The sequence below is a fragment of the Zootoca vivipara genome, chromosome 4 (genome assembly GCF_965207765.1).
Source record: "Zootoca vivipara chromosome 4, rZooViv2.hap1.1, whole genome shotgun sequence".
Lineage (NCBI taxonomy): Eukaryota > Metazoa > Chordata > Lepidosauria > Squamata > Lacertidae > Zootoca > Zootoca vivipara.
The window spans coordinates 97928014-97990265 of record NC_142587.1 but is presented as its reverse complement, the minus strand read 5'-3'; the positions used below and the strand labels follow the sequence as shown (position 1 = coordinate 97990265).

The following is a 62252-nucleotide window of genomic DNA, read 5'->3' as shown; positions in this document are numbered from 1 at the left end:
ACCCAATCTTAAACAACTCCTCACCCACAATAATACAACCACCAGACTTAACATGGACACTGGTAACAGAGCCTGCAATAAACCCAGATGCCAACTTTGCTGCCACATACACCCGGACAACACCATTACTGGCCCCAACAACATCCAACACACCATCTCAGGACTATTTAATTGTTCATCTTCTAACATTGTGCATGCCATCAAATGCCAACAGTGCCCTTCAGCTCTCTATATTGGACAAACAGGCCAAACCCTACGCCAAAGGATAAACAGACATAAATCTGACATCAAGAATCACAAGACAGAGAAACCAGTAGGAGAACACTTCAATTTCCCAGGACATTCTATACAGGATCTCAAAGTAGCTGTCTTATTACAAAGGAATTTCAGAAATAGACTGGAAAGAGAAGTTGCTGAACTGCAACTTATTAGAATCATAGAGTCATAGAATCATAGAGTTGGAAGAGACCACAAGGGCCATCCAATGCTACCCCCTGCCGAGCAGGAAACACCATCAAAGCAAGCCTCTGCTTAAAGACCTCCAAAGAAGGAGACTCCACCACACTCCTTGGTAAAGTTCTTCCTAATGTTTAGGTGGAATCTTCTTTCTTGTACAGTAGTTTGAATCCATTGCTCCGTGTTCGCTTCTCTGGAGCAGCAGAAAACAACCTTTCTCCCTCCTCTATATGACATCCTTTTATATAGTTGAACATGGCTAGCATATCACCCCTTAACCGTCTCTTCTCCAGGCTAAACATACCCAGCTCCCTAAGCCGTTCCTCATAGGCATAGTTTCCAGACCTTTGACCATTTTGGTTGCCCTCTTCTGGACACGTTCTAGCTTGTCAGTATCCTTATTGCCAAGTATTCTTCTTACCAAGGTCTCATGGAGAGACCTGGTTTGAATAAAGACACTGGATTCTTATGTCATTATACATGATAAAGCTGGAAGGAATTCTCACCCCTTGCTTTTTCCTGTAGACCAGGCATGTCCAACAGGTAGATCGTGATCTACTGGTAGATCACTGGACGTCTGTGGTAGATCACTGGTGGATCATTGGCTCCTCACAAAGAAACTGAACAACTGTGGCTTCCCTTTAAAAAAAGCTCAGCATTTTACCTTCTTCCTGAAAAAACTCAACAACTTTGACCCGAACCCCCCCCGAGAATGGGCCTTCCTCCTTCCTAAAAGAAGCTCAAAGACTTTGGCCTGAACCCCCCAAAAGGGGGTAGATCACTGCCAGTTTTTAACTGTGAGTAGATCGCAGTTTCTTGGGAGTTGGCCACCCCTGCTGTAGACCATTTGCAGTCCTTAACAGTCGTCAACAGCTATCAGTCAGTCAATCACCCTCTCCCTCCACCCTTCTGAGTAATACCTCTCCCCTCCATCTCACTATATATAAATGTCTGGGGACTTCTACTTCAGTGTATCTGAAGAAGTGTGCATGCACACGAAAGCTCAACATAGCTGCCAAGTTCTCCCTTTTTTTAAGGGAAATTCCCTTATGCTGAATAGGCTTCCTCGCGAGAAAACGGAAAACTTGGCAGCTATGAAGCTCAAACATAACACATACCTATGACAAACTTAGTTGGTCTCTAAGGTGCTGCTGGAATGATTTTTTAAAAAAAAAATCAGGTAAACTGGTTTGCGCATATCTTTTTGGGTAAGATACTTTGGTCATAACAACAGGCTAAAGGTAAAGGGGCCCGTGACCATCAGGTCCAGTCGTGTCCGACTCTGGGGTTGCGGCGCTCATGTCGCTCTATAGGCCGAGGGAGCCGGCGTTTGTCCGCAGACAGCTTCCAGGTCATGTGGCCAGCATGACAAAGCTGCTTCTGGCAAACCAGAGCAGCGCACGGAAACGCAGTTTACCTTCCCGCCGGAGCGGTCCCTATTTATCTACTTGCACTTTTTGATGTGCTTTCGAACTGCTAGGTGGGCAGGAGCTGGGACCGAGCAATGGGAGCTCACCCCGCTGCAGGGATTCGAACCGCCGACCTTCTGATCAGCAAGTCCTAGACTCTGTGGTTTAACTCACAGTGCCACCTGGGTCCCTCCATAACAGGCTACATCAAACTAAATTCTACTTAGGGCAGATCCTTTGAAAGTAATGTTTTGATTTTTAATTCATTTCAGTGAGTCTACTCTGAGCAGGACTAGCATCCGATGAAACTCTCTGTGTGTGTGTGTGTGTGAGAGAGAGAGAGAGAGAGAGAGAGAGAGAGAGAAAGAGAGAGATGTAAACTTACATAGGAGGAGGGCAAATGGGACAAAGCAGAGTGGAATCAGGAACATACAGGGGAATCACTTTTTTTTAACCCTGTGGCTTCCAGGGTTTGGGTCCTGAGGTTTTTTGTTGGGGTTTTTTAGGCAGGAGCAGATGTTTTATTGCAAGCCATGGGCTTATAAGACAGCCCTCTTGTGGCATACTGTTTTGCAGGAAGATTAATTTCAGTATGCAGCAGCTTTAGAGAGAATGCCTTATTCCAAAGACAAAAGGGGGTGGGGGAGATCCTCAAACACTAAGTAACATCTCCTGCACCTTTGGAGCATCTCTATCAAGTAGATCCTGGCCCCTTGTTTCACACACACACACACCCAAAAAATAAAGCATATTGATCATAACCGTGGTCAACTCCATCTTTGTGTGAGAAAGATAAGGAATATAGTGTGGTTGCCCCCCAAATCCATTTTGCTTCAAAGTTAGGCTTTTCCTCCACCTAAGTCTGCTCTAAAGCAGGCAAAATTCTTCCACAATGGTGAACTAATTCCTACCAAACTCAGCCAGCCTATTTCAGTGGTCAGGGAGCTATGATTCAGCCCCGTCTGGAGGGCCACAGCAGCTTCTGCACCCCTTTTCTACTCCAGGGATACAGGCAGTGAATGGTCATTTCCCAGGCTGGCAACTCAGAATCATTTTTAACTTGCGATGTCAGCAGTTCAGCCTGGGACCTTCTGCATATCCAGCCTGTGCTCTTCCACTAACAAACCAGCAGGGTTTGAGCGAAGGGAAGGGAGCGAAGCTTCAGCTTCTCCGCGCGCCTCGCCGAAGGGGAAATGGTTGCTTGGGAAGGGCAGCCGCAAAGCCTTCGTCTTCCTCCTTCCGCGGGGTCACCCTGTGAGGGGAAGCGGCGGCAGTCGCTGCTGGGCTCCCACTGCTGCCTCCGGGTGTCGCCCATCATGGCCGGAGGAGGGCAGAGGCAGCAGCTCGCCTTCCCTCCCTCAGCGCGGGCATCCTTTCCCTCGCCCTGACAGGGCACGGCAAACGGGGCAGAGAGAGGGCGGCCGAAAGGGCGACGAGGAGAAGCCCTGCAACGGCAGGAAAGTGACGGTTGCTGAGGGGAGGGAGGGGCAGGGTCCCGAGTGCGCGCCAGTAAACTGAATGGGAAGGACGCCTCTGGGCTCCTCTTCTAGGAAGACGCGCACAGTGGCCTCCGAGGAGGATCGCCTCCCGCGTCCTCCTCGCCACAGCGCCCCCTGCCGGCCAGGCGCCCTGGCGCCTAATACACTACCCATCCCAGGCCTAGAGACGACCATAGCGGCCAGGTTTTCCCTTTTCTCGTGAGGAAGCCAATTCAGCATAAGGGAATTTCCCTTAAAAAAGGGAGAACTTGGCAGCTATGGAGACGACCCTGATTCCCCAAAGTCCCTCCCTGCCCCACTTCCCCAGGGGGGTCCCCCACACCACTCATCACTCACCAGAATGGATTTGGATTTTTTTAAATGGATTTTTATCGATTTTATCAGGTTTTGTTTTGTGTGTATATACCTATGCATTATAGCAGGGACGTTCCAACTTCCAAGAGATTTGAGATCTACTCCCAGGAATAAAAAACCTGCCAGTGACCTACCCATTGTCTTTGCCCAGAGTTGCTGAACTTTTCTCAGGGAGCAGTGACCAGAGTTGTGGATCGACCAGTAGATCGCGATTGACCTGTTACACATGAATCCATTCTAGGAGCAGCATTCCTGACCCAGATTTTCACACGAAGTCCCTAAGATGATTCCCCTTTGAAACAGAATATGTGAACCTAGGCCAGTAGGGTCCTCCTCTGTGGCAGACGGACAACCCCTCCCCCCCACTTCCCCAGGGGGGTCCCCCACACCACCCATCACTCACCAGGATGGCTTTGGCCGTCTCCTGCTTGGAGCACTTCAGGGTTCGGAGCCCCTGAGCTGAGCTGCCTGGCGGTTCTGAATCACCTCCAGCAGGTACAGCTGATCTTCCTCCAGCAGCTGAAAGGCAAAAGTCAGGCTGTCAGTTCCTTGTGAAAGGAGGGCTTCTCAACATCCGAGAGGGCAGAGTGGGGGGCAAGGAGGGCAGGTCTGAGTCCCTGCTCTGGTTCTCTCCAATACTCACCCCTGGGGAGGGATGTGCAACCGCAGCACATCTGCAAAGAGAAGGACATGGGGACAGGTGAGTCTGTCCCTGAGCACCTGGCAAGGCTATCCCAAGAGTTTTCTCCTGGATACCAAGTCCTACTACAAGGAAGTGACACCCCAGGCCTTGGGGGCTAATCCTGGCCTCCTTCAACCAGAATGTGGCTCCCCAGGCTAATGATTATTAGAAGCTTCCCTAAACATAATAACAGCAACCATCCATTTTCAGTCCATTGAATTAGCAATTAATCATTTCTGGAAAGGGAAATGGCATACTTTTGTATATTAGCATAAAAACGGTGCATAAGAAAGTATTACTCATTTATGATGAGAATAGGATTTATTTATTTTGAACTTTACTTGGTTCTTCCTTGGTAGCCAGTGCAATGGTTTCAGCAGTGCTAGAACTCAGGACCCGCTTCCTTGAGACATCTAAGATCAGTTTGGCAGGGGAAAGGTCTCCCTTGGGAGGTGGTGGACTTTCCTTCCTTGGAGGTTTCTAAGCAGAGATCGGACTGCCATCTGCCATGGATGCTTGAGCTGAGATTCCTGTATTGCTGGGGGTTGGACTAGATGACCCTGGGATGCCCTCCTATCTCTCCACTCCTGAATTCGAGGAGGAGGTTCCTTGCCTCCTGCAAAGCCCTTTTCCCTGCAAGCTGGTCCTCTGGTTTCCGGCCAACAGAGGGAGATGCTCAGAGTCCAACCAAGAGCCTCACCCCCCAAAGGATATTGGGCATTGGCGTAGCCAGGGGGGGGCAACTGCACCCCTAAATCCATTAAAAATAATAAAAAGCCAAGGTTCTGCCAAGCGAGAGAGGGCTGAGCTCGGCGAGCTCGGCTTTGCAAGGGTTAAAGAGAACCGAGCTGCCTTCCTAGAGAGGACAGGAGGCAAGGGGGAGCCAGGTCCTCCACAGCCAAGGCCCCTCCCTCCTCAGTCCTTTCCTGCTTTGGTGTCTCTCCTGCAAGGGCTGCATCGCTGTCCCCTCCTGGGATCTGGTGAGTCTCCTCTCCCCCCCCCCCCCAGGGTGCAGTGAGGAGACGGTGGGGGTCCCAGGGTGCAGCAGGGGAGGATGCCTGGGGGGGGACAACCCCAAGTCAGGGAGGAGAGGGTCCTGCCAGGGAGGGGGGGCGAGGTCTGCAACGCTCTCCTTCCTGGAGATCAGAGGATGCCAAACTCCCACGAAATCTCCCTTCTTCAAACAAAGGAGTCCCTAGAACTTTAACTCTGTGTGAGTCGCTCAGCGTCATTGCACAACAGAGGAAACATGTGCAAATGGTTTTCCAAAGCTGGACGAGGAGGTGGACTAGCCCCCCCCCCTCCAAAAAAAGCCCCACGTGGAGGAAGGAAGGAAAGGTGGGCGAGAAAGGCGAGGAATAAAGAGAGGGATCCCAGCCCACTGTCTGCTGCATTGCATACAAACTGTGCGAAAATATCATAAAATACAGCTAGTTTTTAGTTTCTGGGGAAGAATGTAAAATCTTGAAAGTTGTATAACAATGTGTTTTTATGTTCCATTGTAGGAATTTTGTTATGTGTGTGTGTTAAGTCCTTTGTTATGTGTCAAGGTGGGGTGAATGTATGTTGATGGGGTGAAATATGTACGTTTTTAGTAATGAGTTAATGAGATGTTAGTGAGATGTGAAGTATATGTTGGTAGGTGTGAATATGTATGTAGAAAGTATGTTAGTCTGATAAGTTTTGAACAATAAAGATATATTTTAAAAAAACAACCAAGAAGGCTAGGGACTTATTTATTCTCCTCTTCCTCCTCCTCTTTCTTTTCAAAAAGATAGCTCATTGTCTGAGATATGTTGCAGTCCAGCATTGGTTCCCAGCAAGACCCATCCATGCTTGCTCAGGTAACAACCCCCTCCCCCCCCCCCGGTCCTACAAATTCTGTAACAGAACAATGTATTTCCTTTGTAGGATTTGCTAGAGCTTTTCATTACGACAGAACTTGGCAGAAGACCAAAGGGTTCCTTCTGATCTCTCAGAGGCTTCCTGAGAGCACAGATGGATGAGCGAGACTCAGCTGGCCCTCGAACAGAAGGAAGACATGCCATCCAAACTGGGAGCAGTGGGAGATTCTGGGAAAACCCAGTGCAGAAGATCCTGGGTGAGGAGGACACCCTCCGCTCAGAGGTGCAGAGCCAGAAGTTGAGGCAGTTCTGCTGCCAGGAGGCCAAAGGACCCCGAGAGGTTTGCAGCCGACTCTACCACTTTTGCCACCAGTGGCTGAAGCCAGAAAGGCACACGAAAGCTGAGATGCTGGACCTGGTGATCTTGGAGCAGTTCCTGGCTGTCCTTCCCCCGGAGATGGAGAGCTGGGTGAGGGAATGCAGAGCGGAGACCAGTTCCCAGGCGGTGGCCCTGGCCGAAGGTTTCCTCCTGAGTCAGGCAGAGGAGAGAAAGCAGGTGAGGGAGACTTTCCTCTGGATACTCCCAAGGGGCTCAAAACAGGACAGAGAACATCCCATAATGGTCTCCTGATGACCCATCTGTTTTCTGGGAATGCATCCATGGAATGAGATCTCACACCCTTCAAGTCTTTGTCATTCTCTTTCTAATATTTCTTCCCATTCTCTGTTTTGAATCCTTGTTTCTTTTTCAGGGAAAGGATTATTTTGCAGAAATGGACCTGGATTCCTGTGAGGCAGAGAGGCCTCCGTTGGACACCAGAGAGAGGCCACTGGCTAAGGAGGAAGGTGGTTTTTCTCCATTTGGCCTCATTCTGTTCTTTTCCTAACTCATCTGAGGGTTCGTCTCCTCTTGTTTTGAGGGGAGACAATTGGGAATAAGGGTGGGGAGATGTATTTCTGCACAGCAAACATATGAAATGGGCACAAACGTCTAAATGTTCTCAGCAGGTAAGGCTTTCTCAAAGGCCCATCTGTAGTTAGAGATGCCCTTTTTCACCTGTGAGAGAAGCACGCACTCCTGGTGTCCTGTTTACCTTTTTTCTCTTGCAGGTGACAGAATGATGCCGGCAAAACCTCCTGATCCGTCTATTCATAGGAGACGAAGGGAAGCAGCGGCTGTGGAACCAGATCAGGTCAGGGGAAGCTGCCTTGTGGGGACAGAGGCCGAGGGATGGAGCAATGTCATGGGCTGGTTGGGCCCAGAGGAATGGTGGGAGGTTGCAGCTGGGGAACCAGGAAGAGAAGATGGCTCAGAGCCCAAGAAGTGGAGGTAGAAGAAGGATGGGGGGGAAGAGGGAGAAGCCTGGGAAGAGGAGGTGTCAGAAGCTGAAGGGCTAACAGGGCTTAGTGAGCTGGGAGACTCTGTGGCAGAATGCAGTCCACAATCAGAGGCAGAAGAGGAAGGAGGCGAGTGGGAGGAGGGAGGTCGAGAGGCAGAGGTGAGTCAGGATAAGGAGGAGGACAAATGAGGAGAAATAGTGGCCTGGATTCACCTAACCAGCCCCATCCACTGCAAAATTGAGACTGCCCCCCAGGGGCGTTGCTAGCCGCTTTGACACCCGTGCAGCAAAGCAATCCTATTGAAACAACACCGCAATTAACAGGAAGGAAACAACAGAGCATTGTGTAGCAGATAAATATTGATGCTGTCTCAGAGGATGACATTTCCCTTTTGCTTTTAGGGTCCAGTGTGCTTTGAAGATGTCGCTGTGCGTTTCACGGACGAGGAGTGGGCGTTGCTGGATCCTGACCAGAGAGCTCTGCATAAGGAGGTCATGGAGGAGAATCGTGGGATCGTGGCCTCTCTTGGTAAGGCTCCCTGAGGGATCATCATATCTGCCTGGAAATTTAAAAAATACTTCTATGTGACCAACCTCATATATTTTCACAGAGCTCAACAGTAGCCCCTATAACACCTGGGAACCTAACACCCCCACATTAAACAATAAATTACAGTTCTTTCATTGAACAATCTTCCTCAAATTGTTCCTTTTTCTACCACGGTTGGGCTGCTCTGAACTGCCCAGGCCATCTTAAATGTCAGGTTCAGAATTGTTAGGAAAGATAAGTAGCTTTAGGTTTTCTGTTTTTGTTTCTGCTCCTGTCAGTCTTGGGTTCACCAAGGAGACGACTGACATTGGAGATGGAGGGGATGCCATGACTGGGCCAAACAAAATTCATCCCAGAGAAGAGCTAGGCTTATTGAATCTCTGGTGGTAGTAACAGTAATGAATAATAATAATAATACAATGGTAACTCGGTTTACCAACTTGATCTTTTCCAGAACAGGGCTGTTCTTAAATTGAGGTACCACTGTAATAATAATAATAATTTTTATTTATACCCTGCCTATATGGCTTGGATGCCCCCAGCCATTCTGGGCGGCTTCTCTAACTAAGGTGCTGCTGGAATTTTTTTATATATAAACATGAAACATAAATAATAACAATCTGATCCCATATAAAAAGAACTTTAACTTTAAAATGAACAACTTATACTAGGGGCCAAAATTAGGGAAACCTTTTGGTAAAGTGTATTTCTGAGGTTCGATGGCTCATAACACCACTTTTGTTTGGAGTAATACCATAACATTAAAAATCAGTGGAAACACAGTTTAATGAAGAATGTAATGCAAGAAATTTTATGGAGTATTTATTAGAACAGCAGTCATAAAGAAAATACGTGAAACCTTTGGTTACCATTGGTAACCTTTAGCTTTAATTACGGCCTTACAACGCCTTCCCGTGAAGTGAACCAAGTTTTTATTTCTGCAGCTGTAATAATGTGAAACCAAGACTGAATTATTGCCTCTGTTAATTGGGCTTTATTGCTGGGTTGCTTCTGACTAACAAGTTTCTTTAGTCGGCTCCATAGATTTCTCATTGGGTTAAAGTGTGGGCTGTTCCTAGGCTATTCCAGCAGTGGAATATTATTATCTTGAAAGCACCTTTTGCACACAGCAACATGATATGGAGCTGAATCCTGCTGAAATGAATAAATAAATAAATAAATATGTATATAGATATTTATAAATGCTTCAGTGTCTGGGAAAAAATCACCTGCGGAACGCTTCAGTTTGGGCTCAAGTATTTCATTTATTTTGGGGCATTTACATTCCCATTAATGACACAAATTCTGCCCACACCTTTTGCTGCCATACAACCCCAGATCACCACACTATTTGGGTATTTCACGGTCGGTGTAATGTAAGTAGGATGTAAATCTTCTCTGATTCTTCTCCTTACCATCATTACCAAGCAAGGAGATTCGGGTCTCATCGCTCCGTTGCGGATATGCCTGGAAGCGAAACTGAAGTCGCTCAGTTGCGGATATGCGAAAGGAAAGTCCGATGCTGTAAAGAAAAATATTGCATAGGAACCTGGAATGTAAGAACCATGGATAATGGTAAGCTGGATGTTGTAAAAAATGAGATGGCCAGAATAAATATTGACATCCTGGGCATCAGTGAACTAAAATGGAGGGGAATGGGCGAATTCAGTTTGGATGACTATCATATCTACTACTGTGGGCAAGAATCCCGTAGAAGAAATGGAGTGGCCCTCATAGTCAACAAAAGAGTGGCGAAAGCTGTAATGGGATGCAATCTCAAAAATGACAGAATGATCTCGATACGAATCCAAGGCAGACCTTTTAACATCACAGTGATCCAAGTTTATGCACCAACTACTGAAGAAACTGAAATTGACCAATTCTATGAAACTTACAACACCTTCTAGAAATGACACCAAAGACGGATGTTCTCATTACAGGAGATTGGAATGCTAAAGTAGGGAATCAAGAGATAAAAGGAACAACTGGCAAGTTTGGACTTGGAGTTCAAAATGAAGCAGGGCAAAGGCTAATAGAGTTCTGTCAAGAGAACAAGCTGGTCATCACAAACACAAACACAAGAGACGACTCTACACATGGATATCACCAAATGGGCAGCATCGAAATCAGATTGATTATATTCTCTGCAGCCAAAGATGAAGAAGCTCTATACAGTCAGCAAAAACAAGACCTGGAGCTGACTGTAACTCAGATCACCAGCTTCTTATAGCAAAATTCCAGCTTAAACTGAAGAAAGTAGGAAAAACCACTGGGCCAGTAAGATACAATCTAAATCAAATCCCTAATGAATACACAGTGGAAGTGAGAACAGGTTTAAGGATTTAGATTTGGTGGACAGAGTGCCTGAAGAACTATGGATGGAGACTCGTAACATCATATAGGAAGCAGCAACGAAAACCATCCCAAGGAAAAGGAAATGCAAGAAAGCAAAATGGCTGTCCAACGAGGCCTTACAAATAGCGGGAGAGAGAAGGCAAGCAAAATGCGAGGGAGATAGGGAAAGATACAGGAAACTGAATGCAGATTTCCCAAAAATAGCAAGGAGAGACAAGAGGGCCTTCTTAAACGAGCAATGCAAAGAAATAGAGGAAAATAATAGAATGGGGAAAACCAGAGATCTGTTCAAAAAAACTGGAGATATGAAAGGAACATTTCGTACAAAGATTACCATAATAAAGGACAAAAGTAGTAAGGACCTAACAGAAGCAGAAGACATCAAGAAGAGGTGGCAAGAATACACAGAGGAATTATACCAGAAAGATATGGAGGTCTCGTACACCCCAGGTAGTGTGGTTGCTGACCTTGAGCCAGACATCTTGGAGAGTGAAGTCAAATGGGCCTTAGAAAGCACTGCTCATAACAAGGTCAGTGGAAGTGATGATATTCCAGCTGAACTATTTAAAATTTTAAAAGATGATGCTGTTAAGGTGCTACACCCAATATGCCAGCAAGTTTGGAAAACTCAGCAATGGCCAGAGGAATGGAGAAGTTCAGTCTACATCCCAATTCCAAAGAAGGGCAGTGCCAAAGAATGCTCCAACTACCGCACAATTGTGCTCATTTCACACGCTAGCAAGGTTATGCTTAAAATTCTACAAGGCAGGCTTAGGCAGTATGTGGACCGAGAACTCCCAGAAGAGCAAACTGGATTTCGAAGGGGCAAAGGAACCAGAGACCAAATAGCAAACATGCGCTGGATTATGGAGAAAGCTAGAGAGTTCCAGAAAAACATCTACTTCTGCTTCATTGACTATGCAAAGGCCTTTGACTGTGTCGACCACAGCAAACCATGGCAAGTTCTTAAAGAAATGGGAGTGCCTGATCACCTCATCTGTCTCCTGAGAAATCTCTATGTGGGACAAGAAGCTACAGTTAGAACTGGATATGGAACAACTGATTGGTTCAAAATTGAGAGATTTTACTTTCTTGGGCTCCTTGATCACAGCAGTCACGAAATTAAAAGATGCCTGCTTCTTGGGAGAAAATCAATAATAAACCTAGACGGCATCTTAAAAAGCAGAGACATCACCTTGCCGACAAAGGTCCGTATAGTTAAAGCTATGGTTTTCCCAGTAGTGATGTATGGAAGTGAGAGCTGGACCATCAAGAAGGCTGATCGCTGAAGAATTGATGCTTTTGAATTATGGTGCTGGAGGAGACTCTTGAGAGTCCCATGGACTGCAAGAAGATCAAACCTATCCATTCTGAAGGAAATCAGCCCTGAGTGCTCACTGGAAGGACAGATCCTGAAGCTGAGGCTCCAATACTTTGGCCTCCTCATGAGAAGAGAAGATTCCCTGGAAAAGACCCTGATGTTAGGAAAGATTGAGGGCACAAGGAGAGGGGAACGACAGAGGACGAGATGGTTGGACAGTGTTCTCGAATTTTGCGCAAGAGGGACAGTTATCGTGAGATGGTCTCCATCTTAAGGAAGAACGATATTAGCTTTAGGTGGGAAATTTTGGATGGAATTTCGTTCTACTTTAAAGGAAAAAGATTTACTATCAAAGGATCCCACGAAATTGACATATTTAGAAGGAAGTATAAAGAAATTTTAGGATGGGAAAAAAAGGAGGATGAAGGGGCGAAGGGGGGAGAAGAGGAGGAGACAGATGAGAAAAGTGGAGAAGAAAATTTAGAGGAAATCGAAGAGGCTGAATCAGAAGATATTAAAGATATTGAGAAGGAGATATAGGAATAATTCAAAAGATATATAAAAAATATTGATAATAACTGAATAAAGATTATGGCATTAAAGATACAATCGTGGAATGTAAATGGTTTGAACTGTAAGAGTAAAAGGAACAAATTTGAATATGTATTGGGAAAACAAAAATTAGATATTATTTGCTTACAGGAAACCCATATTTCAAAAAAACATAGAAGAATTTTAGTAAATAAGAAATTAGGCTTGGATTTTGCAACTGTGGATGAGAAAAAAAGAGGTGTAGTTCTATATATAAAAGAAAAATTTGAACCAAATTTGATTTATAATGACGAAGAGGGGAGGGTAGTGGTGGTACAAACAACGATGTGGGGAGAGAAAGTATTGGTTGTCGGTGTCTATGCTCCAAATCAAGGGAAAGCCGGCTTTTTCAAAAAATTGGAAAGAAACCTACAAGAGTTCGTGGACCAGAAAATAATTTTGTTAGGAGACTTAAACGGTGTAGTAAGCCCGGAAATGGATAGAACAGTAAGAAAGAAGGATATGTTTGAAGGGAAACTACCCAAAAGTTTTTTTAAGATGGTTGAAAATTTGGGATTAATTGATATCTGGAGATATAAATTTCCAACCACGAAACAGTTTACATATTACTCCAATTCAAATAAAAGCTCTGGGAGAATAGACCATATATGGTTGTCAAAAGAATTAATCCCCAAGGTGAGAAAAGTTGTAATCCAACCAAGAACCCTTTCCGATCACAGTCCAATGTTTATGGAATTAAAAAAAGAAGATGTATCGTTTAGATGGCGAATGAACGAAAGTTTATTTAACGACCAAAGGGTGGTGGAAAAAGCTAGTGATATGATGAAACAATATTTTGACTTAAACCTAGACAAAGAAACGAATTTAAATGTCGTATGGGACGCTAGTAAAGCGGTAGCGAGGGGTTTTTTAATCCAACAGAATAGTATATAAAAGAGGGAGAGGGACAAGAAAAAAGAGATGTTGATACAAAGTCTTATGGAAAATGAGAAGCTGCTAATCAGTAAACCAGGGAATCAGCAGATAAAACAAAAGATATCTATGCTACAAACCCAGTTTTCTACGATGATAAACCAGGAGGTGGAGTGGAAGTTGAAATGGCTAAAGCAGAGAAATTTTGAATATGCCAATAAATGTGGTAAGCTTTTAGCCTGGCAACTAAAAAGGCAACAAAAGCAAAACTATGTAAACAAAATACTGAAAAATGAAAAGATAATTGAGGATCCAAATGAAATTAGGAAGGAATTTCAGAGGTTCTATAAAGAATTATATCAGAAAGGTAAGGAAATGGAAAGTGAGATGGATAGATACTTGATATCTTGTAAGCTGGATAGAATAACAGAAGATCAAAAAAGCTACCTGAATGAATCAATAACATTAGAGGAGTTACATGGAGCAATGGCAAGATTGAAATTAGGAAAGGCGCCTGGACCTGACGGGCTATCAGCTAAATTTTATAAGGAATTGAAAGAACAGTTGTCACCAATATTGCTGAGAGTTGTAAATAATATCTTAACAAATGGTGTAATACCTGATTCATGGAAAAACGCCTTTATCACATTAATACCAAAAGGAGATGCCGATTTGTTAAATATAAAGAACTATCGCCCAATATCGTTGCTCAACACCGATTATAAAATATATGCGGATATTTTGGCAAATAGATGGAAACAGGTCCTGAATAAGATTATACATAAGGACCAAACTGGATTCTTGCCAGGACGTTATATGAGAAATAATGTAAGAACAGTTATAGACGTCATTGAGTATTTAGATATGAGGATAGATGTGAAGTCTGCCCTAATATTTGTCGATGCCAAGAAGGCATTCGACAATATATCATGGAAATTTATGCAAAAATCTTTGGAAATGTTGGGCGTAGGAGAAACTTTTTTGAATGGCATCAAAGCCATTTATAACGAGCAAAAGGCCAAACTTATAATAAACAGTGTATTAACCGAGGAGCTAAATATTGAAAAAGGCACGAGACAAGGGTGCCCCTTGTCACCTTTATTATTTATCTCGGTGTTAGAAATACTAATGAAAAAAATAAGGGAAAATAAAGCAATAAAGGGCATAAAACTGGGGAGGAAAGAATTTAAACAAAAAGCGTTTGCGGACGACTTGGTTCTAATGCTAGAGGACCCGCAGGACAGCATTAAAGAAGCTCTAAAAGAAATAAAGGAATTCGGTACGCTTGCCGGTTTTAGGCTGAACACTGGAAAAACTAAAATGTTGGTCAAAAAATTAAGTAAACAGGAGATAGTGGAACTACAGAACGAATATGGTATAATGGCAGTCAAAAAAATAAAATATTTAGGGATATGGATATCATCCAAAAATATTAACTTATTCAATGACAACTACGAAACAACTTGGAAGGATATAGAAAAGGATTTAGAAAAATGGAAAAACCTAAATTTGTCATTATGCGGCCGAATAGCCACAATAAAGATGAATTTACTCCCGAGGATGCTTTTCCTTTTCCAAACACTCCCGGTGGTTAAAGGGACAGGCTGCCTCGATCAATGGAGAAGAAAGATTTCAAGATTTGTATGGCAGGGAAAGCCCCCAAGGATAAAGCACAAATTGTTAATAGACAAAAAAGAACGGGGAGGCTTTGCCCTGCCAGACTTAAAAACATATTATGAGGCCGCCTGTCTAGTCTGGGCTAGGGAATGGATGGCTTTAAAAGATGTTGACTTACTAGACCTGGAAGGTTTTAAGAACAGGTACGGGTGGCACTCGTACCTGTGGTATAATAAGGTAAAAGTGCACAAAGGATTCTTATCACATGTATTCATAAAGCCTATTTATGAAGTGTGGGAAAGGTATAAAAACTTACTAGAAAGAAAGACCCCTTTGTGGTTATCACCAACTGAAGCCTTGACAGTTAAGAAAAAAAATATGGAAACTAACTGGTTAACATATGGCGACATAATAATAAGATCAGATGAAGGCTGGAAAATTAGACCCTATGATCAATTAAAATCTAAAATGACCAGTTGGCTACAGTACTATCAGGTTGTAGACTTATTCAAGGAAGATAATAGGAGGAATGGTTTTGAAAGGGAGAAATCTAAATTTCAAATAGAAATTGTGGAAGGAAATAAAAAGATGTTGTCAAACATGCATAGCTGCCAAGTTATCCCTTTTTAAAAGGGATTTTCCCTTATGCTGAATAAGCTTCCTCGCGAGAAAAGGGAAAACTTGGCAGCTATGAACATGTATGAAATTATTCTCGAATGGAATACCAAGGACGAAGAAACAAAAGACGTCATGATCAAATGGGCAAGGGACATCGGCCACAACATAGAAATTGATCTCTGGTTAAAACTATGGAATTCTAACATCAAGTTCACCGCGTGTACGATATTAAAAGAAAACATTATGAAACTTATGTACCGTTGGTATCTGACCCCAGTCAAGCTAGCGAGAATTCATAAGAAACAGGACAGGAAATGCTGGAAGTGCAGGGAGGAGGTTGGAGAAATATATCATATGTGGTGGCAATGCAAAACAGTTAAACCCTTTTGGGAGGCGATTTATAATGAGTTAAAAAGATTGTTAAAATACACATTCCCAAAGAAACCTGAATTATGTTTGTTGGGCTTAATTGGGAAGGAAATAAGAAAAGAAGATGTAAGAATATTTATGTATGCCACCACAGCAGCCAGGGTGCTCCTAGCCCAGAAATGGAAATCCACTATGGTACCATCAATAGCGGACTGGAAAGAGAAAATGGTAGAATATATAGAGCTAGCTAAGCTGACTGGAAGAGTAAGAGACCAAAAAGATCAGAAAATCGAGAAAGAATGGGGAAAATTTACGGAATATCTTAAAACACACTGCGAAACACCAATTGTATCTTTTGTGACTTCATGATACCTGCATCTGTAAATAATGGAGATTACATAGAGGATGATAAGATGTAAGAACACTAATAAGAAGCTGTTTTATATGAGCGCAAGTTGTAAAAACTTGATTAATAAAACCAAGGATGGGAGAAAGGGGAAGCCGTGTTCGGCAGAACAAATGGAAAATATGTTGTAATTAAAGGAGATATCCCTAAAAAGGTATAATCAGGGATATATTTTTCAACTTAAGTTGTGATTATGGAAGAATATTTGATTATGTTTATTTATGAAGAAACAATAACAATTATGGTAATAAAAAAAAGACAGTGTTCTCGAAGCTACGAACATGCATAGCTGCCAAGTTTTCCCTTTTCTTGCGAGGAAGCCTATTCAGCATAAGGGAAAATCCCTTAAAAAAAGGGATAACTTGGCAGCTACGAACATGAGTTTGACCAAACTGCGGGAGGCAGTGCATGACAGGAGTGCCTGGCGTGCTATGGTCCATGGGGTCACGAAGAGTCGGACACGACTAAATGACTAAACAACAACAGCATTGTTCCTCTGTCCAGTTAACATGGGTTTAATCTTTTCAACCTTTGCTTGAGAGATAACAATGGCTTTTTCCTAGGAATTATAACATTTAGACCAGTCCTTGCACTCAGCGTCACATTGCATTGCGCCATGTCATCTTGTATACACCCAGATTATTTTCTTCGTATCATGTACGGATAGTGTCTCCATTCTTCGATCGTCACTTGCCTTTGTGCACCTTTTCCTGCCTTTACCAGACTGATTTTGTAGAGACCGAGTCTCTTTATACCTCTTCAAAAATATAGAATTGCCAGCTTTGGTTAAGTTTTCCCCAATCTCTCTTCTAATATTTTCATAACTGTAGCCTTGTTCACTTAATAGTACTATTTTACATTGCTTTCTGGGTGGCCAGTCAACTCTTTCTTTTTCTGGTTATTTGGCTATAATATTTGACAGAATACGGCTAATTGAGCAAACTGTGTTGAATTTTATTCTTGGTTAAATTATCTTTCCATTGATATATAATTTTATGATAAGTCCTCCACAATTTTGACCACTACTGTATATCAAACATAGCAACATTCAGCAACTCATCAGAATCTAATAATAAATATGTTGTTTAATGACAACACAGGTAATGAACACACACCCAACTCCCTTCAATTCTTCTCCATTTGTTCCTGAGGCTCTAATCCCTTTTTGTCTCCATTGCAGATTGTGATGAATCGGAAATCGAGAACAAAGGTGACCACGACAAATTCCCCAGAAAGGAGAAGCCACGTAAAAATTTGGAGTGTGGAGAAAGCTGCAGTCAGAACAGCCATTCCACTTCCCATCAACAGAATCTCATTGGAAAGAAACTCTATCAGTGCATGGAATGTGGAAAGAGCTTCAGTCAGAGCTCCCATCTCACTTCCCATCAAAGAATTCATACAGGGGAGAAACCCTATCAGTGCGTGGAATGTGGAAAGAGCTTCAGTCAGAGCGCCAATCTCACTTCCCATCAAAGAATTCATACAGGGGAGAAACCCTATCAGTGCGCAGAATGTGGAAAGAGCTTCAGTCAGAGCTCCCATCTCACTTCCCATCAAAGAATTCATACAGGGAAGAAACCCTATCAGTGTGTGGAATGTGGAAAGAGCTTCAGTCTCAGCTCCCATCTCACTTTCCATCAAATAATTCATACAGGGGAGAAACCATATCAATGTGTGGAATGTGGAAAGAGCTTCAGTCGGAGCGACTCTCTCATTTCCCATCAAAGAATTCATACAGGGGAGAAACCCTATCAGTGTGTGGAATGTGGAAAGAGCTTCAGTCACAGCCACAATCTCACTTCCCATCAAATAATTCATACAGGGGAGAAACCCTATCAGTGTGTGGAATGTGGAAAGAGCTTCAGTCGAACCTCCCATCTCACTTCCCATCAAATAATTCATACAGGGGAGAAACCCTATCAGTGTGTGGAATGTGGAAAGAGCTTCAGACACAACCACAGTCTCACTTCCCATCAAAGAATTCATACAGGAGATAAACCATATCAGTGTGTGGAATGTGGAAAGAGCTTCAGTCGGAGCGACTCTCTCACTTCCCATCAAAGAATTCATACAGGGGAGAAACCATATCAGTGTGTGGAATGTGGAAAGAGCTTCAGTCGGAGTGACTCTCTCACTTCCCATCAAATAATTCATACAGGGGAGAAACCATATCAGTGTGTGGAATGTGGAAAGAGCTTCAGTCGGAGCGACTCTCTCACTTCCCATCAAAGAATTCATACAGGGGAGAAACCCTATCAGTGTGTGGAATGTGGAAAGAGCTTCAGTCACAGCCACAATCTCACTTCCCATCAAATAATTCATACCGGGGAGAAACCCTATCAGTGTGTGGAATGTGGAAAGAGCTTCAGTCAGAGCTCCAAACTCACTTCCCATCAAAGAATTCATACCGGGGAGAAACCATATCAGTGTGTGGAATGTGGAAAGAGCTTCAGTCGGAGCGACACTCTCACTTCCCATCAAATAATTCATACAGGAGATAAACCGTATCAGTGTGTGGAATGTGGAAAGAGCTTCAGTCACAACCACAGTCTCACTTCCCATCAAAGAATTCATACAGGGGAGAAACCGTATCAGTGTGTGGAATGTGGAAAGAGCTTCAGTCACAGCCACAATCTCACTTCCCATCAAATAATTCATACAGGGGAGAAACTATATCAGTGTGTGGAATGTGGAAAGAGCTTCAGTCGAAGCTCCCATCTCAATTCCCATCAAAGAATTCATACAGGGGAGAAACCATATCAATGTGTGGAATGTGGAAAGAGCTTCAATCACAGTCACAATCTCACTTCCCATCAAAGAATTCATACAGGAGATAAACCATATCAATGTGTCGAATGTGGAAAGAGCTTCAGTCACAACCACAGTCTCACTTCCCATCAAAGAATTCATACAGGAGATAAACCATATCAGTGCATGGAATGTGGAAAGAGCTTCAGTCAGAGCTCCAAACTCACTTCCCATAAAAGAATGCATACAAAGCTTGGAAAAACCATTATACACCTTTAGGAGCCAGGCAAATCAATGCCTTTTTAAGGAGACGTTTGGCTGATTGGCACCAAACGGATCATAATGGCGTCCTCTCTCCAGCAACAGACAGGGAGACACAGAACAGTGCAAAAGCACAGCAGAGCGGAAGAGATAAGACTGACTTCCGTTCTTACACTTTCCAAGCCTAGGAAAGTAAACAGGTTCATGTTCAAAATGAACTTTGTTAAACACCCTGAAGCCTTTTAGTTAGGTAGAACATCAAATTATTAGATCTGGAAGGGGTTGACAACATGTACGGATGGCATGCGTACCTCTGGTATGAGAAGGTAGAAGTGCACAGGAATTTTTAAAATCATGTAATAAAAAGGCCACTCTGAAGTTTGGAATAGGTACAAGGAATGGTTTGAATGTAAGACCCCTTGGTGGTTGTCTCCGCTATGAAGCGTATGCCGTCAAGAGACCAAATATGGATAGAAGCTGGTTAACATCATGAGATGTTGTTGAAAGAAAATAATAATGTCAGGATCACACCATATGAGGAGTTAAAAGAAAAAAATAGGAGGTTGGTTGGAGTATCACCAATTGAATAACATTTTTATATAAGATAAAAAAGCAAAAGGGTTTGAACACCAAAGATCAGAATTGGACAAAATTGTATTACAAAATAAAACAAAAGTATTATCCAAAAATTTGATTATCTACTTGAATGGCATTTGAAAATGAAGAGACCAAGGAGGTCATGGTCAAATGGGCAATTGACTTAGGATATAATATAGAATATGAGAAATGGCTAAAACTATGGAAATTTGGAATTAAATTTACAGCCTCCACCGCCTTAAAAGAAAACTTTTACAAAATGATGTACCGATGGTACCTTACTCCTCCTAAACTGTATAAAATGTATAAAACAGGGAACAAAAATTGCTGGAAATGTGGTAGAGAGGAGGGCAATTTCATACATATGTGGTGGAAATGTGGAAAGATCAAAAATATATACAATTAATTAAAAAAGATCTTCAAATATACTTTTAAAAAGAGACCAGAAGCGTTTCTTTTAGGAATGGTTCCTGAAGATGTGGAAAGAAATGATCAAACATTCTTTTTATATGCAAGACTGTTATTAGCACAGCTTTTGGAAACAACAACAGATACCAATGGTAGAGAGTGGGAAATAAAATTAATGGAATATGCAGGTATAGCCAAATTAACAGGGAGGATTAGACACCAGGATAATGAAAAATTTAACAAGGAGTGGAGGAAATTTAAGGAATATGTAGAGAAATAGGGTGAAAAACGGAGATGCTGTAATTAACATGTAAAGTAAGGAAACTTTTTGATACAAGAAATGGTTATTAAAGACAAGAAAAGATGGAAGAAATAGAAGGAAAAATGAAATAAAAAGGCGCATGGAAAGTAGAATATACAAATATAAAAGACAGGAAGGAAGGAAGTCAAATTAAGGGGTAAGGTAGGTGGAGGGTATATTTAAGATGTACATATATGTTAAGTATGTTAGGCATTATTCTTTCATGGATATGTATTTTTCTTTTTGATTTTAGTTTCTGGGTTTTTTCTGTTTGAATATTGGAAAATTCTGTAATATGAATATTATGTACTATACATCTCTATAAATGCAATAAAAATATATTTTAAAAAAGAACTTTGTTGAACACCCTGAAGCCTTTTTGTTAGGTATCTGAAACCAAGAGCTGCCAAAAGAAAAATGGATATTATTTATTTATACTACAACAGCGGCCAGAGTCTTGATTGCACAATATTGGAAGACGGAAGAAAAACCATCAAAGGAACAATGGCACGAAAAACCGATGAACTATGCAGAGTTGGCTAAACTAACAGATAAACTACGAGAGAAGGACAAAAATGACTTCAAAAGAGTCTGGGAACCATTTAGTCTATTTGCAGAGAGAACAAAATGGACTGGATTCACTGGCAGGGTTTGAATCAACATTCACAACTTTATTTCAGTAACAGATATTTTAGAGAAAGTATAAGGGAATTTACTTTTCTATAGGAAAAGCAAGATACAACAAATAAAGCTAATAACTCAGTAGAGGGGGAGTTGAGGGAAGTCCAGAGGAGGGGAGGGAGAACAATGGTATATATAACATGTTGATTGAGATCTGCATTTTAATGGGTTACAAAATTCAATAAATATTCATTTAAAAAAAGGAAAGGAAAAGGGGATATTTGACATACTAGCCACATATCCAGCAACAGGAGAAGTGAATTTCTAACACACCACACATGTTTGCAGATGTTAAGGAAATGACATGGGGGGGCACATCTTTAAAGTTGTTACAATGTGTTCAATTCTGGGCACCACAGAAGGATAAGGAATGTGTCTGCAAGCATTGGAGAGTGAATTTTGAGTTATGGTGGGGTGGGGTGATGGGCTGAAATACAGCCAAGCTTTGCTCTTTGGTAGAAAAAGATGGAGGGATTGGTTTTCAGAGTTTGGAATAGAGAGTGTTAAGAAGTGGGAGGTGAAAGCGGTGATGTTTTGAAGCAGAGCTGGTGATATCAAGCATTTGAGTGATTATCTGGGGGTTTTCATCATTTTGTCTGTTATTCAAATCAGACTTCAAATATGCTAAAGTCCAGTCAAAGTTCAAAACACATACAAATTCATAATTTGGTGGAATGTGCCTTGAACATTTTTTCCTGTAAATAATAGAATCATAGAATCATAGAGTTGGAAGAGACCACAAGGGCCATCCAGTCCAACCCCCTGCCAAGCAGGAAACACCATCAAAGCATTCTTGACATATGCCTGTCAAGCCTATGCTTAAAGACCTCCAAAGAAGGAGACTCCACCACACTCCTTGGTAGCAAATTCCACTGCCAAACAGCTCTTACTGTCAGGAAGTTCTTCCTAATGTTTAGGTGGAATCTTCTTTCTTGTAGTTTGAATCCATTGCTCCGTGTCCGCTTCCCTGGAGCATCAGAAAACAACCTTTCTCCCTCCTCTATATGACATCCTTTTATATATTTGAACATGGCTATCATATCACCCCTTAACCTTCTCTTCTCCAGGCTAAACATACCCAGCTCCCTAAGTCGTTCCTCATAAGGCATCGTTTCCAGGCCTTTGACCATTTTAGTTGCCCTCCTCTGGACACGTTCCAGCTTGTCAGTATCCTTCTTGAACTGAGGTGCCCAGAACTGGACACAGTATTCCAAGTGAGGTCTGACCAGAGCAGAATACAGTGGTACTATTACCGTGTTTCTCATATTATAAGACACGTCTTATATTTATTTTTTCCTCAAAAAAACACACCATGGCTTATTTTCAAGGGATGTCTTATTTTTTTCCTCCTCCTCCTGCCGCGGCCGGCATTGCTGCTGCGCCTATCACTATGTCTTATTTTCAGGGTATGGCTTATATTCCTTGAATGCTTAAAAATCCTGCTATGGCTTATTTTATGGGTATGTCTTAAAATATGAGAAACAGGGTACTTCCCTTGATCTAGATGCTATACTCCTATTGATGCAGCCCAGAATTGCATTGGCTTTTTTAGCTGCTGCATCACACTGCTGACTCATGTCAAGTTTGTGGTCTACCAAGACTCCTAGATCCTTTTCACATGTACTGCTCTCAAGCCAGGTGTCCCCCATCCTGTATTTGTGGCTTTCATTATTTTTTGCCGAAGTGCAGTACTTTACATTTCTCCCTGTTAAAATTCATCTTGTTTGCTTTGGCCTAGTTGTCTAATCTGTTAAGGTCATTTTGAAGTGTGATCCTGTCCTCTGGGGTATTACCCACCCCTCCCAATTTGGTGTCATCTGCACACTTGCTCAGGATGCCCTCAAGCCCATCATCCAAGTCATTGATGAAGATGTTGAATAAGACTGGGCCCAAGACAGAACCCTGTGGCACCCCACTAGTCACTTCTCTCCAGGATGAGGAGGAGCCATTGATGAGCACCCTTTGGGTTCCGTCAGTCAGCCAGTTCCAAATCCACAGAATGGTAGCATTGTCTAGCCCGCATTTTACCAGCTTCTTTACAAGAATATCATGGGGCACCTTGTCAAAGGCCTTGCTGAAATCAAGATAGGCTATATACACAGCGTGGCTAGATAAAGGGCAGAAAATTTCGTCTGTTAATGGTAAGGCTGAAATTACTGAGACTATTAAAAATCTTATGAACCGTGACTGTCTGGCCATTTTAATTCATACATAGGAGGACGGTTGATTGTTCTGCTAATGACCAGAGGGGGGCACACAAAATAATAATAACCCACATTTGTGAAACATTTTTGAATCGAGATCTGTGCCCCAATCTCATGTAGATACAGAAGGCATGTAGCTCCCAATTTTTTCCCCCTGGGGTGTAGATATTTTTGTTTAATGCAGGAAACATGATCCATTAGCGCTGAGACTTTAATAAGAATTTAATTTGATCCAACTTTTATTACTGGCTTTTGGTGGGGAAGTTGAGTTGTTGGGTTGTCCGAATGTTGAAGTGCTGATCTATTTAAAGTTTAAGATTTATAAGCCTGCTTCCTAAGCAGCAAGAAACAGGAAAGCCCTATGTACTGTATCAGAAATGTATTAGAACATCAAATTGGGAAAGTGGATTTTAAACTGACTGAACAGGTTTTATGCCCTTGGGAATTTGGTCTCTTAAATCTACCCCGTTGCGTTCCTCAAGTCCCTTTGTAAAGGTAAAGGGACCCCTGACCATTAGGTCCAGTCGTGACCGACTCTGGGGTTGCGGCGGTCATCTCGCATTATTGGTCATGTGGCCAGCATGACAAAGCCGCTTCTGGCGAACCAGATAAGCGCACAGAAACGCTGTTTACCTTGTAAAAAAGATTCACGTTTACCGTGAAACGTCGACTCCTTGGTTCGTTAAAACAAAGAAGATTTATTAAGGCTAACAGCCCGGAGTATTCTGCTGCATCCCAGCTGAAAGCTGCGACACGAACAGACAGAATAAAAACATATAGTGTCATATATTACAGATACAACAGCAACAGGTACTACTTCCTGTTTACTTCCTGATTATATAGACACGTCACAGGCCCCGTGGCAGGACGATTGCTGAGCTATTAACCCTCTCAGCTCACATCTTCATAACTGTAGCCTTGCTCACTTAATAGTACTATTTTATATCGCTTTCTGGTTGACCACTCAACTTTTTGTGCCATTTCTATAATAATAATTTATTATTTATACCCTGCCCATCTGGCTGAGTTTCCCCAGCCACTCTGGGCAGCTTCCAACATAACATTAAAATGCAATTATCTATTAAATATTTGTATAATTTTATTATATTCTACAACCTCACTAAATAAATCTTCATCATATCTTCATAACTGTAGCCTTGTTCATTTAATAGTACTATTTTACCATTTTACATCGCTTTCTCGTTGTCCAGTCAACTCTGTACCATTTCTATAATTTTATAATGTTTCACAACCTCACTAAATGAAACAACACAAAAAACCCACCAACTTGGTAGCAATCACATAACACACTGACAAAAGTCAACCAAAGCAAGTTGTGCTTCCTTTTTCTGGTTATTTGGCTATAACGTTTGATAGAAACTTTATTCAATTGCATTCTTTTCTTTTTTTAATATAATATTTTATTATAATTTCCATAATACAATAATTATTCAAAATATTAAAAAACATCCAAATAAGATACCCGATACAATGATTATTCAAAACATTAAAAAACAAAAGAAAAAAGTCTTACACACATATTTATTAACAACAACAAAAAAGAATAAAAAAGATTCCCAACCACCTATTCACCCTTCCCCCCCCCTTTGTGACTTCCAACCTGTTCTCCATTTCGTTTCAGTTTCCAAAGTTTTTGTATACCTTTTCTGTTCTTTATTCTAAGGATTTCTATCTTTTCTTGAGCCCTTCATCTGTCTGCTAAGAGTTGGCTTTTTTTCACCATTTTTTCATGTATTCATTAAATTTTTCCCAATCCTTGTCAATTTTCTGCTCTGATATCCCCTTACTTTCTCCTATTTTCCTTACCAAGTTTTGGTAATTGATCAATTTTATTTGCCAATCCTCTAATTTTGGAACTTTTCCACCTTTTTGCGATGAGGAGCCTGATGGATGTAGTCACATACATTACTAAACATTTATCTTTTCCCTTAATTTCTTCTTCCAACATACTCAACAGGAGCATCTCTGGGACTTTTTAAAAAAGAATATTTCAACATTTTTTTCAGTTCTATATATGGCCAACTTAAAAATTATTAGCAGAAAAGACAGAAGGAATTGTAAGATTAAAAAAATATAAAGAAGTTCAAAGATATTTGAACATCTGGCTCCAATATTTTCAAATTAATCAAAGATTTCAAATAGATAAAAAATTCTGAAAATAATTTCTCAGAATTTGATAAAATACTTATAGGAGAGAAAAATGAATATATAAAAAATCTATATGATTTATTATTAGAATGGGAAATCAAAGACTAATTAATGAAGGAGGTCATGATAAATTTGGAGGAAATTACAATGGTGGAAAAATGGGGAAAGGTGTGGATAAAAGATATAAGATTCACCCCAAATTATGACCTAAAGAGAACATTTTGAACATGCAATATAGATGGCATTTGACCCCGTTGAAGTTGGCTAAAATATATAAAGGGAGTGATAAAATCTGTTGGAGGCGCCACGAAGAGCTAGGCTCATACATCCACATTTGGTGGCAATGTAAAAAGATCTTCAATTGCATTCTTGATTAAATTATCTTCCTATTGATACGGTATATAATTTTATGATATTTCTCCCAAATAAGTGGTGTTATGAGCCATCAAACCTATGAAATACACATTTCCCCCAAAGGTCTTCCACAATTTTGACCACTACTGTACATCAAACAAAGCAATATTCAACAACTCATCAGAATCTAATAATAAATATGTTGTTTAATGACACAGGTAATGAACACACACCCAACTCCCTTCAGTTCTTCTCCATTTGTTCCTGAGGCTCTAATCCCTTTTTCTTTCCATTGCAGATTGTGATGAATTGGAAATCGAGAACAAAGGTGACCATGACAAAATCCTCAGAGAGGACAAGCCACTTAAAAAATTGGAGTGTGGAGAAAGCTGCAGCCAGAGCTCCCATTCCACTTCGCATCGGCAAAATCTCATTGGAAAGAAACTCTATCAGTGTGTGGAATGTGGAAAGAGCTTCACTGATACCGGTAGATCCTCTCTCACTTCCCATCAAAGAATTCATACAGGGGAGAAACCCTATCAGTGTGTGGAATGTGGAAAGAGCTTCAGTAAGAACTCCCATCTCACTTCCCATCAAAGAATTCATACAGGGGAGAAACCCTATCAGTGTGTGGAATGTGGAAAGAGCTTCACTGAGAGGTCCCATCTCACTTGCCATCAAAGAATTCATACAGGGGAGAAACCCTATCAGTGTGTGGAATGTGGAAAGAGCTTCAGTCGAAGCTCCTATCTCACTTCCCATCAAATAATTCATACAGGGGAGAAACCCTATCAGTGTGTGGAATGTGGAAAGAGCTTCACTGAGAGCTCTCTCACTTCCCATCAAACAATTCATACAGGGGAGAAACCCTATCAGTGTGTGGAATGTGGAAAGAGCTTCAGTAAGAACTCCTCTCTCACTTCCCATCAAAGAATTCATACAGGGGAGAAACCCTATCAGTGTGTGGAATGTGGAAAGAGCTTCAGTAAGAACTCCTCTCTCACTTCCCATCAAAGAATTCATACAGGGGAGAAACCCCATCAATGTGTGGAATGTGGAAACAGCTTCAGTAAGAACTCCTCTCTCACTTCCCATCAAAGAATTCATACAGGGGAGAAACCCTATCAGTGTGTGGACTGTGGAAAGAGCTTCCGTCGGAGCTCCTCTCTCACTTCCCATAAAAGAATCCATACTAATGTCGGAGTGCATTGTGCAGCTTTAGGAGCCAGGCAAATCAGCACCTTTTAAACCAGACCTTTGGATGATTGACATTTAATGCTCTTTTAAAATGTGTTTTGGTTTTTTGTGTTGTGTTATTATGTTGTAACCTTCCTGAGACCTGTTGGTGTAGGGAATAGGTGGCAATTATTAAAGGCATAAGGGTCTCCCCCCCTCCGGAAAAGAAATTGAGGAGGTTTGGCATTTGCACACTCATTATGGAGATGTTGTACTGGGGGGGAGAGAAAGGGTTAATAGGCTGACCAATAAGAAAGCTCAGGGGCGGAGCGTAACTGTGTTTAAGGCTCAACACAGGGGTTTTGGCAGTTAGTTCGGTTAGTTTCTTTTTTTTCCTTGTTCTTTTAATCCAAGCTTTTATTGAGACTTAATATATATACATAATAACCAAAATTACCCATAATACCTAACATAAAATATAATACCTAAATTACAACAGCTACATAATTATACGCTTATAAAACACACCACCCACCCTATACTTCCCTCCACAGCAATTCAACTTCTTTATATTTCTTTATACCTTTTTTCCTTGCATTGTATATTTGATAATTTTGGTTAAATTCTGATTTTTTCCCTTCTTTCTTTTTTGGTTTTGTTATTCCTTACATTGTTTATTCTAAACCTATTAGCATGTTGTTTTTAGAACAATATTTTGACATATAATCTTCGAAATACTTCCACTCCATTCCTAACTTTTGATTTGATTGGTTCCTTGCTTGGTATCTCCTGAGATTTCCATTTAGTGGCAATCACTTGTTGATGGATCTGGACCAAACAATCTGCTACCCGAACCGCGATGGTGATGGTGTAGACCAGAATGATGACTCAGGAACAGAACTCGCTGAACAGTAACTTGATATGTGGTAGCTTTTATTATATACAGCAGAGTAAAGCACAGCTTTGTACAGGTTACTATATACACAGACGCTATACTTCAAACACTCAACTTTCTCATCTTACTCCAACTAACTCCTACACTCTCCAACAAAGACCTGCTGTGTCATGCTGCTTATCAGGAAAACTTTCAGCCAATCACAGCCTGTTGCTAGACTTCCCTGTCTTTAGGCAGACTTGGCTTCCTGCCAATTTACTTAATTGCCCACTTCAGAGCTGCACTTTATCACAGACCTCAACACCCCCTCACAGCTTACAAAGTGCAATTAGTCAAAACTCCGCCCACGTGCTGGAGGGAACGGCGGACAATACCATCAGCCCCGACCCAACGGTGAACTGGTGGCTGTTTCGGGAGTATGCAGCCTCCCCCACCCCTCCCGGGACGTTACGGGAGGGGGCCGCTGGCCCGCAGATTCCCCTTAACCCACCCGGACCCCTGTGGGGGTGGGGGGGCCTGGGCTGTAGCACCCGTTTGAGTCGGCACTCCTGGAAGCCACCCACCAGGCACACGGGTCCCAATACCTGGAATTTTAATTAGAGGAAAGTTTTGGGCATGCCTCAGATGAAAGAGTTAAAATTTATTGCTTATGGGCACAGCCCTGAGTAGCAGAGAGAATGATTTGAATTACGGCTACTGAGAGATAAGAGGAAACATCGCAGGAGTGAAGATGGAGCATCTGGAGAATTCTAGACGCCTTACAGGGAAGTCCAACCTTTTTTTTTTTTTGCTCTTTGCTTAAAGGTAAAGGTAAAGGTAAAGGTAAAGGGACCCCTGACCATTAGGTCCAGTCGTGACCGACTCTGGGGTTGAGCGCTCATCTCGCATTATTGGCCGAGGGAGCCGACGTATAGCTTCCAGGTCATGTGGCCAGCATGACAAAGCCGCTTCTGGCAAACCAGAGCAAGCAGCACATGGAAACGCCGTTTACCTTCCTGCTGTAGCGGTTCCTATTTATCTACTTGCATTTGACGTGCTTTCGAACTGCTAGGTTGGCTTATAATATATCAAATAGCTTTCCTGGACGGAACATCGGACTTGATCTAGAGCAGCAGGATAATGGAAAGTATAAACTGGGTGGACATGGAATTTCAAACAAATATGAAAATGGAGGAATTATATATAATTTGACAATTTTGCAAAAATCTCCCTTAAAATCCTGGCCCTGGTGGAGATGCTTGAAGATTTGTGACTAAGGAGGATTTAAGATATGTGTTGCAGTTCGTAAATCAGAAAAGATGGCGCTGGAATGGAATGCAACTATAGGCGGGGAAGAAGCCGTTCGGTTTCAAGAAGCGTGAGAAGAGACGTCTGGCTTTTTTTTCTGCTGGAAAAGCTGCAGTTCTATTTTCGGAGCAGCCATGGAGTGGAATTGATATAATTTATAACTAAATTGGTATTAGGGGCCAGAGATCGGAGGGAGTTTAAAGACAAAGTCCACACAGAGATAGTAAGTATTTTGAAACATCCGGCTGGCAATGTAAATTCGGAGGCCAAGGAAGGACAGGAATATGTGATATTTATATCAGACGCTGTTTAATAAAGGATAAATTAAAAAAAGAAGCAATTGGTATTGGTGATTAGCAGGGAGCTCTGGGAATCTGAGGAATGGGAGTACGAAAAAATTAAGTATAATTGGTTATAATTGGAATGTTTTCTTTAATTGGAATTGTATGATTAATTTGGATTTGTAAAAATGTAATTGGGAATAATTTCAATGTGATTTGATGTGTTTTAATTGGAAAATTTAATAAAAAGTATTTTAAAAAATACAAAGTGCAATTAGTCTTTGAGCATAGACAAAGTATTATCTCTCACTTTGATTTCCAAACCCATGCTCTGACACAGCATATTCCAATTTACAAACGACAAAGGCTTCGTCATGACATCAGCAACATTTTCAGCGCTTTGCACATATTCACAAATAATGGTATTATTCTGTACATTAAACCTGACATTTTGGTATTTCATATGAACATGTTTTGATTGACTTTTCAACTGTTTTGTCCCACACAGAGTTATATACATAGAGAAGTGCTTGGTGTCTGGGGCAGTTTGGCGTTTTCCCGAGTGCTTCTCTAACATCAACACCCAAACAGATCTTGCGTCTCCATTAGGCGCAGCTTTGGCTCCGGCACAGAGTAAGCTGGTGTCGGGGTTTCCCACAACTCTCTTTGAGTCTTGCTTTCCTACCTAGCAGCCAGGTGAGATGGGAGGGGGGAGGACAGCCCCCCCATTAGCTGCAGCTCTTGCAACCCTGCTCCTTCTTTGGGGATGCTGAGGAGGACACTCTCTGGCCAGCAAAGGCCCATGTCTTGCCAAGAAACTTGTCTGTGGGAATTGTGCATCCATAATGGTCTGGAAAGGGTGAATGTCTTCTAGAATTCTCTGATGTCGCCAGAAGAGTAAGCCATCCCCCCCCCCAGTTAGGTCTGTTATCAAGTGCAGAGGATGAGTAGCCTTGGGAGCCTCTTGGGGAGATGGACGTGTTCAAAGGTCTGAATCCACGAGGGAGAGCTACTTGCTCTGAGATGGGGGAACCTTCGGGCAAAAGGCAGCAGAGAAGGGATGCTGTTGGCCGCTAGCTTCTGTTCCTCCCCAATTTCCCAAAGGGCGTAACATCTGAGGTCCTGCGGGAGGAAAGAGCGTCTCAGGGTCAGGGGCCATGCTAGGCCAAAGCGGCCCTCCATTGCCCCCACCACAGAGTCCCTGGCTCTCCTTTGTCATCTCTGATGCCATCTCCCGGACACTTATGTTAAGCAGGAGGAGGAGGTGCGGAGCATTTGGGGTCTCTGAGCGGCAGATGATGGAAGTGCAACTTCAGTTCCTGTGGGAGACGCCCATGTTCAAGGCAACAGGTCCACGAAGGGCAAGGAGGGAAAAGAGAGGAGAGATTTTGAGTATGTGAAGAGGAGGAAGAAAGAGCCATGTCAAGAGAAGTCAAGACCAACGACAAACCTTCCTGTTCACCTGCTTTTCATCCTCCAGGTGTGCCTGAAACTTCCTTTGGACTATTGCACGGCAGAGGTCGGAGGAGAAGTTTGGATTATGGGGCGCTCGTCAAAACCCCCCAGGCGCCCCAGGCTGTCCTGGAAGGGAGCAGAGGAGGAAATTCAAGTCTTCCGGGGGCATCATGAGGGCAACTCCAGTCTTGGCTTGCCCATCCCTGACAGCTCCCTCCTGGGGTCCCTCACACAACCAGAATGGACTCTGCAGTGCGATTCTTGGGCAGCTGGGTGGTCCAAAGGCCCCTCAGTGCTGCTGCCTCAAAAACTGTGATCACCTGGAGCACGAAAAGTAAAGAGGACTAAGGACACACCTCCCTGTCTTCTCATTCTTTTCCTCCAGGATGGCCTGGAAAGTTGTGTGGACAATTGTGATGCTCATCTCTGAAGTGGAGACCCCCCAGCAGACTCTGGAAGTGCCGCTTCAGTTCCTGAAGGAAAAGAGAGAAGAGAGTTTAAGTGCTGGGTGTGAGAAGAAGGAAGAGCTGTGCAGAGGGAAGTCAAGACAGAGGACCTACTTCTCTGTCCTCCTCCTTTTCTGGGCCCCCAATAACAGCCTCCATGGTCCTGTGCAGGATCGCACTGACCATATCTGAGCTGACCTTTGGGCTCATGATGCTGCAGAGATGAAGGGGGGAGAGGGTTTGATGCTGCCTCCCCCGAATCTCCCTTGCCCCCTTCTCCCTCCTGCCTGCTCTTCCCCACCCAAAGCTCCCCCTGGAGTTCTGCCCTCCACCAACCCCCACAACCCCATCCATCCCAAAGACCCCTCTCACCTCAGCTGGACAAGGGCCAGGCTCAGGGATTGATCCCTGAAGCGCTCCAAGGGACCCAAGATGCCCTGGAAGAGAGCAGAGGAAGAAAGTCAGCTCTTTCCGGGGGGCAGCCAGAGGACTGCACCCTGAGGTGCCCCCCCCAGCCCTTCATTGTCCACACTTGCTCACCTATCACCAGGGGCTCCTCCCGGACTTGCAGCGGGGCCACCCTGTTCCTCTGCTGGCAGCTGAACAAGGCCCTGAACCAGCTGAACTTAGAAGAGAGGAGCAGGGCGGAGATAGCGACTCAGGAGCCCCAATGGGTGGGGGGTGTTTGTATCTGTACAGGGGGCAGAGAGAGGAAGGTGGTGGAGTCTTCCTTAGAGCCATGAAAGGGGAGAAGGCCGGTGGCATGGGGCAGCTGGAGAAATACAAGATGGAGCCAGGCAGAGTTGTAATGATTTGGGGGCAGGACTAGGGGGACCCGGGAGAGCAGGGTTTGAATCCCCACTCAGCCATGAAGTTCCCTGGTGGACCTTGGGCCAGCCTAGCCTACTTTGCAGGGCTGCTGTGAAGAGAAAAATTGGTGGCAGGGAGAACCATGAAGGCCATGTGATGTTCGCGCCTTTCAGTACCCTCAACCTCTTTCCCCTCGGGGCTGCCCGCTCTCCCTCCGGAGGCTGCTGGGCTGCTCCACGTTACCTGGGAAAGGGTCTGGCTATACTTCTATGGCTCGAACGGGGTTTCAAAACACTTCCTTAAACCGGTATTGCTGCCACCACCCGGGAGGGTCTCCTTACAGACCTCCGGGACTAAGAATACACGCTCAGCCTGGTAGAGGGCAAAGCAGCCTAGGACTGGGTTTAGCAATGCGACCAGAAAGGACCAAGATCCACAAGAAATATCTTTTAGCTATTTATTGTAAAAACAGCTTAAACAACACAACATGCAACAGTTCTCAAGTAAAGGGAATACAAAGATAAAACAAGAAAAATATAACTAACTTACGAATACAAACTTAAGATAAAGTTGAACCATGACTGCATCTCTCCATCTCGGCAAATTGCAGTCAAGAGCCATCCGCAGACTCAGTCTCTCTTAGGCTCTTTGAAGAGGAACAGGACAGCAGTACCTTGCTGGGCCATTTTGCAAGACAAAAGGACAAAAGGACTCATCTCTAACAGACTTAAATCCCCAAAACTCTTGAGGTATTCCACGTGGGCTTATGGATCATTATCCAATCTGCGTTAGAGTTGAGGTTTGAATAATCCAATCAGAGAACCCACGACCGTTAATCTTGTCAATCAATTAGAGGTTACACAGATGTCTTGTGTTTACCCATTAATCAACCTGCAGGGCAATTAGCGCCTTCGGTTCCCAGAGCACACTGGACAAACCTTCCTCCCTAATTTCTTATCGCACAGGAATGGGAGATTTCACAGCTGCAAGGTTACACGGGATCAAAGAAGTCAAGAATCCTCTTTCTCAGAGTTCAGGAGTTTAGTTTCCCAGGCCATTCTCTCTCTCGATGGCCAGAGTCCCATGAAGCTTTGCAATTCCCATGGTGCTCTGTACCCAAATCCATGACAGGCCACTTTGAGCTCCTGGGAGGAAAGTGGGCTAGGAATGTCCTAATAAAAGTGGATGATAAAGGGGAAGGCAGGGGAAGAGTGTGGAGGAGCTGAGCTCTGTGGAGAAGATTGGCCAGGTCGATTTCCAGAGACCCCAGGACTCTCATCCCCCAGGAAACCAAGAGAAAGGGAAGGAATCCTACTTACAACCTGCCCATTTCGTCCAGGAAAAAATCCCACCCTCCTCTCTAAACTAGCTATCTAAAATGCCCATCCAAGCCTAACTCTGACCCCAACCTGTTAGAAGAATTTAAGGTCTCAAATATGTAAATTAAATGTACGAGGCAAACATGTACATAAATACATAAACCACCTGTCTGAAACAGTACAGGAAGAGAGTCCTGAAACCATTTTGACTCCCCCAAACTGACCAAATGTTTCTCTGCAAGGAGGGAGGAAATGAAAAAACCTCCCCATTGTTTCTGTGCTCACAAATCCTGCCTCAAGGGCACATTTAAGGTGTGAATAGGGTCAGTCTGTGACCTGGCTCAGGAATTAAGTGTTTATCATTGGCTTCCGGGTTCAGCGCCAGCGCCGATCGGCGGGGTTTCGTCTCGTCTCCGAGACGGCCCGTCTCTGCTAGGAGTGGGGAGGGCAGCGAGAGCGACGCTGCGCCCCTTAGAACCTCGGGAAGGGCGTCCCGGGGGCAATTTGCTCGGCACAGACCCAATCCGGACTCCCCAACTCTTCGGTTAGCTCTAATAAGAGCTCCGGAGCGAGGAGGGTAGAAGTCGCGGGGGCCATTTTGAGCGGCAACGTTATTCTAGCAGGGAGAAGCTTCAAGCCGAAGGCGGAGAGCGCTGGATTCTTCCGAAAATAAAACGATTGGAAAAGACTGTAAGTAAGCTCACGATTTGGATTATAAAACAATTTGGATCTGGGAGAGAGGGGAGAAAAGAGGAAGCCACCCCCCCCCCACGGCAACAAAGAGACAGTAAATAGAAACCCGAAGCCGTAAACAGAAGATTTGTAATTCAAAAGGATCCCTCAAAGGCATCAAAGAGAATCTCCCCTTTGATGCAGGGTGAAAAGGGGAGAGAGACTGTGGTTTATGACTGCCCTGCAGCAAGAGGTAAAGGCTAAGAAAAACCTTTCTTTCCCTCGGGAGCCGGCAGCCCAGACAACCCAGTGAGTTGATCAGGATTTATAAGTCAATTTTTATTTCACTTTGTATTTCTGGACTTTGTGGAATTTCTTTTTTGGTTTAAGTGTTTGTGAAATGTGAGTTCGAACTTTATTGTTAACAAGACTTGAAGAATGCAGCCAGCTTGTTAAAATGGAGTCGAGAAAATAAACTGTGATCATATTCCACCCCACGTGACAAGTTTTGACCTTGGCAGGATTGAATTATGTCAACAAAAAAGTGTTCCCCTGAGTTCCAGCGGTCTGTTTTGACCTTAATGTGGGAAACAAGAATAGAGCTATGTCAAGAGGAGACACGACGGCAAGAGTTACAGCAAAAATTTCAGATGGTGATGGCGGAATATGATTTTTTAGGAGATGAAGCTTTTGACACTGAAAAAGATGAATGTGAGAATGACAATGATGATGACTGTGATTTGGAAGGAAAAGATGAAGATGAGGACTGTGATGATTCAACACAAAATGAAACACACCACGAAAAAAATGATGACTCTACTCTACAAAAAGTTGGATGGAGTGCCCTGCTTTTGAGGGGGGCACGATTGGTATTATTGGAACTCCAGAACGCCCACAGGGAAGAAGGAAAAAATATGCAGAGAAGAGAAGAAATCCAGGGGTCCTGTATGGTGGCCTGGATGGCAAAAGACTGTAAACAGGGGGTGGGGTGAAGGGAAAGTGATGTTGTGATTATAAGGATGGATTAACAGGTTTATAACTGGTCTGCTGATTTTGGAATTTGCTGGATTGGGGGGGTGGAGCCGGTAATTGGGGATGTAAGGTTAAATTGAGAATAGTTATAGTTTTAAAAGTGAATGGATTTTGGAAAATGTGAAAATATGGAGGCTTATAGAGGGAGAAAAAAATTAGGCACGGGAAGAGAAAATGGGAGTTTGATTTTTCAGTGATTTGAATATTAGATGAAAATGTTACCAATTGATTTATAAGTTGTATAAGATACAAAGGTGTATTTTTATAAAGTAAGAAACTGTTGCAGATGATAAAAAAGAGATGAAAACCGGGGAAGGGGGGGGAGGGGAAGCCCACAAAATATGGTTTTACAACTATGAATGTAAGAAAAAAAATTCTGTTTTGTATTGTTTTTTTTCTCTTTTTTTTGCCCTTTCTTTTTTCCCTTTTTTCCTATTTCTATTTTTCTCTTTTTTTGGTATGACAATAGATGGTTGGATGGATGTCCTCCTGCGTACTGCCCTGGTTTGCTGGAGCTCCCTGGTGGCAGGGGGGGGGCTTTGGGGTCAGGGGAGGGGGAGGAGGACAGAAATCCAAGCATAAAATGGACCATCTCTGACTGTTCACATACATGGGATACTTCTGTGGCAGGGGAGGACCCATGTGGGTGGGTAGGAAGGAGGTGGAAAAGGGGTTTAAGTATGTACCGTTTTTTTGTTTTTTTGTATTTTGTAAAATTAATAAAAAGTATGTTAAAAAAAAAAAAAGTGTTTATCATTACCCAAGAATGGCCAGCCTGGCCGGGTGATCCAATCAGTGACCATTGACAGGTTTTCTGCCAGACAGGATTTTGTTGGAAACCACCTCCTTCTGTGATGTTTGCATGTTTCTGGAGTTTGGGGGTGGGCAATTTCAAAAGTCTGCCTAAGGTTGGGCACACCTTTGTTCTGGGTTCTCCTCTCTCCTGTGTGTGTGGGGAGCACCCTGTTGCAACAGTTTAATAAATATCAGGCGTACTAGCCGCTTTGTTTTTCAATATTTTCTGGTTGGCCTTTGTTATTTTCTCCTACCGATAGGGAACCCACTTAAGGACTCTAAACGGGCTCTTGGATACCCCATAAGGGGAAAAGGGCACGTTTTGTTTACAACAACCCCAGCCCCAGCCCTAAGCCTACACCTAACCCTAAGAGTACTCTGTACAAAACAAATACCGGTATATACAAAATAGGCACAAATGTGCACAAAATAAAAATGTAAAATATTAAACTAAAGCACAATAAAATAAAAATATTAAACTGAAGAACAAAAATATTAAAATTAAAAACAAATCAAATAAAAACAAACAAATAAATGATTACCCACGAAAGCTCTCCCGTGTCAAGAATCTCAGCAGGCTGAAGAAGAACAACAAGAACAACTAGAAGAAGAGTTTGGATTTGATATCCCGCTTTATCACTACCCGAAGGACTCTCAAGGCGGCTAACATTCTCCTTTCCCTTCCTCCCCCACAACAAACACTCTGTGAGGTGAGTGGGGCTGAGAGACTTCATAGAAGTGTGACTAGCCCAAGGTCACCCAGCAGTGCATGTGGAGGAGCGGGAACACGAACCCGGTTCACCAGACTACGAGTGGTTAAGTCTACCGCTCTTAACCACTACACCACATTGGCAGAAATCAATAAAATCAACCAAAACAAAAGCAACAGCTGTGAGGGGGAAGGAGGGCTCTGAGCTGCTTGGTGCAAAATAAATACATTGTTAAAATATAAATAAATAAGTAAAAGTAATAAATGAAATCAGAATCAAAGCAAGAAATTGAGAATATAAGAATCCACTGAAGGCCTCGCCTAATCCTTCATCAACCACCACCAACTGCAGAGTGGGGGGCAAAGAGCCCAGCCAGTGGGGAGCAGGTCTGAGGGGGTCCCTTCCCTTCCCCAAAGCCCCTCCCTGCCCCACTTCCCCATGGGGGTCCCCCACACCACCCATCACTCACCAGGATGGCTTTGGCTATCTCCTGCTTGGAGCACTTCAGGGTTCGGAGCCCCTGAGCTGAGCTGCCTGGCAGTTCTGAATCACCTCCAGCGGGAACAGCTGATCTTCCTCCAGCAGCTGAAAGGCAAAAGTCAGGCTGTCAGTTCCTTGTGAAAGGAGGGCTCCTCAACATCCGAGAGTGCAGAGTAGGGGGCAAGGAGGTCAGGCCTGAGTCCCTGCTCTGGTTCTCTCCAATACTCACCCCTGGGGAGGGATGTGCAACCGCAGCACATCTGCAAAGAGAAGAATATGGGGACAGGTGAGTCTGTCCCTGTGCACCTGGCAAGGCTATTCCAAGAGTTTTCTCTTGGATTCCAAGTCCTACTATGGTACAAGGAAGTTACACCCCAGGCCTTGGGGGCTAATCCTGGCCTCCTTCAATCAGAATGTGGCTCCCCAGGCTAATGAGATGGTCAACATCCGGTTCTACTCTATCCTTTTAAAATTTAAATATCAAAACGGATCCCAACTTTCAGAGCATGTAAATCACATGAGTGGAAAGACTGCTGTGACACTCACAAAATTAGGACTATATTTCCTTCTCCCACCTTTAACGAAGACGTCTAGGTAATGAAACCGAATCGAGTCTGCCTTCCTCCGCCACCGTCAACTTCGCCGTTAAAGCCCAATAGACCAGTGTTTCTCAACCTTTTTTGGGCAACGGCACACTTGTTTCATGAAAAAAATCACGAGGCACACCACCATTAGAAAATGTTTAAAAAAATTACTTTTTGGGGGGCTTTGTGTTGGCGTTCAGAGTCTCCTAATTAGCGTTGCTTTTGCTCCTTAGAACCGGCGCTCTTAGCTGCTCAGTTCTCCTTTTAACAAAGTCTCTGTCTTTAATGTAAAACACACCGCAGTCTCTCTTGTTCTTTTGCTCCCTTTTTAACTAACGTTTGCCTCGTAAGAAATCCCGTGTTAACAGTTTTGTAATATTAGAAGGGCTTCCTTCGTATTTTCCCTTCTTTTCCCCACGAAATACTTCACTGGCGTCTATTTCATTTAATGGGGAAAGAGTCCTTTTTTCCTTAATAAGCTGGTCGCTTCCGCGCTCAGCGTCAGTCTTTTTTTCCGGTTCCCCTCTCTTTCGATGGTTCTAATGACTTTTTATTTTGGGGTTATGTTCATGGATATTCCCCCGCCTTGCCCCCTCGGACTCTAAGGCTTGCTCGCCTTGGGTTGCTCTCCGCCTTGCGCCACGAGTTCCCGCCGTCGTCTCACCTCGTCGGAGATGTAGGCTTCGGTGGTCTCCCTTTTACTGGCGCTGCAGGCTTCAGTTTCGTCCTGGTCACCCCAGGATTCACGGGGTCGCCTAGCCTCTGCGTTGCCCCCCAAACCCCTTTAGGCGGCCGCTTTTTTCACGGAGCTTCTTCAGAGCTCCGGCAAAGCGTGTCCGTAGCAGGCGCGAGGAAACCGGAAGCCCCGGAAGGCTGACTCTGCCTTCTTTCCCCGCAGAAGCGCTTCCCCCTGCTGGCGCCTGCCAGGCTCCTCTTGGAAGGAACCACACGTGCTCAGCCAGCCAGCCAGCCAGGCGCCCCACTGCCGTCTTTTCCCCACGGCACACCAGGCAACAGTGGTTGAGAAACACTGCAATAGACAACACTTCCCCGTCCCCCTGGCCTTTCAGTGTGGCGTGGGGACTGACTGAGCGGGCGGCAAGAAGCTTTCAGCCTTGGGCACATGGAGGGTTCTGAGATGGCTGTGCAGGCCAGATTCAGGACCCTGGCGGGTTGGATTTGGCCCGTCTGACATAGTTTGAGGACCCCTGGTCTGCACTGACTGGCAGCAGCTCCCCAGAGTTTCAGGCAGGGATTTCGTCCAGTCCTTGCAGGAGATGTGGTGGACTCTCCTTCCTTGGAGGTTTCTAAGCAGAGATCGGACGGCCATCTGCCATGGATGCTTTAGCTGAGATTCCTGCATTGCTGGGGGTTGGACTAGATGACCCCAGGATCCCCTCCTCTCTCTCCACTCCTGAATTCGAGGAGGAGGTTCCTTGCCTCCTGCAAAGCCCTTTTCCCTGCAAGCTGTTCCTCTGGTTTCCGGCCATGGGAGGGAGATGCTTATCCCAAAAGGATCTCTGGGCATTGACGTAGCCAGGGGGGCAACTGCCCCCTAAATAAAATGATAATAATAAAAAAACGAGGTTCTGCCAAGCGAGAGAGGGCTGAGCTTGGCACTTCAAATCGATTGTGTAGTTCTAAACACTCAGAGCGATCCCTGGGCCTTCTGCTTCTATGAGTCACGTTCCTCCATACATCTGGGTCCTGTGTTGGGGAACTCACCTCCTCCTCAGGGATGTCCCGTCTCCTCCTCGGTGCAGACAGTGCGCTCTGCTGCATCCAAGGAAGGCTCCAGCTCTTTAATCCCCTGGAGCATAGATACATGGGCCTGAAGCTGCTGGACCTTGCCTTCCAGTAGGGCAACCTTGTCTTCTAGTAGGGCAACTAACATGCAATTGCTGCAGGTGTAGCTGCCTACATCCTTTGGCAAGAACACAAACATTGCACAGGAATTGCAAGTGACTACAGTTGTTGCCTCCCCCTCCACCTTAAAAAGCTTGAAGTCAAGGGGAAATGAAGAGGAGGCCTAGGACCCCCCCCCAATAAATGTTTGATACTTGCTACTCTAAATCTAAAAGATGGGACAAACTGCACACGTCGTTAGGCGCGCGCTGCTGCCTTCCAAACACTGACTAGCTCCGCCTACAGCTAGTCAACTGACTCACCAGAAGCCCCACCCCTCACTTTAGTTGGACATGACTAAATGACTAAAGAACAACAACATTGTTCCTCTGTCCAGTTAACATGGGTTTAATCTTTTCAACCTTTGCTTGAGAGATAACAATGGCTTTTCCTAGGAATTATAACATTTAGACCAGTCCTTGCACTCAACGTCACATTGCATTGAGCCATTTCATATTGTATACACCCAGATGATTTTCTTCTGTCAGGTACGGACCAGTGTCTCCATTCTTCGATCTTCACTTCCCTTTGTGCACCTTTTCCTGCCTTTACCAGACTGATTTTGTAGAGACCGAGTCTCTTTATAACTCTTCAAAAATATAGAATTGCCAGCTTTGGTTAAGTTTTCCCCAATCTCTCTTCTAATATCTTCATAACTGTAGCCTTGTTCACTTAATAGTACTATTTTACATCGCTTTATGGGTGGCCAGTCAACTCTTTGTGCCATTTCTATAAATTTATTATGTTTTACAACCTCACTAAATGAAATAACACAAAAAAGCAACCAACTTAATATCAATCATATAACACACTGACAAAAGTTAACCTAAGGAAGTTGTGCTTTCTTTTTCTGGTTATTTGGCTATAATATTTGATAGAATATGGCTAATTGAGCAAACTGTGTTGAATTTTATTCTTGGTTAAATTATCTTTCCATTGATATATAAGTTTATGATAGGTCTTCCACAATTTTGACCACTACTGTATATCAAACAAAGCAACATTCAGCAACTCATCAGAATCTAATAATAAATATGTTGTTTAATGACAAACAACACAGCTAAGAACACACACCCAACTCCCTTCAATTCTTCTCCATTTGTTCCTGAGGCTCTAATCCTTTTTTTGTCTCCATTGCAGATTGTGATAAATCGGAAATCGAGAACAAAGGTGACCATGAAAAATTCCCCAGAAAGGAGAAGCCATGTAAAAATTTGGAGTGTGGAGAAAGCTGCAGTCAGAACACCCATTCCACTTCCCATCAACAAAATCTCATTGGAAAGAAACTCTATCAGTGCATGGAATGTGGAAAGAGCTTCAGTCAGAGCGCCAACCTCACTTCCCATCAAAGAATTCATACAGCGGAGAAACCCTATCAGTGTGTGGAATGTGGAAAGAGCTTCAGTCAGAGCTCCCATCTCACTTCCCATCAAAGAATTCATACAGGGGAGAAACCCTATCAGTGTGTGGAATGTGGAAAGAGCTTCAGTCAGAACCACAGTCTCACTTCCCATCAAAGAATTCATACAGGGGAGAAACCCTATCAGTGTGTGGAATGTGGAAAGAGCTTCAGTCAGAGCTCCCATCTCATTCCCATCAAAGAATTCATACAGGGGAGAAACCCTATCAGTGTGTGGAATGTGGAAAGAGCTTCAGTCAGAGCTCCCATCTCACTTCCCATCAAAGAATTCATAAAGGGGAGAAACCCTATCAGTGTGTGGAATGTGGAAAGAGCTTCAGTCGGAGCGACTCTCTCACTTCCCATCAAATAATTCATACAGGGGAGAAACCCTATCAGTGTGTGGAATGTGGAAAGAGCTTCAGTCGGAGCGACTCTCTCACTACCCATCAAATAATTCATACAGGGGAGAAACCATATCAGTGTGTGGAATGTGGAAAGAGCTTCACTGAGAGGTGCAAACTCACTTCCCATCAAAGAATTCATACAGGGGAGAAACCCTATCAGTGTGTGGAATGTGGAAAGAGCTTCAGTCGGAGCGACTCTCTCACTCCCCATCAAATAATTCATACAGGGGAGAAACCATATCAGTGTGTGGATTGTGGAAAGAGCTTCAGTCAGATCTCCCATCTCACTTCCCATCAAAGAATTCATAGAGGGGAGAAACCCTATCAGTGTGTGAAATGTGGAAAGAGCTTCAGTCAGAGCTCCCATCTCACTTCCCATCAAAGAATTCATACAGGAGATAAACCATATCAGTGTGTGGAATGTGGAAAGAGCTTCAGTCACAACCACTGTCTCACTTCCCATCAAAGAATTCATAGAGGGGAGAAACCCTATCAGTGTGTGGAATGTGGAAAGAGCTTCAGTCAGAGCTCCCATCTCACTTCCCATCAAAGAATTTATACAGGGGAGAAACCCTATCTCTGTGTGGAATGTGGAAAGAGCTTCAGTCGGAGCGACTCTCTCACTTCCCATCAAATAATTCATACAGGGGAGAAACCCTATCAGTGTGTGGAATGTGGAAAGAGCTTCAGTCAGAGCTCCCATCTCACTTCCCATCAAAGAATTCATACAGGGGAGAAACCATATCAGTGTGTGGAATGTGGAAAGAGCTTCAGTCGGAGCGACTCTCTCACTACCCATCAAATAATTCATACAGGGGAGAAACCATATCAGTGTGTGGATTGTGGAAAGAGCTTCAGTCAGAGCTCCCATCTCACTTCCCATCAAAGAATTCATAGAGGGGAGAAACCCTATCAGTGTGTGAAATGTGGAAAGAGCTTCAGTCAGAGCTCCCATCTCACTTCCCATCAAAGAATTCATACAGGAGATAAACCATATCAGTGTGTGGAATGTGGAAAGAGCTTCAGTCACAACCACCGTCTCACTTCCCATCAAAGAATTCATACAGGGGAGAAACCCTATCAGTGCATGGAATGTGGAAAGAGCTTCAGTCAGAGCTCCAAACTCACTTCCCATAAAAGAATGCATACAAAGCTCGGAAAAACCATTATACACCTTTAGGAGCCAGGCAAATCAATGCCTTTTCAAGCAGACGTTTGTCTGATTGGCCCCAAACGGATCATAATGGCGTCCTCTCTCTTCTTCAGCAACAGACAGGGAGACACAGAACAGTGCAAAAGGACAGCAGAGCGGAAGAGATAAGACTGACTTCCGTTCTTACACTTTCCAAGCCTAGGAAAGTAAACAGGTTCATGTTCAAAATGAACTTTGTTAAACACCCTGAAGCCTTTTAGTTAGGTAGAACATCAAATTAGTAGATCTGGAAGGGGTTGACAACATGTACGGATGGCATGCGTACCTCTGGTATGAGAAGGTAGAAGTGCACAGGAATTTTTAAAATCATGTAATAAAAAGGCCACTCTGAAGTTTGGAATAGGTACAAGGAATGGTTTGAATGTAAGACCCCTTGGTGGTTGTCTCCGCTATGAAGCGTATGCCATCAAGAGACTAAATATGGATAGAAGCTGGTTAACATCATGACATGTTGTTGAAAGAAAATAATAATGTCAGGATCACACCATATGAGGAGTTAAAAGAAAAAATAGGAGGTTGGTTGGAGTATCACCAATTGAATAACATTTTTATATAAGATAAAAAAGCAAAAGGGTTTGAACACCAAAGATCAGAATTGGACAAAATTGTATTACAAAATAAAACAAAAGTATTATCCAAAAATTTGATTATCTACTTGAATGGCATTTGAAAATGAAGAGACCAAGGAGGTCATGGTCAAATGGGCAATTGACTTAGGATATAATATAGAATATGAGAAATGGCTAAAACTATGGAAATTTGGAATTAAATTTACAGCCTCCACCACCTTAAAAGATAACTTTTACAAAATGTGCCGATTATGTACCGATGGTACCTTCCTCCTCCTAAACTGTATAAAATGTATAAAACAGGGAACAAAAATTGCTGGAAATGTGGTAGAGAGGAGGGCAATTTCATACATATGTGGTGGAAATGTGGAAATATCAAAAAAATATTGGGAAAATATATACAATATTCAAAAATACTTTTAAAAAGAGACCAGAAGCGTTTCTTTTAGGAATGGTACTTGAGGTTGTGGAAAGAAATGCTCATTCTTTTTATATGCAAGACTGTTATTAGCACAGCTTTGGAAACAACAGATACCAATGGTAGAAGAGTGGAAAATAAAATTAATAGAATATGCAGGTATAGCCAAATTAACAGGGAGGATTAGACACCAGGATAATGAAAAATTTAACAAGGAGTGGAGGAAATTTATGGAATATGTAGAAAAATAGGGTAAAAAACGGAGATGCTGTAATTAACATGTAAAGTAAGGAAATTTTTGGAACAAGAAATGCTTATTAAAGACAAGAAAAGATGGAAGAAATAGAAGGAAAAATGAAATAAAAAGGCGCATGGAAAGTAGAATATACAAATATAAAAGACAGGAAGGAAGGAAGTCAAATTAAGGGGTAAGGTAGGTGGGGGTATATTTAAGATGTACATATATGTTAAATATGTTAGGTATTATTCTTTCATGGATATGTATTTTTCTTTTTGATTTTAGTTTCTGGGTTTTTCCCGTTTGAATACTGGAAAATTCTGTAATATGAATATTATGTACGATACATCTCTATAAATGCAATAAAAAATATATTTTAAAAAAGACCTTTGTTAAACACCCTGAAGCCTTTTTGTTAGGTATCTGAAACCAAGAGCTGCCAAAAGAAAAATGGGTATTATTTATTTATGCTACAACAGCGGCCAGAGTCTTGATTGCACAATATTGGAAGACGGAAGAAAAACCATCAAAGGAACAATGGCACGAAAAACCGATGAACTATGCAGAGTTGGCTAAACTAACAGATAAACTACGAGAGAAGGACAAAAATGACTTCAAAAGAGTCTGGGAACCATTTAGTCTATTTGCAGAGAGAACAAAATGGACTGGATTCACTGGCAGGGTTTGAATCAACATTCACAACTTTATTTCAGTAACAGATATTTTAGAGAAAGTATAAGGGAATTTACTTTTCTATAGGAAAAGCAAGATACTGTACAACAAATAAAGCTAAATAACTCAGCAGGGGGGGAGTTGAGGGAAGTCCAGAGGAGGGGAGGGAGAACAATGGTATATATAACATGTTGATTGAGATCTGCATTTTTATGTGTTATAAAATTCAATAAATATTCATTAAAAGAAGGAAAGGAAAAGGGGATATTTGACATACTAGCCACATATCCAGCAACAGGAGAAGTGAATTTCTAACACGCCACACATGTTTGCAGATGTTAAGGAAATGACATGGGGGGGCACATCTTTAAAGTTGTTACAATGTGTTCAATTCTGGGCACCACAGAAGGATAAGGAATGTGTCTGCAAGCATTGGAGAGTGAATTTTGAGTTATGGTGGGGTGGGGTGATGGGCTGAAATACAGCCAAGCTTTGCTCTTTGGTAGAAAAAGATGGAGGGATTGGTTTTCAGAGTTTGGAATAGAGAGTGTTAAGTGGGAGGTGAAAGCGGTGATGTTTTGAAGCAGAGCTGGTGATATCAAGCATTTGAGTGATTATCTGGGGGTTTTCATCATTTTGTCTGTCATTCAAATCAGACTTCAAATATGCTAAAGTCCAGCCAAGGTTTAAAGTACATGCAAATTCATAATTTGGTGGAATGTGCCTTGACCATTTTTTCCTGTAACTAATAGAATCATAGAATCATGGAGTTGGGAGAGACCACGAGGGCCATCCAGTCCAACCCCCTGCCAAGCAGGAAACACCATCAAAGCATTCTTGACATATGCCTGTCAAGCCTCCGCTTAAAGACCTCCAAAGAAGGAGACTCCACCACATTCATTGGCAGCAGATTCCACTGTCGAATAGCTCTTACTGTCAGGAAGTTCTTCCTAATGTTTAGGTGGAATCTTCTTTCTTGTAGCTTGAATCCATTGCTCCGTGTCTGCTTCTCTGGAGCAGCAGAAAACAACCTTTCACCCTCTTCTATATGACATCCTTTTATATATTTGAACATGGCTATCATATCACCCCTTAACCTTCTCTTCTCCAGGCTAAACATACCCAGCTCCCTAAGCCGTTCCTCATAAGGCATTATTTCCAGGCCTTTGACCATTTTAGTTGCCCTCTGGACACGTTCCAGCTTGTCAGTATCCTTGAACTGAGGTGCCCTGAACTGGACACAGTATTCCAGGTGAGGTCTGACTAGAGCAGAATACAGTGGTACTATTACTTCCCTTGATCTAAATGCTATACTCCTATTGCATTGGCTTTTTTAGCTGCTGCATCACACCGTTGACTTATGTCAAGTTTGTGGTCTACCAAGACTCCTAGATCCTTTTCACATGTACTGCTCTCAAGCCAGGTGTCTCCCATCCTGTATTTGTGCCTTTCATATTTTTTTTGCCCAAGTGTAGTACTTTACATTTCTCCCTGTTAAAATTCATCTTGTTTGCTTTGGCCTAGTTGTCTAATCTGTTAAGGTGATTTTGAAGTGTGATCCTGTCCTCTGGGGTATTACCCACCCCTCCCAATTTGGTGTCATCTGCAAACTTGCTCAGAATGCCCTCAAGCCCATCATCCAAGTCATTGATAAAGATGTTGAATAAGACTGGGCCCAAGACAGAACCCTGTGGCACCCCACTAGTCACTACTCTCCAGGATGAGGAGGAGCCATTGATGAGCACCCTTTGGGTTCGGTCAGCCAGCCAGTTACAAACCCACTGTTAAGGTCATTTTGAAGTGTGATCCTGTCCTCTGGGGTATTAGCCACCCCTCCCAATTTGGTGTCGTCTGCAAACTTGCTCAGAATGCCCTCAAGCCCATCATCCAAGTCATTGATAAAGATGTTGAATAAGACTGGGCCCAAGACAGAACCCTGTGGCACCCCACTAGTCACTACTCTCCAGGATGAGGAGGAGCCATTGATGAGCACCCTTTGGGTTCGGTCAGTCAGCCAGTTACAAACCCACTGAATGGTAGCATTGTCTAGCCCACATTTTACCAGCTTCTTTACAAGAATATCATGGGGCACCTTGTCAAAGGCCTTGCTGAAATCAAGATAGGCTATATACACAGCGTGGATAGATAAAGGGCAGAAAATTTCGTCTGTTAATGGTAAGGCTGAAATTACTGAGAATTAAAAATCTTATGAACTGTGACTGTCTGGCCATTTTCATTCATAGATAGGAGGACGGTTGATTGTTCTGCTAATGATCACAAATAACCCCAATTTGTGAAACATTTTTGAATAGAGATCTGTACCCCAATCTCATGTAGATACAGAAGGCATGTAGCTCCCAATCTCCCCCCCCCCCCGCCGGGGTGTAGGTATTTCTGTTTAATGCAGGAAACATGATCCATTAACGCTGAGACTTTAATAAGAATTTAATTTTATCCAACTTTTATTACTGGCTTTTGGTGGGGAAGTTGAGTTGTTGGGTTGTCTGAATGTTGAAGTTCTGATCTATTTAAAGTTTAAGGTTTATAAGCCTGCTTCCTAAGCAGCAAGAAACAGGAAAGCCCTATGTCTTAGGACATCAAATTGGGAAAGTGGATTTTAAACTGACTGAACAGGTTTTATGCCCTTGGGAATTTGGTCTCTTAAATCTACCCCATTGCGTTCCTCAAGTCCCTTTGTAAAGGTAAAGGTACAGGGACCCCTGACCATTAGGTCCAGTTGTGACCGACTCTGGGGTTGCGGCGGTCATCTCGCATTATTGGTCATGTGGCCAGCATGACTAAGCTGCTTCTGGCGAACCAGAGAAGCGCACAGAAACGCCGTTTACCTTCCCTCTGGAGCGGTACCTATTTATCTACTTGCACTTTGACATGGTTTCGAACTGCTAGGTGGGCAGGAGCTGGGACCGAGCAACGGGAGCTCACCCCGTCGCAGGGATTTGAACCGCCGACCTTCTGATCAGCAAGCCCTAGGCTCTGTGGTTTAACCCACAGCGGCACCGGCATCCCTGAGTCCCTTTGTAGGTTGCCCCAAATCTTTGCCCCAGGGGGTACTTAAGGGGGAAACAGTGGTTATGTAACTAAACCCTCAACAATGGAAGAAAGGTTGCCAAGTTCCAAGATTCTTTCCACGGGTAAATTTCAGAGTTCTCCCACTCTGAATTGTCTCTGAGTGTTGTTTTTAAATGGATTTTTATCAATTTTATCAGGTTTGGTTTTGTGTGAATATACCTATGCATTATAGAAGGGATGTCCAACTTCCAATAGACTGAGATCTACTCCCAGTAATAAAAAAAACCTGCCAGTGATCTACCCATTGTCTTTTCTCAGGGAGCAGTGACCAGAGTTGTGCATCGACCAGTAGATCGCGATTGACCTGTTGCACATGCCTCCATTCTAGGAACAGCATTCCTGACCCAGATTTTCACAGGAAGTCTCTAAGAGCTGTTGTGTATTGAGTAAAAGGATTTTATATCTGCAGTACTATTGTCTGTATGTGCTTTAGGGTTAAGTAACTGCCTTTTGGTTCCAGAAGGTACAGCTACTATTGGTTCATTTAAGCTGCTGTATTTGGATCCTCTGTCTTATTGGTTTCCTCCAAAAGGCAGCACTGGGATTGCCTGATATTGTTCCCTCCAAAATGTATCCCTTTCTAGCTAGCTCCCTGTCCCTATAAATGTAGCCTTCCTGCCCTCAGAGTCAGTCCTGTTTTGCCCTAAATAAAAAACTGTTCTATTGAAGATGCATATCTGGACTTCTTAAGCCACGACACAACAGAGCCATTGTGGTGTAGTGGTTAAGAGCGGTAGACTAGTAATCTGGGGGAGGAAATTTGCATTTCCGCTCCTCCACATGCAGCTGCTGGGTGAGCTTGGGCTAGTGACACTTCTCTCAGCCCCACTCACCTCACAGAGTGTTTGTTGTAGGGGAGGATGCTTTAGCTGAGATTCCTGCACTGCTGGGGGTTGGACTAGATGACCCTTGTATCCCCTCCTCTCTCTCCGCTCCTGAATTCGAGGAGGAGGTTCCTTTTCCCTGCAAGCTGTTCCTCTGGTTTCCGGCCAACAGAGGGAGATGCTCAGAGTCCAACCAAGAGCCTCACCCCCCAAAGGATATCTGGGTATAAAATCCATGAAAAATAATAAAAAGCAGAGGATCTGCCAAGCGAGAGAGGGCGAAGCTGGGTGGACGCGGCATTCCAAGGGTTAAAGGGAACTGAGCTGCCTTCCTAGAGAGGACAGGAAGCAAGAGGGGTCCAAGTCCTCCAGAGCCAAGGCCCCTCCCTCCCCAGTCCTTTCCCCGCTTTGGTGTCTCTCCTGCAAGGGCTGCATCGCTGTCTCCTCCCTCCTGGGATCTGGTGAGTCTCTTCTCTCCCCCCCCCCAAGAGGGTGCAGTGGGGAGACGGTGGGGGGTCCCAGGGCTGCAGCAGGGGAGGATGCCTTGGGGGGGGGCTGATCTGCTCATGCAGGGGGGGGGGAACAAAAACCACGTGGAGGAAGGAAGGAAAGGTGGGAGAGAAAGGCCAGGAATAAAGAGAGGGATCCCAGCCCATAGTCTGGCTGCTGCATTGCAAACCAGTTTCCCAGTCGTCTCCAAGGGCAGCTCCACACGGAGGCCACTGCAGCAATCCCCTTGCACCCAGAGCATGGCATCCCAGGACCACATCCTCTCTGTCCCAAAGGGATTGTTGCTGGAAAACAAGCCGGAAATGGGCGCTGCTACTCACTGAGCCTCCAGGGACCTTGGCATCAATGGCTGTGTGTGTATGTTAAGTTACTGAATTATTACTATTATAAAAAAATTGCTGCCTAATTTTAAAGGGAGATGTCTTTGGCCCTCAGGGGGTTGGCCAGATACATACCTGGCCCTCAGAGCAAAGAAAAAGGGACCCCACCCCAGGAGTCTGTCTTGAGAGCGGCAGAGAGTCCAAGTGCAAGAAAAGGAGACAGAAGCAGGGGAGTGGGGGTGGGGCTGGGGAGCAACTCCTGAGGACCCCCACTAGAGCCAAGCATCCATTTTTCACAAGATACAAATGATTCCCTTGTTAGTAAGTTCTGACTTCATGCATTTAGTGGAAGGCAGCAGAAACCAGGTTGATTAATCTCACAGAAACCCCTTCAGTTGCCTCCACATTTTGCATTGCTAGAAGGCTAGAGACTTATTTCTTATCCTCTCCCTCCTCCTCCTCTTTCTTTTCAAAAAGAGAGCTCATGGTCTGGGATGTGGTGCAGTCCAGCCCTGGTTCCCAGCAAGACTCATCCTTGCTTGCTCAGGAATCTATTCCCCCCCCCTCCCCGTCCTACAAATTCTGTAACAACACTTTATTTCCTTTGTAGGAAATCCTAGAGCTTTTCATTACAACAGATAGAACTTGGCAGAAGACTAAAAGGGTTCCTTCTGATCTCTCAGAGGCTTCCTGAAAGCACAGATGGATGAGCGGGACTCAGCTGGCCCTCGAACAGGAAGCAGACATGCCATCCAATCTGGGAGCAGTGGGGGATTATGGGAAAACCCAGTGCAGAATACCCTGGGTGAGGAGGACACCCTCCGCTCAGAGGTGCAGAGCCAACAGTTGAGGCAGTTCTGCTGCCAGGAGGCCAAAGGACCCCGAGAGGTTTGCAGCCGACTCTACCACTTTTGCCACCAGTGGCTGAAGCCAGAAAGGCACACGAAAGCTGAGATGCTGGACCTGGTGATCTTGGAGCAGTTCCTGGCTGTCCTTCCCCCGGAGATGGAGAGCTGGGTGAGGGAATGCGGAGCAGAGACCAGTTCCCAGGCGGTGGCCCTGGCTGAAGGTTTCCTCCTGAGTCAGGCAGAGGAGAGAAAGCAGGTGAGGGAGACTTTCCTCTGGATACTCCCAAGGGGCTCCAAAGAGGACAGAGAACATCCCATAATGGTCTACTGATGGTCCAGCCTTTTATTTGGAAAGCACCCATGGAATGAGATCTCACACCCTTCAAGTCTTTGTCATTCTCTTTCTAATATTTCTTCCCATTCTCTGTTTTGAATCCTTGTTTCTTTTTCAGGGAAAGGATCATTTTGCAGAAATGGACCTGGATTCCTGTGAGGCAGAGAGGCCTCCGTTGGACACCAGAGAGAGGCCACTGGCTAAGGAGGAAGGTGGTTTTTCTCTGTTTGGTCCCATTCTGTTGGTTTTCCAACTCATCTGAGGGTTCTTTTCGCCTTGTTTTGGGGGAAGACAGTTGGGAACAAGGATCCAGAGGAGGGGAGATGTATTTTTGCACAACAAACATATGAAATGGGCACAAACGTCCAAATGCTCTCAGCAGGTTAGGCTTTCTCAAAGGCCCATCTGTAGTTAGAGATGCCCTGTTTCACCTGTGAGAAAAGCACGCCCTCCTGTCGTCCTGATTACCTTTTTTCTCTTGCAGGTGACAGAATGATGCCGGCAAGACCTCCTGATCCGTCTTTTCATGGGGGCAGAAGGGAAGCAGCGGCTGTGGAACCAGATCAGGTCAGCGGAAGCTGCCTTGTGGGGACAGAGGCCGAGGGCTGGAGCAATGTCATGGACTGGTTGGGCACAGAGGAATGGTGGGAGGATGCAGCTGGGGAACCAGGAAGAGAAGATGGCTCAGAGCCCAAGAAGTGGAGGTAGAAGAAGGACTTGTGGTCAGAGGGGGAAGCCTGGGAAGAGGAGGTGTCAGAAGCTGAAGGGCTAACAGGGCTTAGTGAGCTGGGAGACTCTGTGGCAGAATGCAGTCCAGAATCAGAGGCAGAAGAGGAAGGAGGCGAGTGGGAGGAGGGAGATCGAGAGGCAGAGGTGAGTCAGGATAAGGAGGAGCCACCGGGGGCTCCCTCTCCTTTTGCCAGAAGCCACCCTCCCTGCTTGTCTCTGAGAGCCAAGAGACGCCCTCCATGGAATCTTTGCAGGATTCTTTGCCTCCCCCTCTCCATGCCCCCATGAACCCCTTGAATTTGACTCTATGGCATTGAGAGGGAACCTCCCCAGAACAGCTCACGAGGAGAGGAGAAAGTAGATCCTTCGGTCAGGCAAAGTGGAATGCTTGCAAAGGCAGAATGACTTGAAAAACACAAGGTATAGTGCCACCTATTTGCACAAAGACTAATACCCATAATTAAAACGCAGAAAAAAATAAGCATAATTAAAATGTGCAGTAAAACAATCCTATTGAAAGAACACCACAATTAACAGGAAGGAAACAACAGAGCATTGTGTAGCAGATCATATTGATGCTGTCTCAGAGGAGGACATTTCCCTTTTTCTTTTAGGGTCCAGTGTGCTTTGAAGATGTTGCTGTTCGTTTCACGGACAAAGAGTGGGCGTTACTGGATCCTGACCAGAGAGCTCTGCATAAGGAGGTCATGGAGGAGAATTGTGGGATTGTGGCCTCTCTTGGTAAGACTCCCAGTGGGATCGTCATATCTGCCTGGAAATTAAAAAAAAAAAAGCCTCTATGGGACCAACCTCATATATTTTCACAGAGCTCAACAGCGTCCCTTATAACACCTGGGAACCTAACAACCCCACGATAAACAGTAAATTACAGGGCTTTTTTGAACAATCTTCCTCAAATTATTCCTTTTTCTACCACAATTGGACTGGTCTGAACTGCCCAGGCCATCTTAATTGTCAAGTTAAGAATAGTTAGGAAAGATAAGTAGCTTCAGGTTTTCTGTTTTTGTTTTTGCTCCTGTCAGTCTTGGGTTGACCAAAGAGACGACTGACATTGGAGATGGAGGGGATGCCATGACTGGGCCAAACAAAATTCATCCCAGAGAAGAGCTAGGCTTATTGAATCTCAGGTAGTAGTAGCAGTGATGATGATGATGATGATGATAGTAATAGTAATACAGTGGTACCTCGGTTTACAAACTTAATCTTTTCCAGAACAGGACTGTTGTTAAATCGAGGTACCACTGTAATAATAATAATAATAATAATAATAATAATAATAATTATTATTATTATTATTAATACTCTGCCCATCTGGCTGGGTTCTGGCTGGGTTGCCCCAGCCACTCTGGGCGGCTTCCAACACATTTATAAACATGAAAATCATAATAACAGTCTCTCCATACTTCAATCACCTTTGTGCACCTTTTCCTGCCTTTACCAGTCTGATTTTGTAGTGACTGAGTCTCCTTATACCTTTTCAAAAATATAGAAAGGCCAGCTTTGATTAAGTTTCTCCCAATCTCAGCTGAATCTCAGCTAAAGCACTATTTTACATCGCTTTCTTGTTGAACAATCAACTTTTTGTGCCATTTCTATAATAATAATTTTATAATAATAATTTATTATTTATACCCCGCCCATCTGGCTGAGTTTCCCCATCCACTCTAGGCAGCTTCCAACATAACATTAAAATGCAATTATCTATTAAATATTTGTATAATTTTATTATATTCTACAACCTCACTAAATAAATCTTCATAATATCTTCATATCTGTAGCCTTGTTCATTTAATAGTACTATTTTACCATTTTACACTGCTTTCTCATTGTCCAGTCAACTCTTTGTACCATTTCTATAATTTTATAATGTTTCACAACCTCACTAAATGAAACAACACAAAAAACCCACCAACTTGGTAGCAATCACATAACACACTGACAAAAGTCAACCAAAGCAAGTTGTGCTTCCTTTTTCTGGTTATTTGGCTATAATGTTTGATAGAAACTTTCTTCAATTGCATTCTTTTCTTTTTTTAATATAATATTTTTATTATAATTTCCATAATACAATAATTATTCAAAATATTTAAAAACATCCAAAAAAGATACCCGATACAATGATTATTCAAAACATTAAAAAGGAAAAAGGAAAAAAGTCTTACACACATATTTATTAAGAAAACAAAAACATAAAAAAGATTCCCAACCACCTATTCACCCCCCCTTTGTGACTTCCAACCTGTTCTCCATTTTGTTTCAGTTTTCAAAGTTTTTGTATACCTTTTCTGTTCTTTATTCTAAGGATTTCTATCTTTTCTTGAGCCCTTCATCTGTCTGCTAAGAGTTGGCTTTTTTTCACCAATTTTTTCTTATATTCATTAATTTTCCCCCAATCCTTGTCAATTTTCTGCTCTGATATCCCCTTACTTTCCCCCTATTTTCCTTGCCAAATTTTGGTAACTGATCTATTTTATTTGCCAATCCTCTAATTTTGGAATCTCATCACTTTTCTACCTTTTTGCAATGAGGAGCCTGGCGGATGTAGTCACATACATTACTAAACATTTATCTTTTCCCTTAATTTCTTCTTCCAACATATTCAACAAGAGTATCTCTAGGACTTTTTTAAAAGAATATTTCAACATTTTTCTCAGTTCTATATATATCTTTTCTCCAATTATTTGGAGTGGGGAAAAACTTAGAATCAGATTCAAATTGCTCACAGATAAAAGAAAAGAGGAGGATTTAACCTGCCGAATTTAGAACTCTATCATAATGCAGCCGGACTGATGTGGTAAAAAGAATGGGTGGAACTAAAAATGCAGATGTACTAGATTTGGAGGGTGTGGGTCTGGCCTTCGGATGGCACAAATACTAAATGGAGGAAAAAATTGAAGGAATATAGTAAATTTAATAATACTATCATAAGAAAATCACTCTTAAAAATTTGGGGAAAGTATAAAAGGATATTGGAGCCAAAAAACCCGTGGTGGATTTCCCCGCTGGAAATAGTAGCTGTAAAAATAAAAAATCTGGAAGAGAGGTGGTCAACTTATAAATTGTTAGCAGAAAAGACAGAAGGAATTGTAAATGATAAGATGGGGCCAAGATTTGGGGAAAATAATAATGGTGGAAAAGTGGGAAAAGTTGTGGATAAAAGATATAAGATTCACCCCAAATTATGACCTAAAGGAGAACATTTTGAAGATGCAATATAGATGGCATTTGACCCTGTTGAAGTTGGCTAAAATATATAAAGGGAGTGATAAAATCTGTTGGAGGTGACACGAAGAGGTAGGCTCATACATCCACATTTGGTGGCAATGTAAAAATATATAATTTTATGATATTTCTCTCAAATAACTGGTGTTATGAAACATCAAACCTCCGAAATACACATTTTCCCCGAAGGTCTTCCACAATTTTGACCACTACTGTACATCAAACAAAGCAATATTCAACAACTCATCAGAATCTAATAATAAATATGTTGTTTAATGACAACACTGGTAATGAACACACACCCAACTCCTTCTCCACTTGTTCCTGAGGCTCTAATCCCTTTTTGTTTCCATTGCAGATTGTGATGATGAATTGGAAATCGAGAACAAAGGAGACCATGACAAAATCCTCAGAGAGGAGAAGCCACGTAAAAATTTGGAGTGTAGAGAAAGCTGCAGTCAGAGCTCCCATTCCACTTCCCATCAAGAAACTCTCATTGGAAAGGAACTCTATCAGTGTGTGGAATGTGGAAAGAGCTTCAGTCAGAATTCCTCTCTTACTTCCCATCAAAGAATTCATACAGGGGAGAAACCCCATCAGTGCGTGGAATGTGGAAAGAGCTTCAGTAAGAACTCCCATCTCACTACCCATCAAAGAATTCATACAGGGGAGAAACCCTATCAATGTGTGGAATGTGGAAAGAGCTTCACTGAGAGGTCCCATCTCACTTGCCATCAAAGAATTCATACAGGGGAGAAACCCTATCAGTGTGTGGAATGTGGAAAGAGCTTCAGTCGGAGCTCCTCTCTCACTTCCCATCAAAGAATTCATACAGGGGAGAAACCCTATCAATGTGTGGAATGTGGAAAGAGCTTCAGTAAGAACTCCTCTCTCACTTCCCATCAAATAATTCATACAGGGAAGAAGCCCTATCATTGCTTTGAATGTGGAAAGAGCTTCAGTCAGAGCTCCAGTCTCTCTTGCCATCAAAGAATTCATACAGGGGAGAAACCCTATAAGTGTGTGGAATGTGGAAAGAGCTTCAGTCGGAGCTCCTATCTCACTTCCCATCAAATAATTCATACAGGGAAGAAACCCTATCATTGCTTTGAATGTGGAAAGAGCTTCAGTCAGAGCTCGAATCTCTCTTCCCATCAAAGAATTCATACAGGGGAGAAACCCTATCAGTGTGTGGCATGTGGAAAGAGCTTCAGTCAGAGCTCCCAACTCACTTGCCATCAAAGAATTCATACAGGGGAGAAACCCTATCAGTGTGTGGAATGTGGAAAGAGCTTCAGTAAGAACTCCTCTCTCACTTCCCATCAAATAATTCATACAGGGAAGAAACCCTATCATTGCTTTGAATGTGGAAAGAGCTTCACTCAGAGCTCCAATCTCTCTTCCCATCAAAGAATTCATACAGGGGAGAAACCCTATCAATGTGTGGAATGTGGAAAGAGCTTCAGTAAGAACTCCTCTCTCACTTCCCATCAAATAATTCATACAGGGAAGAAACCCTATCATTGCTTTGAATGTGGAAAGAGCTTCACTCAGAGCTCCAATCTCTCTTGCCATCAAAGAAGTCATACAGGGGAGAAACCCTATCAGTGTGTGGAATGTGGAAAGAGCTTCCGTTGGTGCGCAGATCTCACATGCCATCAAAGAAGTCATACAGGGGAGAAACCCTATCAGTGCCTTGAATGTGGAAAGAGCTTCAGTCGGAGCTCTTATCTCACTTCCCATAAAAGAATCCATACTAATGTCGGAAAAACCATTGTACAGCTTTAGGAGCCAGGCAAATCAGCACCTTTTTAACCAGACCTTTGGATGATTGGCATCTAATGCTCTTTTGAAATGTAGTGTTTTGTGTTTTTGTATTATTATTGTGTTGTGTAACCTTCCTGAGACATGTACAGTGGTACCTCGACTTCCAAACGACTCTACATATGAATTTTTCTACTTACGAAAGGGGGAAATGACCCCGCGCTTACGAATTTCTTCAACTTACGCTGCCACGGGCGGCCACTACTGCTGCTGAGCGCGTGATCACGCTCTCCCCGCTGCCGCTGCATAGGCGGGGATCGAGCCCGTGATCGCGCTCTCCCCACCGCCTCTGACGCTGCAAGGGCCGGCCTCAGCAGATCGGGCCTGCGATTGGTCGCTGCTGCTGCTGCAGCGCACGCAATCACACTCTCCTCGCCGCCTCCGCCGCTGCAAGGGCTGGCCTCGGGGGATTGGGCCCGCGATTGGTGGCCAGCACTGCGGTGCGCGCAATCGCGCTCTCCACGCCGCCTCCGCCGCTGTAAGGGCCGGCCATCTGCTGGCCTCGGGGGATCGGGCAATCACTGCCCCGCGGCCGGCGCCGCCGCTGCAAGGCCAGCCTTCTGCTCCTCGTGGGATCGGACCTTCACCATCGCCGCCGGCCTCCCGCTGGCCGTGCTACCTGCCATAGGGCTGGATCAGGCCCTTGCCACCACTACTGCCGGCCTCCCACCGACCGTGCTACCTGTCGATCCGGCCCTATGGCTGGATCGGGCCCTTGCCGCCGCTCAGCCAGCCTCCTGCTGCCCCGCGCAGGCCTCCTGCTTGTCTTTAAAGTGCCTTTTTTAAAGGCTTCCAGTTTGTCGCCCGAGCCGTCCGGCGGGGTTTGTCTTGGGCTCCAAGACAACCCGGCTTTGCTTGGGGGGGGGAGGGCTGCGAAAGCGCCGCAGCGCCCCAAAAGAGTCCCAGATAGAGCGATCTGGGAATTAAGTGTTCAGCTGTGCCCCATTTTTGGCAATTCCCTGACTCTCCGGTGAGCCCTAATAAGAGCCCCGGAGCGAGAAGGGTTGCAGTCGCGGGGGCCATTTTGAACGTCAGTATTGCCCTAGCGAAGTGAAGCTTCGTGCCGGTGGTGGTGAGCGGCAGATTCCTCCAAAGTCTTTGATTCTGAAAGCTGGACTCCATGAGTAAAGATTGTAAATTTTATTTTATTGGACTATAATTTGGAGAATGGGAGAGAGATCGAAAAAACAGAAGCCATCTCCTCCTACTGATTAACTTAAGAAACAGTTAATAAAAATAAGAGCCCTTTGCCGGTATCAAGAAAATATATTATTTGAACTTTCCCAAAGGACATCTTAAAGAATCTCCCCCAGAGGAAGGGCAAAGGGGGAGAATTGCTAACACTGAGAGAACCCCTGCAACAAAAATTAATTCAAGAAGGGAAAGCTTCTCCCTGCCCTGAAATCGGCAGCCCGATCAGAACAGTGAGTTGAAGGTGATAACGAATGGAAACAAAGAACTGATTTCTAATTTGTGACTGTGTCTGCTTGAAACAATTTTAAAGTGGAGGATACAATATATGAAATGGATATACAGTACCCAGTTGATGTTACATGGAATAGTTGCAATTTGTAACCATCCCCTGGTTCCCAAGCCTGGCTCTCCCCTTGACAAGCCAGGAAAATGTCAACAAAAGATTACGCACCTGCGTTCAAGGACAAAGTGCTAAGACTCTTGTGGCAAATGAGAATTGGGATGTATAAGGCTCAGCAACAATTGGAGGAAATAAATCAAGATTCAACCGAGGTCTTGCCCAAAGCACAGGATTTACCTAAAGAAAGGATGCAAGATCCACAGAAAGAGGATTTGCCCAAAGAAAGGGAGCAAGATGATAAAAAGACATATGAACTGAGTTATGATATAATTGAAAGAGAAGAAAATGAGGATGGGTCACAGGGACAGCAAGATGATGAAGACCAACATGAGATCAGGAATACCTCTGATGGAGGGGGAAAAAACAAGAATTATCGGAGGAACAGAAAACCCACAAGAAAAATAGAGAACAAAGAAGAAGAGAATTTTTTTGGGGGGGGACACAGAGTGGTTTGAATTTGGAAGCAGGTTAGAAAGGGGGTGGGATGAAGGAGGAATGAATATGTTTTTTATTTAGGATGGCTAAAAAAGGACTGAAAACTGGACTGTTGACTTTGGAGCTTACTGGACTGGAAGGGAATGGCCGAGATTGGGGGAGGGAGGGGGGAAAATGTAGGATCATTGTAAAAATTTAAAATTGGGAATGTTAAAAAGGATTTGAAAAATATGGAGGATATTGGGAAGGAAATTATGGCAATTAGAATCATGGCAATTAGAAATTATGGCAATTAGAATGGGGAATATGATAAGAAAACTGTTTAAATGAGTTGAAATGAAAATCTGTAAAGGGGGAGGTAGGGGAAGCCCATAATAATAACAATGTTAAAAAAGAAAGAAAGGAATAGTTATTTTTAGCTTTTCTTTTTCTTTTTTTCTTTTTCTTTTTTAATCTTTTTTCATTTTTTGTGGGGGGAGGGAGTTATTTCTTTTTTTCTTGTGGGGGGGTTCTCTCTTTTTTTGTAAGGAAAGATAGTTAGCATAAATCCTCTGCATGGCACAGATGCTGCATGTGGATGAATGTTTACTTTATGTGATTGCTGTAACTTTCCCACACAGGAGCTCAAGCTGTAACCTGATCTCCTGTCATGTGATGTTCTTTGTTCTCTTTCTACTTTCACTTTCTTCTGAACTGGAGAGTGATGGCTGAACACACACTCTCTGAATAAACGTAGATTAGCACCTACGATTGTTTGCTGTCTTCTTTACCGAAGCCAGTGGCAGTAGTAAGAATATTGGTGATTTACACCCCAATATTCCAACAGTGGTAGCAGAGTAGGGGTTTCGATCCACCGACCTCTGAAAAGCGTGAAAACAGGCACGTAAACAGGCCTCAATCTGCAGCAGCTGATCCTGAGGAATTTCGCCTGCTTGGGAGTCACCGGTTCCTGCGTTCCAGGGGAGGAAGTGCACGGACGTCTGCGTTCCTTATCAATGGAGCAGTGAGTAACCGGGACTGATTTATAGCGGCAATAAAACCTCTAAAGCGGCAGCTTAATTGCAGATGCCTGCCGAAAGCCTAATTTGCAGCTTCTTTGTACTTTGAAGTCAGAAGCTAGCAGCACGCTTACAGTAGCAAGATGGCTAAAGCCGGGGATTCAGATCAAACACCCAAGAGTTTGTGTCCTTTGTTAAATGACTCAAATTACGCAACGTGGAGTGTTAAAATGGAATGTGTTCTTATCCGGCAAGGACTTATTGAGTTGATTCAGAACGCACCGCCCGTTTTGCCAGGCCACAGGTGGTTGAACCGTAACGCACAGGCAAGGGCAACAATAGTTCTGCATTTGGACCCATCACAGCTGGTTCATATTCGGAACTTCGACCATGCTTATGATGTTTGGACTCATCTTCGGGACGAGCACCTTAGGTTGCGCGCCGGATCAACAATGTTATACTTTCAGAGATTAATTAATTTGCGTCTGAAGGAGGGAGGAGACCTGAGAGCCCATTTGCATCAGATGCGTCAACTACGCCAGGAGCTAGTTGACAGAAACGTCAATTTGGATGACGACATTTATTGCTTTACAGTGCTAAATAGCCTTCCCAAGTCCTATAATGCTATTGCAGCCCAGCTGGGGGCTCAAGACCCTCAGCAAATGACTGCAGCAGGAATTTATGCTTCATTGCTTAATGAGGAGGACAGGACCCGCGCACAGGCGGAGGCCAACGGGGAGCGCTACTCACCCTCACCTGGTGCATCTGCAGAGACTGCACAAGCCCTTAAAACTGTGGTCAGATGCCAGTTATGCAATATTCCTGGGCACACAGCCAAAACATGCAGACGACCCCAGAAGGACTCAGGAAGTCAACAACAGGCTTCTGGGCCTAAGGGGCGAGGCAGCGGCGGTAGTGGCAGCAGCAGCGGCGGCAGCAGCAACAAGGGCCCTACAGCACGCAAAATGCTTGTAATGCTCACTCAGCTTGATGACCAAGAAGATGACGGGTCTTATCTGATCATAGATTCGGGATCTTCGCACCATCTAGTGAACGACAAGAGACTGTTCCAGACTTTCGAGAAGCTGGACTCCATCGTGTCACAGGCAGATGGCAATTCGTTGAAATCCATTGGAAAAGGAACTATTTTTCTGAAATCTCTAAATTTGAGTATCAGTAATGTGTATCTTGTTCCAGAGCTGAAGCAAAACCTTTTCAGTGTTTCTCAAATTGATGAGAAGGGGTTTGAGCTGTGTTTTCACAGGGGCACCTGTGTGATTTCTAAAGATGGAGAAGTTCTTTTGACGGGACAAAGAGACAAAGATAACCTTTTCAGATTATCTTATGATAAAAGTGATGCATGTTTTAATGTTGTTGATGATTGTTTAACAGGTCCAGAGGAGCCTAAGGTGGCAAAGAAGCAACCAAGCAAGAAAGGTCTAACACGTTGTTTCCAGATCGTTTCTGCTCATGTTTTTGGTCCTATGCCGAAGTCCCTTGGCAAGGCCAAATATTATCTTTTGATAACTGACCACTTATCTAAGTATACGTGGTTTTATCCTCTGCAAAAGCCTCAGCAGGCTATTGTGAAATTTTCTGAATTTCATGCTAAGGTTGAACTGAAACATGGTTGTAAAATTGAATGTTTATTGACCAATGACATTCCTCTTTTTACTTCACAGGAGTTTCAAGCTTTTTTTGATGACAAAGGCATTCACCACAAGTTTGCCAAAACCCAGGCAGCTTGGGACAAAGGCTTATGTGTTAAGGTTAACACTGAGTTAGAAGCAGGCATGCAGGCGCAACTGCTGAGTTCAGGATTGTCTGAACAACTGTGGGCTGAAAGCATCTCATTTTTCCTTTACCAGTGGCTCAGACAGGTTCCTAAAGGACAGAAGCGTTCTCCTTATGAGATTCTGTTCCAACATAAGCCTGATGTGAGCAACACTAGGGTTTTTGGAACCAAAATGTGGGTGGCTTCGCTTGAGGGCAAGCCAGTCCAAGGCATTCTATTGGGTTTTGAGGAAGGTCAATACAGAGTTATGTTGTCTTCTTCCAATGAGGTGATTCTTACTCAAGAGGTAGAACACACTCCTACGCCACAAGAAACATATGTTCTTGATGAATTTCCCATAGGTGCCAATGATTTTGATGATTCCTACACTGACACAAGTGGTAGTGATAATGATTCCTTTGCTGAAGGCTCTACCCCGAGTAGCTCTGACACAGGGGAGACAGTCATACACAAAGGAACTCATGCTGTTTTTAACAGACCTTCATCGGATGATGAAAAAGTGCTTGAAGCACTAGATCCACTGTTTACCATTGGTAAGAGTTCTCCCAAAAGTCCTGAAGGGGAGAATCTCAGTAAACAGGATTTGCACCTCTCACGCAGGTCTGAGAGGATTAGAAGAGGACCCAAGAGGTATTCTCAGGAGTTTGCCAACACAGCAATTGCAAATTTAGCTGTGCTTAGAACTCCAAAACAGGCAACAGTCACACAGGCTAAGCCACAACAACAGGTTGTCAAACGCAACACTGTTTCTGTTAACAGAGCAACTGCTCTGGTCCCCTGGAAGCCAAAGCTGGTCAATCCAGTCTCAGAGAGTTCCACAGCAGGAAAGTCCTACTTTGTTTATGACAACTGTTTGTTCACTTCTCTTAATGATGCTCTCACATTTGCATCTTTTTCCATTTCAGGATTCAGGGGAGATGTTAGCATAAATCCTCTGC

At 43.6% G+C, this 62252-nt stretch overlaps 3 protein-coding genes and 1 long non-coding RNA gene across 7 annotated transcripts in view; 3 read left to right on the top strand and 1 right to left on the bottom strand.

Annotated features, from left to right (window-relative positions):
• Window positions 1-5260: 5260 nt before the first annotated feature.
• Window positions 5261-20966, top strand: LOC132592034 (uncharacterized). 3 transcript variants are annotated; one of them, XM_088668853.1, is made up of 8 exons: window positions 5321-5380; window positions 6175-6244; window positions 6312-6800; window positions 6997-7090; window positions 7355-7437; window positions 7987-8113; window positions 9563-9709; window positions 17465-20966. In XM_088668853.1, exons 3-8 carry the CDS (start codon window positions 6399-6401, stop codon window positions 19309-19311), a joined length of 2700 nt encoding a protein of 899 aa, XP_088524979.1. In that variant the 5' UTR covers window positions 5321-5380; window positions 6175-6244; window positions 6312-6398; the 3' UTR covers window positions 19312-20966. The 3 variants fall into 3 exon arrangements, with proteins under 3 accessions (XP_088524978.1, XP_088524980.1, XP_088524979.1); XM_088668852.1 differs by lacking the exon at window positions 6175-6244 and having other exon boundaries at window positions 5261-5380; XM_088668854.1 differs by lacking the exons at window positions 6175-6244; window positions 9563-9709 and having other exon boundaries at window positions 5261-5380; window positions 17465-20965.
• Window positions 20967-25811: 4845 nt separating this feature from the next.
• On the top strand, window positions 25812-44900 carry LOC148686063 (uncharacterized). Its single transcript, XM_088669007.1, is given in 4 exon segments — window positions 25812-25821; window positions 26306-27138; window positions 41138-41441; window positions 41444-44900. Coding segments are annotated over 4 exon segments (2544 nt in total). The 3' UTR covers window positions 42841-44900.
• On the bottom strand, window positions 31325-32058 carry LOC148686064 (uncharacterized). Its single transcript, XR_015949799.1, has 3 exons — window positions 31920-32058; window positions 31662-31761; window positions 31325-31574 (listed from the first exon to the last, which is right to left on the bottom strand). It is a non-coding gene; the product is annotated as an uncharacterized LOC148686064 (long non-coding RNA).
• Window positions 44901-49053: 4153 nt separating the features above from the next.
• Window positions 49054-62252, top strand: part of LOC132592031 (uncharacterized) — a 13391-nt gene continuing 192 nt past the window's right edge. The window contains exons 1-6 of one of the 2 annotated variants that reach the window (XM_060273960.2): window positions 49054-49145; window positions 50125-50618; window positions 50815-50908; window positions 51181-51263; window positions 52040-52166; window positions 55027-62252. The exon at window positions 55027-62252 is cut by the window's right edge and continues 192 nt beyond it. In XM_060273960.2, coding sequence (XP_060129943.2) covers window positions 50217-50618; window positions 50815-50908; window positions 51181-51263; window positions 52040-52166; window positions 55027-56456 — 2136 coding nt within the window. In that variant the 5' untranslated portion in view covers window positions 49054-49145; window positions 50125-50216 and the 3' untranslated portion in view covers window positions 56457-62252. Of the gene's footprint in view, window positions 49146-50124; window positions 50619-50697; window positions 51079-51180; window positions 51264-52039; window positions 52167-55026 lie in introns of those variants that run through there. The other variant, XM_088668857.1, reaches the window with a different exon arrangement.

Coding starts and splice junctions, on each gene's coding strand:
- LOC132592034 (XM_088668852.1), top strand. CDS start 6,399: ATGGATGAGCGAGACTCAGCTGGCCCTCGAACAGAAGGAAGACATGCC. Junction 7,091..7,354: donor GCCACTGGCTAAGGAGGAAG/GTGGTTTTTCTC, acceptor TTTCTCTTGCAG/GTGACAGAATGATGCCGGCA. Junction 7,438..7,986: donor CGGCTGTGGAACCAGATCAG/GTCAGGGGAAGC, acceptor TTTTGCTTTTAG/GGTCCAGTGTGCTTTGAAGA.